This window comes from Apus apus, chromosome 12 (assembly GCF_020740795.1).
Source record: "Apus apus isolate bApuApu2 chromosome 12, bApuApu2.pri.cur, whole genome shotgun sequence".
Classification (NCBI taxonomy): Eukaryota; Metazoa; Chordata; class Aves; order Apodiformes; family Apodidae; genus Apus; species Apus apus.
The window spans coordinates 9,012,905-9,075,139 of NC_067293.1; the positions used below are offsets into that span (position 1 = coordinate 9,012,905).

At 46.0% G+C, this 62,235-nt stretch overlaps 3 protein-coding genes across 10 annotated transcripts; 1 reads left to right on the plus strand and 2 right to left on the minus strand.

Moving 5' to 3' along the window:
* Nucleotides 1-2,004: 2,004 nt before the first annotated feature.
* On the minus strand, nt 2,005-27,984 carry TMEM255A (transmembrane protein 255A). 2 transcript variants are annotated; one of them, XM_051630522.1, is made up of 9 exons: nt 27,846-27,984; nt 23,443-23,585; nt 18,842-18,904; nt 14,485-14,574; nt 12,612-12,674; nt 11,529-11,617; nt 8,777-8,936; nt 7,326-7,469; nt 2,005-4,688 (listed from the first exon to the last, which is right to left on the minus strand). In XM_051630522.1, the coding sequence occupies exons 1-9, from the start codon at nt 27,901-27,903 to the stop codon at nt 4,530-4,532; spliced, it is 969 nt and encodes a 322-aa protein (XP_051486482.1). In that variant the 5' UTR covers nt 27,904-27,984; the 3' UTR covers nt 2,005-4,529. The 2 variants fall into 2 exon arrangements, with proteins under 2 accessions (XP_051486482.1, XP_051486481.1); XM_051630521.1 differs by having other exon boundaries at nt 8,777-8,939; nt 27,846-27,983.
* A 2,418-nt stretch (nt 27,985-30,402) lies between these two features.
* Nucleotides 30,403-39,522, plus strand: ATP1B4 (ATPase Na+/K+ transporting family member beta 4). The gene is made up of 9 exons (XM_051630523.1): nt 30,403-30,446; nt 30,643-30,707; nt 33,340-33,502; nt 35,718-35,846; nt 36,365-36,469; nt 36,740-36,936; nt 37,560-37,616; nt 38,284-38,379; nt 39,311-39,522. The coding sequence occupies exons 2-9, from the start codon at nt 30,645-30,647 to the stop codon at nt 39,470-39,472; spliced, it is 972 nt and encodes a 323-aa protein (XP_051486483.1). The 5' UTR covers nt 30,403-30,446; nt 30,643-30,644; the 3' UTR covers nt 39,473-39,522.
* A 52-nt stretch (nt 39,523-39,574) lies between these two features.
* On the minus strand, nt 39,575-56,368 carry LAMP2 (lysosomal associated membrane protein 2). 7 transcript variants are annotated; one of them, XR_007890701.1, is made up of 10 exons: nt 56,274-56,368; nt 55,316-55,434; nt 54,594-54,807; nt 53,791-53,952; nt 52,804-53,021; nt 52,167-52,286; nt 51,817-51,895; nt 50,859-51,026; nt 41,345-42,473; nt 39,575-40,344 (listed from the first exon to the last, which is right to left on the minus strand). XR_007890701.1 is itself a non-coding variant. In XM_051630519.1 (9 exons), the coding sequence occupies exons 1-9, from the start codon at nt 56,344-56,346 to the stop codon at nt 42,463-42,465; spliced, it is 1,164 nt and encodes a 387-aa protein (XP_051486479.1). In that variant the 5' UTR covers nt 56,347-56,368; the 3' UTR covers nt 39,575-42,462. The 7 variants fall into 7 exon arrangements, 6 of the variants coding, with proteins under 6 accessions (XP_051486479.1, XP_051486477.1, XP_051486475.1 ...); XM_051630519.1 differs by having other exon boundaries at nt 39,575-42,473; XM_051630517.1 differs by lacking the exons at nt 39,575-40,344; nt 41,345-42,473 and adding an exon at nt 42,482-43,672.
* Nucleotides 56,369-62,235: the final 5,867 nt, after the last annotated feature.

Here is a 62,235-nt window from a genome sequence, read left to right on the forward strand (position 1 = left end):
AGGGAACTCTGGCCTGGCTGGCTGCCTGCTACATTGAGACTCTTTGACAAGACAAATACAATGATATTTTTGTTACTGATGTGACACGTCTAGGTTTAAGCACACATGTCAAAGTGTTCATTCAGTAATGATACAACATAATGGCTATCAATATTTGCTGCTGATATATTTAAAACCTTAAATTAAACTGTGCCTATTAAAGGTCTCTGTTTGGAGGAAAACTGGAAAATTATGGCTTTGTATGTATTTTTGCTAGAAGACTCGTGCTTGCATGTGTCTCAGGGTCTTCAGTTTTCCTTGGAAATGGTTTTTGATATCCAAAGTCCAGAGGTGATGTAAAGCATTTTTTTAATTTCACTTCCAGTATTTATTGGTTTGGAAACATGATAAATCCATTCTTTTAAAACTTCTTATGGGGCCATGACCATTTAGATTTAGATTTCTGGCTTTTGCACTTATGTTTCTTTTGTTTGTTTGTTTTTGTAAACACTTAGCTTCCAGCTTAACTTAATGACAAACCTTATGTAAATATTAAGAAATTGGCTTTGGGGTCATGGAAGAAAGATTGAATCTGAAAAAGCATTTATATAAAAATTTAAAATGTCAACAGAGTATGGTATTAACCTCAGTCACTTAGATGCATATAAAAACATTAATGGATCTGCTGCAAAATATGATAATGGTGGCTGCATCCTCACTGTTTGGTTTCTTTGGGGATTCCTACCATAGCATTCCACTGTGTGAATTAAATGAATGTTGAGATAACAATCGACTGCTTATTTATTTTGTATTGTTAAGGCATGCAGCTTATAAAAAGATGCAGAAGCTGATGACTATATATGTTGAACAATTAATTTTACAGCTATTGCTTAGGAACTGGTCCATGTGAAGCATAATTTTCGCAAAATCTGTGATGTATATAGTTGTACAGTCTTTCCTTAACATACTTTTTAAAATTGTGTTCTACTTTTCAGTAATCAAAACTTGATATTAGTTCCTAGAGCTTTCTATGGCAAAAATAAACAAGTTTAATTCTAAAGATGGGTGTAGCGTGTTTCTTTTTAACAGCTCCTCAGCTTCTACATTTTAACATGTTAAGATTACCAGCAGCTTGTAGCTTCCTTTTCCAGGTTTTTGGGAATAGCAGGGAACTCCCTACCAGGCGTGTGTTTTTATTTGGGGCTTATGTTATTTGGTGGCTCGGTTGGTTGGTTGTTGTTGTGGTTTTTTTGGTTTCCAAGACAGCAAATCAGCTGAAAGACTCCAACTGTGCATTGTGAGCTGGAGGTAGTGATACACACTTGCTCTCTGACTAGGTGGAGCTGCTGTGGAACAGCTGCCGTCACTGGAAAGGAGCTGGGAATCAAGGAAAACACACAGAATGACCAGTGCAGTGCATTAGGGCTCCTCTTTGTACCAGGTTGCTTACTAGTTATGGTTTGGAGAAGTTAGATTGTTGGTGAACTGTGGGTAACACAGAGAAAATTAGTTAATTTATGTAGACTTCTTATTACAGGTAAGGAATGTGATTTAATAAGCAACATACCCACCCAGTGCTGTGTTAGAAGCCTTTAATTCCTTGGCACAGGGCTCCCACCTACTGCTGACATCAAAGAGCAGCTGCCATCATGAAGGCAGAATTAGGCCCAAAATAATATAAAAGTAAGTAAAGGAGACACTGACACTGCACTGGCTGGGTAATTTGCCTCTGTTTTAAGCAAAAAAATCAGCAATAATGACTTTACAGTAATTGAAGTCAGGGCACCCTGTTATGTGGCTAGAAATGCATAATTATGAAGTGTGGGGGCAGCTGGGGCTTTTAAAAACAGAACTTCAAAAAAGATGTCTGGCTAATCTTAGTAGAAACCCCAGTTTCCAATATAGCAAATCCAATGGGTTTGTTTTTTAAATGCCTGATGCTGCCATGCTGGAATTCCTCAACTAACAATAAAGATGCTTCTGAAACAGGAAAGCTGCTAGAACATAAAACACAATTTATAAATGTTTACAAAAGTGACACGATTTTATTTAACTTTGGTAAAGTAATAAAAGGGTACATATGAGTCACAATCCTGACACTCTCATAAGAAATGATGAATACAGTGCAGATGCTGCATTTACATTAAACGTTTTGTTTTGCTCAAGCAGAAGGAAACAGGGAATTCACCAGAAAATTCCACCAGCATTTTTTTAAATGTGAAAATGGACTTGTCCTTTTATAGTGAATTTAAAGCAGCAATGTAATTTTTGCTTAAATATTCCTTAGAAAAAAAATGAGAATTTGGATAATTTCCTAAGTTTAGTAGTTGTCAACTCAAAACCAATTGCACAATCATTTCCTAATACCCTGCCACTTAAGTGATGTTCCCTCATGAATTTCTTAGTCCTGTCCTGTAGTGTCCCCAAGTCCCTCTAGCCCTATGTAGTTGACAGGCACAAATGGTAGAAAGTATTTGTCAGAAATGGGACAGGACTGTTTGCTTTTATTTCAAAGATGCAGCAAGAAAATGCTTTCAGGTATTAACGTGTCCTCCTGATTCTAGTTTTGTGGGGAGTTTTATCAGAAGTACTGTCTATTTTGAAATTGCCCATAATCTGCTTATCAAGATTTAATTCAGGAAAATGTAATATAAAATGGATGATGCCCTAGTATATAAGTTTATTTCCAGTATGCAAATTTATAGGAGCTGCACTTCAACCATCTAGTAAAACAAAATGTCACCAGGAAATGTTCTGCATACACTACTGCTTTAAATCCCATGAGTTGTATTCCTTTCTCCAGCCATTTATTTTTTTCTTCCTTACTGGAGAAAGTCATCCAGTAATCCTTACTGGATAAACAATGCCATCCTTTAGCTTTTTAATATATTGACTAATGTTTGACAGTGGAAATGAAAAGTTTAACACGTAGCCTAGCCTAAAGGCTTTGCAAATGCATAGGATTAAAGCCAGCATTATAAAGTGTGGGTGTACTTTGAAAAGTGAGATCAGAGACTCAAGTGTTTGTTTTCCATGTTGACAGTATTTTGGGTTTTTTTTAGATTAGAAGTAGGGAGGTGCCACTGTTTAAAATCCAGCTGGAGGTTGTTTTTTCCCCCCTCCCCTAGCATGTATTCCATTTTTTGATTCTGAAAGCCAGATTTAGCTTTAAGGTACCTTTTTGTCTACATCAGTTGCAAGAAAATATAGAGAATTAAGGGTTAGGGTCCTTGATGCCAAGGAAATGAAACCTTTACGAACTAAGGAGTAAAATGTCAATACCTTATTTTGATCCCTGAAGCAAGTAGATGAGAATGCTCAGGTTGAGCAGCTCAGATCTGAATGCTGTCATCTGAAGTCACTTCCTGGAGTAGAACCACACTTTACAGGCCAGTGTGTCACACAACAAAGCTGACCTTCTTTTGTTATGCAGGATGCATGCAAAATCTGTTGGAATTTAGATCAATCACCACAGTCATCAGCTGAAGATTAAATGAAAGTCACCACAATAATTGCAAATTCCTACCAGTTTCATCCTATATTACAGGATGTTGATTTTTATCCACGTGAGACTTACAGCTTGGATAAATAGTAGTGGGTATTCCTTGTGTGTAGCCCATAATGCAGCTACTAAAACAGTGCTTGTTCAGGGTGCTGATTTTGTCAAATAAAAAAGTTTAAAGTATAAGCTTAAAAAAAAATCCCCAACTGAAGGGAAAAAGATAACAAATGATGTTTTTTTGAGTGATTTGTGGACAGCTCCTGATGCTCGAGGAAGATTTAGGCAGTGCAACCCCCCAAACTGTTTTATTTCAGCATAACTTACACAGAATTCAGACAGAGACAACTACATTTCACCTCTATCTTAAGAGCATCCTGAAATAAAAACAGCTTGCCTATCAAAGCTTTTCCCCTCAAAAAAGCAATATTCCAATTGTTTTGCTAGACATAGATTAAAATATCCTCTGACACTATCTCTTTTCATTAGCATTAAGGTTTGAGACACTGTTGCAGTTTTCCCCAAGATTGTTCCAGTGCGTAGGGTGTAACCAACAAGTGATGTGAGCCAGGTGTGGGCCTCAAAAAATCTCTGCAGCTGGAGCCTCAAGACTAAACAAAACAAGCATCAAGTTGAGCTGTCTGCAAGCCCCCTCACCTTAAACATACTGATACTCTGGCAACTATCTGTCTTGGCTACCCTTCCTTCAGCTTGGCACAAGATGGAGTAAGGCAGACCAGAACTTATCTGTGCTGTATCGCTTTATTAAAATCCAAGGACTACATTAACCTTGTGGTAAAACAAGGAGGCTGGAATTTAGGTTGCCCGCTACTCACCGACACTGCAAAACATCAGCAGCGTGTTCCCTTCCTCATACCCTGCTGCTCAACCTCTGAAACAAGTCTCACAAGAAAGAACAGTCCAATCTAATATCTGTATTTGCAATTACTGTCTGTATCTATCCTCCTGCTCCTTCCCACAGTAAAATATAAATACAAAATGTTCATGATTGTTTCAATGGCAAATATATTTTTCTTCTTTCCCACATTCTTTATGGTGTATAAGGTGGTGGCTTCTCAAAAGGTGGAAAATACGGTGGCGAGTAACGTGGTGGTGCGTTAGAGGACCACATATAGCTGGGAGATGGTGACACTGACTGGGGGTCATCCGAGAGGCCAGAAGGAGTGGAGGCTGGAAACACACTGGAATGCTGCAGGGAGACAGCAAAAAGGCAGTAATGTAACCACTTCTTAGACTGGCAAAGTGAAACTTAATTACCAAGCAGTGCAAAATTAACATTTCAAGGCTGGCTGCTGCAAAACCTACGTACATGCAACTAAGTAGCTGAACTTGTTGCTTTCAAGGTAAGCATAGACTGTAAGTAATAGTTTTGCATAATGAGACTCCTTAGACCTAAAACTGAAGAAGGCATTTAAAGAAAAAAATAATTAAAAATTCTTTCTGCTGCACTTCACAGAGGCTGGACAACCGAAGCTTCTGAGTCTCTCTCACATCCTGGGTTTCACACATCAGCCAGCAGCAACAACAACAAGGCAACCTGTGATGGTTTATTAAGCAGATACATGGAACATGAAAGCCCAGCCAGCTCATGGAGGACCTGACAGAAAGTTGTGCCAACCGTTCCCGTTTCAAACACCACATCATGCCCAGGTCACCTCAAGCCCAAGGGGTGGGAGCCCCCAGACTGCAAAGAAGGGAAGGGCAGGACACGGCCCCGGGGCTCGTTAGCCAACGCAGCCCTGGGTTTTCAGCGCCGCGACGCGCCCGTGCCCGCTGCCTCAGCCAGGAGGCCTGGCAGAGCTGCCATGGCTTGCACCGAGTGCCGGCTGCCAACCTGGCTTTGTGAACGAAGCAGGTGGCTGGGAAGGTGGCACCAATGCCTCTTCTGGCAGGGGGTGAAAGGCAGAGAAGGCCACCGCTCACCTGCGTTCTCTCGACTTAGCCAAACGTGGCCCAGGGCCTGCAGAAGCCAAAACGCTGCAGGACGAAGCCTTCCTCTCCTGCCTGCCCCCAGCCAGGCCACAGACACCAGCACGGCTGGTGCAAGGCCCTCTCCTCCTGCCAGTCCCTGTCATGGCCCCCTGCAAAGCCCTGCTGCCTTCCTCACCACAACCAGCCAGGTGGCACGTCCTTAGCCATGGCACAAGCAGTGACCTCTGCAGCACATCAGCTTGCGCTCCTCCAAAACCCAGAGAGCTGGCTCTGCCATTTTACAGTTGTGTGTGAAAACCAGGCTCCTGCAGGGGCACAGGCTTCCTTAAAAAATTCTGGACTGTTGTGGTTTGTTGTTGTTTTTTTTGTTGTTTTGTTTTGTTTTCTTGTGAAAGATGCATGGGAAGCACTGGCATGGAAAATTCTTGTACCAAAAGGAGTGCAGCCATTGAAAGGGATTTGAGAGGCGAGGCTGGGGTTGCTCCGTGTGCTGCAGGATGGCAGGGGAGAGGTGCCAGGGTGGCACAGAAACTGCTGGGGTCAGGGTAGGGCTCCAGGCAAACGTCTCCAAGGCCAGAGGCCCCAGCTAATGCTTTCATACAGGCCCTCGAGGTCCCTGGAAGATAAGGAAGGCTCAAACTTGGAATTGCATTTGAAAGCGAGACTGGGCTATTTTAAGTTTAGATAACTTCAATTTATGTTTTATGAGATTACCTCAGCTTTTGTGCTGGCTCCTAAGCCAACCAACACCTGTGCTCACGGAAGTGAGGGACACACTTTGATCCATCAGCTGAGCCGTAAGCTTTAGCAGAGCCCCAGCAGGGCAAACCCCCCTGCTGAGCTCTCTGCTGGCACCGTGGCTGCTGCACAAACCCCCAGTTACACAGTACTCAGAACCAGCCAAACAGATGAGGACTCCAGAGCAGAGCAGGGTTTGGCATGTGCTGAGGTTGGCATTTTTGTAACTGTAAAACGCTACTCGACACTAGTGACTCTCCCAGGTTGCGTTAATACAACAAATGAGTCACAAATCTGCACAAATAAATCCTAGAAATTCTCATTTAAGTGTTCAAGTATTTTGAGGAAGCCCTGACAATACTGTTGACCAGTGGCACTAGCACTAAAACCAGAAAGGCTGAGATTCACATTACCTCTAATTCATGGCTCTGATGTGGTTGCTATCACAGAGCACATTGCTAAGCTGATGTCCAAGACCTTAAACTCTTTTTAATAAAAAAAAGTTTCCAGGCCTGAAAGTTGCAACAAAAATGTATTATGTGTTAAGTTGACATCCACCTGACAGAAAAGCTGAGGAGGAAATGTCCTCATTTGCTTCAACAAGTGAAAGCTGATGTTGACAGCAAGGTTCACATGAAATCACTGTTTCCAACAGCACAGCTTCGTAACTCAGAGGAGGAAGGGATGCATTACAGCAGAGGTGATGTTTGCAGGGAATGTAGACCAGCTGAAGTGTGTGATAAAAAAGCACAATGGAATAGCTTTTCAGTTAGTATGTGCCTTCAGGAGGTCAAATAACTTGTTTCCAAAAGCTCATCTGTTTTTCTCACACATAGCAGCTGGCCTAATAAAAACCAGCACCTCAACACCTCCTCACTTTGCCTCTATCAGAGCACTGCGGGTGCCAGAGGCAATGCCTATTTTTAACGTGGCCTCTACCTGTGAAGGACAAGGGAGACAGGCAGCAGATTCTGTTGCCTTGTCTTCAAGGACAGCTTTCAGGAAAACAATGCCTAGTAGGAAAGATTTGGTATTATCTGCAGGAACAGGAAAATTGAACTGTGTGAATGATGGAAGGACAGGCCTCCAGAGTCCTGCAGACCAGCTGGATTTAACCTTGCCGCTAAACAAGAAAATATCCTCTTCAGTTCCCTACCTGAAAATCGTAGGCGGAGTAGGGAGGCAGGTGAGGAGTGCTGTGGTAGTAGGTGTTGTAAGATGTCACTTGTGGCCTCGAGTAGTAGGACACAGAAGGATGTGCATTTTCAACCGTACAGTTCAGCGTCGGGAGGGAAGGAGTCTGTCAGAACAAAAAGAAGAGACTCTCAGGCTGCTAACCAGGTCACAGAAAGCTGACAGGTGAATGATTTAAAGGGGCACTGTGTATCTTTGGAGTTCAACTCAGCTGAATTAGCAATGGGCAATCCTTTTCTCTCTTAGGCAGCAGGTAAGTCCCAAGGTGATTTCATTCCTCAGCCACCTATTGTTTCCTCTCAGATCGCACGGAACAAGCTGGACATAGCTCAGCACGCACCACTGCTCAAACAACACAACTGTTTGGATTGCATCTTCACCAGGAGGAGAAAGAATCCATTAATTAATTGATTACTCTTACTCAGTGAATTTTGAGATCAGCATATTTCAACTCTTCCTGTACTACTATTCACAAACCCTTCTATACATCTTTTTTTGCAGGAGTTTACAGGCTGTCTGGTGTGGATCAAGTCTCAAAAGGCCACAAGACACAGCTAGGAACCTGTGTCCTGTATTGTTTGTGAAGACCTTGGTGAGTCTGAAAGGAGTGTAGAAAAGCTCAGAGTTCTGAAATAAGGCACTCTTAGCACAGAGCCCAAGACCTGTTTGTAAGACAAATGTATTGCCAGGACAAGAAATGCTCTTTTCTGGGTGGCTCAGTTTGCATTATTCCAAAAGACTGAAAACCCCCCTGAAATTTATCTGCGGAATGTTCAGTTCTTCCCATTGATTTGTTCTCTGCAGAACAAAACTCTGCAAAAGGTAACAGGCAGCCTGGTTAAGTGAGGGTATTTTAAAACTCATGTTACCAGAACAGCACTTTTTTTCCCTCTCTGAAGTTTGCAGTCTTTCATCTGATTTTGGTCCCTGGTTCACCCTCTCAGATTCTACACCATGAAGAAACTAAATTGAGAGCTTCAGACTAACATGGCTGCTTAAACAGTCTGTATAGCTCAGAACAGTATCAGGGCTATAAAATCAACAATTCACGAGAAACCACCACATATTTCCTCGTGGAAGGCCAAAGCTACTAAAAATATAGATTTTTAAGAAAGAGCTTGTTCTTCTTCATCCTAGTGTTGCCAACACCTTTGAGAAGGTTCCTTCTGAAAATACGATCTCCCAGTTCTGTTCACCTTTCTTAACTGTGGTCAGGGGGTGACATCTGATCAGAAAAGTCAATCTTTTCCACTTTCTCTTTACAGTTATTTCATGCCCTTCTTTCCAGCATGATTTCAATGCTGCATAGATAATTTGAATTGAAATGCCCATAGCTGTTTTTGTTATTATTTTTAAAAAGCACTTTGCCTGATTTGTTTCATTTAATGCACAGAGAAATTGGTGCCATCTTACCATGTCTTTGAAGCCTCCAAGTATTGCTGCTGTAATGATCCCAAGGAATAGCCCCACTATGTTCAGAATCGTTGCTGACCAAAGCAGGTGGTAAAGGTGGATGATGTCCTGGCAGCTGCTGACATCAATGTATTCATAGTAGCCTCCAGAAATCTCTACTCTGCTAGTTTAGGAAAAAGACCCATAATGATAAAAAAATGCACCAGACATCAGAAAACCTAAGCACTCTGCTGGATAGTAGAATGTATTCTGTGATTTAATGATAGTCTGGACCTAACTACCAAGGGAGTGGGGATAAGCCTGCTAGATTCCATGCTTGTGGCATCTGAGATCTTTCTGCATGACAACAGCAGAAGATGGCTTGATCTGTTGTGAAACAAACAAGTCCTGCAAGGCCTGCCAATAACCACTTGACCTTGAGTCTGAATCTGCCTCTTCTATAGTCTGAAATCTTCACAGAAATCCTGGAGGCTTCTGGAGGAAAAACCAGTCTTGGAATCACCCGTGGAAATCAGTCTGTGCCTGGAGGAGTGGCATTGCCCCTCAAGGCAGCCCTGGCTGCTCCTCAGCCACAGGAGCAGCTGGCTGGGACAGGCACAGGACAGCTCAGCTGGCCTGTGGGTACCTGGGGCTTGGCCACAACACACATCCAACTGCCTGCCCTCTGCAGCTTTACAATGGCATGGGCTGGCAGAACCCCTGGCAGAGAGAGTCCTTCTGCTCGTATTGTTAAGCTTTTCCACATGCAGAAGAAAAACATAAAACTGACAAATTCACTTAGGTCACTATTTTGGCAAGGGAAGAGTGGCTCCTGCAACATGCACTGGAGTCTGCAGGTGTGATTCTCCAGTAATGAATTCTCTCTGACTGCTGCCTGGGGGAACAGGCTGGCCTTTGGTGCAGCTGACCTGTAGTGGGCTACAGCAAATCCCTCTTAAGGTAACATATTTATTTGGGACAGACAATACTAAGGGCTTATGAATGACTTATCTCCTAGCTCACATATGGGGTTAGGCTCAAACTGGACAAAGGCTTTGAGGACATGAGAAAGAACAGGCTCATATTTAAGGCCAAAGGCCTGCAGGGACCTGCTCCCTTTCACAAGGGCCACCCTCCTTGCCTCATTACTCAATTCCAGTTTCTTCTTTCCCTTGCTGTAGCAGGCTGCTGCAGAAGACATTGCACCAAGGAGATGGGGGTTTCCAGAGCACAACCACAGGCTGTAAAAACCTGCACGACCTCTGCATAACCTGAGCACACACCATGACTGCTTTGCACAATACAACCTGTATGTGCTGTTTGCAAAGCTCGTTCCTATGGAGATGTAGGAGTGGGTAAAGCTCTGCAAGCCTGGGTGTAACACTGAGAACATTCAGCACTGCACAGATAAGTATAGCATGTACTTGCCAACAGAAAGGGGCTTGTCCAAGGCTGGGTTTTCCAGCATCAGGAGGGATGCAAGATGGCTGTCACTTTGTCTGTGATTTCTATCCTTCACATAACAGGTGAGCTAGCCAGTCTTGAGTACCCACATCTTTCTCACTGAGATCCAAAAATCCAGCACCTCTTCAGTGCTGAACACTTGTGTGGTGTGATGCAAGACTGAGATGGTAACAACTGGTATCTTTTATCAGAGAGGGGAAAAGGGTCAGAGGCAGGACCCTGAACCAACCTGACTGGGAGGTAAAAAAACCCACAACAACAACAAACCAAACAGAAAAGTGACAAGTTTTTCTGCTCCAATCACTTCTCTTATGTACTACTCTCTTCAACACGTAAAAAGAGATTGTGTTCTGTCAACTGTCAAAGGAAATTGTGAGTTTCACCCCTCTGCAGTGGCTTCCACAGAAACAAAGTCCTACAGAGACCAGGGATTAACCTTCCCAGCATGTGGAACCACCTTCTCCCAACAGCAGCTTTTGATGTTCTTCCACCATAGTCTATGATTAAAGTGGGAGCCAGCCCAACTAAGTACTGTGAGAAATGCTAAGCCTGGAACAGCCCTGGGCAAGAGCCAGCACTAAAAAAAATCAATTTATTAATTGGTTGCTGACACAAATAAGATACTCAAATGATATGAGCAATGCATGCTGTAAATTAAATTGGCTCAGGCACAGTAGCCAGATCTAATGGTGTGATGACTGTGCAGTGGGGCTTGATTGGTAACCACCCATCTGACTCATCTTTGCACGGTGCTGGTACCCCATCCAACCTCTTCTGACCATGAAAGATTCACTAGGCAGAGAGGACACTGATTTATGAACATGCAGGTGGCACCAGCCTGTGAACTCTCTTCCCTGGGAAATAAAACAGTGACAAGGTGGGGAAGAAAAGTGTCCCAGATTTTACATCTTCAATCTTCTAAAACAAAATAAAGCCCAGCAAACAAGCAATGCCAACAGAGAAGGAAGGTGTTAGGACAAGGGACACTCAATAGGGGAAAAACTAGGGAAGGCATCAAGCATAGAAGTAATGGAAATTCCCACCCTCCTCACTTTTCCAGTTGGGCTGGCCCAGAGCATGCTCACCCCCAGCTGAGATGGCTGTAGTGTATGTCATATACTTCTTTACTTAGTCATCTTTTGCCTGAGAGTCCTTGTGGCCAGCAACCACAGCTTAGGATCCCTTCCCACAAGCTCTTGTTAACCAATACTCTGCTCCTGCCCTATCCTGGCCCTTCAGGCACCTGCAAACCAGCATGTCCACTGCTTGCTCTTCCCACAGCCAGGAATGGTATTTTTAGCTTACTCACTTTCCACAGTTGTACAGGTCACAGCAGAAGCAGGTGTTGGTTTTTATTTTCGGCGTGCAGGGTGCACGGCGCTGGGGGTGACAGATTGCCTGTGGGAATATAGAAAAAATACATAAAACGTGTAAGGAAATAATCACAGTTTTTGCTGCTATTTGGCCTGCTCTACGTGTAGTTTGTGCACAGATCTCCAGATTAGCCCCAGGCAAATTTTCCTTATCTTGCAGCAAAGTTCAGTTATACCAGAACAAGTACAGAGGACTAGAACAGGCCAGCATTTCCTTTCACCATGGGGAAGTCAGAGATAAGCACATGCCTGCCTAGGAACAGGCTGTGCAGCTCTTACCCACAGCCAAGACCTTGCTGAACTAACACACTCCTCGCCTCAACTCAGAGCAAAGTGTCAACAGGATGATACAGACCAAGAGCAAGATTCCCATATTAGTGAATAACTGACTAGAGAGGTTAATTTTCTGTCTGTGGATAGGAACACACATGCTCACATGGATGGTCTTTGAGCTGAAAAGAGAATGGACCCCACTGATGCCGCTGGGCAGTACCGTGCACCTCAAGCAGGCATTTTAATTTGGAATACAGAGGTTATTCAAAACTCCCTGTGAACTTGTGAGGAAATCTCAGAGATTCTCAGTACATAGCAACAGCAAAAGATGTCCACACACTATCAGTACGTGGCAGGAACATCCCCAGTGGGCTTCTCTTTAGAGAAGACAATAGATGGCAGAGGTGCAGAGGCTGGTAGACGTTGCTCGTATCCACAGAAATTACTGCTGTCTGAACTCTTAACCCGCTCCTGTAATGAATGTGCAGCTGAAGATCTAGAGAAAATGGTGTATTTTCTTATCCCACATCCCCTCCTCTCCACCTGCTCCTTCACTAATGTGGCAGTATCAAGCCTGGAGGAATTCACTCCAAGTCCTCCTGGCACACTGCTCCCTCTCCAAGCCCAGCCTCCCAGCCCTCCTTGCTTCACAGACCTCCAGGTTGCTGGAGCAGCAGCAGGTTCCTCCGTCCTGCACCATGAAGCTGGCCCCTTCACCAAGACAGTACATCTGACCCTGAGCTCACCTCTGGTGGGGTTGCACTCTTGGAGTAGTACTGACATCGCCCCGCGTACAGTGGCCTCAGGTCCTGCCGGCAAAAAAACACCAGGCTTAGCACTGCAGCAAAATCAAAATCAGCCAACTGGCCTGAGGAAAGGGGCCAGGCTTCGGAGAGACCCTGCTCTTGCTGTTCTGCAAGATCGCCACCCGCCCCAGCCCCTGGTGACATTTAACCCTGGTCCTTGGAGGCAAGTACTTGTTGAAGCTAGCACGGGACAAGCAGGCCCTTCAGCTGGGCCCATTTGGGTGAAGGAGGTCACCCCAAACTGAATGAGTCATTCCCCATCTCCCCAGACATATCCCAGGGCTGCCCAACATGCTTCTGAGAGTCCTTCATGCTGAATCATAATGATTTCTCATTAAATTGTTGGCAAATTTAGTCTTTCTGGGCTCTTGAGTGACTTGTGGGAAAGCTCTGGAGGATTACCAATGGCTCAGCCTGTAAACATGCATTAATGTCTCACTTTGGGGCAGCCTGGTTCCCAGGGCCACACCTCAGGGAAAGCAAGCCTGGATGTGAACCCTCACCAGCAAGCCCTCCCCAGGAGCTGGCAGACTGGCTCTCAGGGTGTCTGATCCAAAGCTGGGGGTTGCAGGGCAGCAGCAGGCATCAGGGGAACACTATGTGCCAGCGTGGCAGGAGCACGGCTCCAGCAAGGCAGTGACATTTTTGGGCTGTTTGGGGGTGAAACGAGGCCAACAGCATGTCTGTTCGTTAAGAGGCAGAAACCAGAGCCCTCTGTCATCCCAACTGGCTGCCTCAGACACACAGACATCTCCAGGGCCAGCTGGGAGGAGGTGCCAGCTCAGGCCACCACCCGACCCATGAGATCAGCACCTAAAAATCCCTGAGCAGGGCTCAGACCCACGTGGCCAGGATCAGGAGTTGAAGGAGCTTCACCTTTTTACCAAAGCTAATGTTTCACATGCTCTCACAAGGTGGGCCAGAGGTGGCCAAGACTTGCTGGTTGCTTCCTGGCAAAGACCTGAGTGGAGCTGCCCTTTGCTCTGTCAGCAAATCCTGCCATCCATCCATCTTTCTATCACTGGGATGCTCAGGGGCAGGAAAGGGGAGCTGGCTTTACAAAGAGAGTAACAAGCCAGCTGACATGAGGAGTTTCCACCTCATGGGTCATTCTGACCATCCGAAATTTCTTTCCATTCTGATCACAAATAAACCTCAAATCTGTCTTTATAATCTCATTTTGCAAAAATTTCCAAAAAAAGCCATCAAACAAAAAATATAAATTTCGATTAAAAAGTTGAGATGGGATTGTGTTTTTTTTTCATTTCTGTACTAATGACCGAAGCTTTTGCACATCCCACTGTACTACTAATTAGTCATTGGAGCAGCTTGTAATTTTTCAGTCATTGAATGGAAACTGAGAACTTACTGCAAGAGCTTCCTGTTTATACTGTAACACTTTAATGAGCTTCCTATCAAATGGCTTCCTTCTACTACAACATCCAGCAATTCAATCAGCACTAAGAACTACCTCTGCTAATGTTTAAAATACAATAGTTACTGCTCATATATTGTCCCTTGACAACATCTGGGATTCACATTACATCGCATTCACATCTTAAAGTTTTGAGATTCACTAAACACATAAAGCTTACACAAAAAAACTAAAGCAAAGGTTTAAGACCTTAATGCTTGCTGCTAGTTTCAAGACATTTTTGAAAAACGGATACATTCTTCCAAAGTTTATGATTTAAACCAGCATTGACACATATTTACAGGGTTTTACTTGGCCTTGATTTGGATGATGGACACCATCACTTGTTTTCCTAAAGTAAAAGCAACGTGAGATCTGTGTTTTCTTGGAGGCACTTACTATGTGTCTGGCAGCAAAGACACCATCTACTATGGCACAGCAGAACGCAGCAATGACACCGAAGCTGATGAAGACGATCGATGCAACCAGCTGAGAAAGGAAAACAAAGCAAAGTATCATCTGCCTCTCCACCAACAACCACTTCGTGCCCTCTCCACAAGGATATAGAAACCACAGTCAATAAGCTCTCAAGCAATCAATGACCCAAATGCTTGCTCAGGCTGCACAGACTGGTCTCATTGAAGGCAATGGGACGTGTGTCTCAAAGGAGAGTGTCTGCTCCTGCGAGGTGGCATGAGTAGTAGTGTTGTGCCAGACTGGCTCTCTGGGAACCTGATATTGTAATACAAGTTCTCCCATGACTCCAAATCGCAAGGATATACGTCTGCTTTTGGTTGCTGCTGCCTGTAACTCTTCCCTGGAGAGAAAGGAAGAGATTTCTTCTCTCCCCATCCTGGAGAGCTGTGGGGAGCTGCTCCTGTGAACACTTCCTAGGCTGTAGCAGGAGATGGCTGTATGCCATCCTCTCTGGTGGGACTGCACCTTTAGGAAACATCACTTCATGTAGGCATAAGCACAAAGCCATGACAGCAGAAGACAGGTGACCACCCTACGCCATCAGTTATACACCCTCACAGCAGCCTGGCTGGGCTCCTCAGTGCCAGGCTGTGACCAGCACAGCCCATGGGGCCTTCCTTTGGCTTGGGGGAGCTGCAAGGACAGAGATCTCTGCCTTCAGCTCAAGGAGGTCAGTCAGACAGGTCTGATCCTCCTACTCTGGCCCCATCTTGCCCACTCTTAAAATTAGGGCAAAGCATTCAGGAATTAAACCAGAAATACTCAAACCCAAACCCAGGTATAAGAAACAAAGTCTCTGTTCCCCTACGCCACTTTAAACACCTCCTCTGCCAGTGCTCAGCTGGGGGAACCAGGCAAGAGTGCCCACACGACCCCTCCTTGCTTCCAGCAGCAGCTCAGCCACTGCCAGGGGGCTCCAGACCAGCTCATCACACACACAGCTCCCAGTGCTGATCTCAATGTCCCGTGCTCAGGCGCACTGGGGATATCGACAGGGCTGTGGAGAGAGGGCAGGCCCAGCACTCAGAGGTTCACAAAGAACAGTGGCATTTCTGTTTAAAGAACTGAAAGCTCGAGTGGGTTTTTCCCTGGTGGTGTTCCACTCCAGCAGTCACAGCCTTCAGGTGTCGGTCACTGGCAGCTGTTAAAAACTGCTTCTCCACAAGCACAAAGGTGACTCTGGTTATCATGAGCTTTGAGCACTAGAAAAAAAATCACTAATAACAAATACAAAAGTATCAGTTAGCTTGGCCAGCACTGGCAGGTATCTTGGGTCTCCTGACCTGGGGATGTTTATTTTAAACCTCCAAGTTCTAAGTTTGCTCTAAAACCTTGGTTCCTGCCACAGCATGAGGATCCAGTTCTCAGAACGACAAGCCAAACTGCTTGACAAACACGAGTCAGAAGGAACTTACATGTATTTTTAGGTTAATCACACTGTTTTTACCTATATTTCTCCCAGTGAAAACAGACCTTCCTCCAGCAATATCCACGTGCAGCACAGGTCAGCTTGAGCAATAAATGGAGGTGCAGGGAGGCTCACCTGGGACAGTGGTAATGGTCCCTATACAATTGCTTACTTCAGTTGGCTTCAAAATAAGAGAAAATAAAATTTTCTAGATGAGGCAAGTATTCAAGACATACAGTGTCCTACTGCAAATAAAAACTGCAGCAGCAGTCAGGGCAGACTTTGAAATTAACCCAATGACCATACAAACAAGTAATGGTCATTAACAACGAGCTGCTACTGGAATATTAGATGCTGTGCCACAAGTTGCTTGCAGATGGCAGCACGTGCCAAGTTTTCTAGGATCAGGTTCCATGCTGGGACCCTGCCAGCTGAAAACTCTAGCATTTCATCCCCACTCAGACCCACACCATCGCCACATCTGGATCACAACTCGCACTATCCATGACACCAGTAACACTGTTTTACTCCCACCATCAGTGAACCCAAACAAGGGGAGAAAGCACAGCTTCTTACAGTCTTGGGGGAAGAAATGGGTGTTAAGGCTTAGGTCATTTGGTAGCAAAATTAGTTTTTATTTGTAAATGCCCTTTCTTTCATACAAAAGAAAGAGGATATTCTTCATAAATAGCATAACCCTTGGGGATGGGAAGTGAGCCAAACACTACACATACAATTAGGGTATTTGTCACTCATTCCTGCTTGCAGATAGGAGCTGCTATTGTGGTTATTTAAAATAATACAAGATTAATGATGATACCATTGCAACAGCCCTCCTAGAATATAAGGACCTGGTGTTAGAAATGGTTTTGCTCACTTTATCTATACACAGTTTTCTCTCAGCTGGAAAAAGATAAGCCTGAAAACCAAACACAGAATTTGTGTTAAAGAAAATCAAACAGCAAATACAAACACACAAATTAATTTTAGAAAAATCTCACTGTTTTCAAATACCCTTATCATTTGTCAACAAGATTTTTGCTTTGGCATTGACAATACTGTTGCTGTAGCAAGCAGAAGTCCCTCTCAAGAGCTGTGTGATATGAGTGATTGCTCTTTGCTCATCTAACTCCTGCTCAGGTGGGAAAAACAAGAGAGGTCTATTCCTGTGGGCAGGCTGGAGAGAAGTGAGGAGTGCTGCTTCATGTTAGGCCTCCCCATCAGCCACAGGGGTTGCTCCACTCCCAGCCAGCCTATGGGCAGAAACACGCACAAAAACACAGCAGCAGAAGTTGTTTTTAGCTCTTCCTGCTATCACTGAGGAGCAACTGCATAACAAGCCACACCAAGACTGCCTTTTAGCAAACGAGGATACTGGGGAAGTTCACAGATTAAAAAAAAAGAATCCTGCACTGCCAGTGGTATGATGGAAACATGTAATGGACAAAGCTGCCACTGTGAAGTGCTCCTGGGCATGAAGCAGATGTGACTGAAGCACAGGGACCGTAAGTGACAGCTCCTGCACATCCTCTCTGCAGTCAGAGCAGACACACTAGCTGCCAACTGAGGCAGCAGTGATGCAATCCCTGCAAAGCTGGGTCACACATGTTTTTTAGGACACAAAATGAGAGAGAGAGATGAAAAGAATAAATAAGGGCTACCCAAGGCTCTTCAGAATAAACAAACAGGCCAAGTCAGAGCCACACTGTCACTCATGAGCATTCCCATGAACACAGGACTGGCATAACATGCTCATTGGTCAATCAGACCTTGACACGCTGCTAATACATGATGAGCGAGAGGCTAGGAAACCCTGCTAGGACAGAAAGAACAGGATGTGTTGCTCTTGCAGAGCCAGAGTGAAAACAACAAAAAATATCTCTCCTGCACCCTGACTGGGAAAGGCAGCTTTCCTCTCCAACAGGGTCTGCCCCAGCCTCTCCCTTCTGCTCTGTAGGGGGCATGCTTTGTGGAAAGCAAAGGGCAAGGCAGCCCAGACCCTGGATTAGGACAAGCAGGAATGTCTCCCAACTCCCTCTGCAGCTTGGACCACACATCTGGTCTAGCCAGTGTCTTCTGTACTTCTCAGGTCCCCAGCTGCTGGTTCACAGCATGCCAAGTTTCTTGGATTTTCTTACTACTTGAAGAGGTGTTTGGAAACAAGAACCAGCAACATGCATGTTAATCAGCAACACTGAAGAAGTTGTTTGCTCTTCAATTACACCAGTCTTCGTGCTTTTTGTCATGTTGATATCTCAAGTGAGTTACTCTCTAGACATATCTAGAGCAGATTGCTCTGAGCACTCCTGTCCTCAGGAAGGACTTTCTGCTGGGCTCAATAAGGCTTTTTACCTCCAGACTCTGGGCTGGCTCTTACACCACCTGCTTGATCATCTTCTCTACCCTTTGCTTAGAATAGGAAGTGGCCAAAAGCAATTTTTGCAACACTCCAAGACTCTAAGAATTTATTTTAAAATATTTAAAACAAATGTATTATGTTTATGTTATTTACCAGATTATGTGTCACATACTGTGACAGCTCAACAGAAAAAGCACTGGGCATGAGTCTGTGAAGCACTGAGTATCCCTACAACTCCAAACACTGAATTTCAAGCCCTTCAAAAAAATCCCACTGGGTTCAATGAGACTGTGTATAGTCACTTTGTGCTTACTTGAGGTTTTTGTTTTGTTTTAAATTTAAAAATACCAGGACTAACAGCCTTGTTCTCCTGGGCTGCCAGAAACCCTCTCTAGTTGTCAAGTGATATCCAACACTACCCTGAAAGAATTAGAAAAACCAGTAATAGGTTTTCCATGCCAAATGTGCATTACTGTCATTTTTTTAAAAAAAAGATGTTATAATGTACTTACCATTTGCCTTTTGTTTTCTATCAAGTTTGATCCAATTATTCCAAGAAATGACCCAAAACCAAGCTGAAAAACAACATATTGTTAGCATTTACATCAGGACAATATCCAACACCTTGTACAGACAGACAGAACACAATTAAACCCAGAAGCAGCAAAAGAACATACTGCAGATGTGTCAGCACTCTTCCTTCAGCAAGGAATCAGTGGAGTCTCCCACTAGCAGGAACTATCAAGTGCATCCCTTATATGACACTAAAAGCGTGTGCAGAAACCAAAAGGATGAGTTCTGAATTCCATCCCATCCCCAGAGATGCTGAGAAATGATGCTGGTGGATGAGGATATGTGTTGCTGTCTTGGAACAACACTGTGAACACTCAGGAGCCTCCAGATGCAAACCTAGCAGGACCACACCACTAGCATCTGCAGGACCAGGCTTTTGTAATCTCACCAGGGGTGTGAGCAATCACCTACATTTTCAACTCAGAGACTTTACTGATGTGAAGTATGAAATAAGGGAGAATTATACTCAGGAAGATTTAGCAGTTTTCTGCTGCCTTCTATTCCTCCCTTATTTCCAGGGGTGAGGATGCATCAAACAGGGTCTTCTACCAGAAGAGCTCATGCCAGCCCAGCCAGCAGAATGAGGTACTCCAGCAAAAGCATCTTTTCTTGCTGCCATAGCTGACAAATGCTCTTATTTCAGCTCAGTGGAGCCAGCCAGGAGTGCAATTTCCCACCTCCTTTCTCCATAGCCTTAAGCTATTTAGCTGCATGAAACACGTTTCTAGGACAGAGCACACGACAGCCAGGCCAGAAACAAGGACCTCAACCAGAAACCAAAGACTACAGAGGGAGATGCAGAAGTACTTCTGTATTACACCGAGAAAGGTCCTTGATTGGTGTAGAGCATATCCAACTCCACATCTATGGGTTGGCAAAATGAGAAATTACCTACAGTTGGACTGGTCATATTAAGCAGGTACAAATCCAGTCCATAGAAGAGCTGGATGAGAATGCCAAATCCCCGTCTAAGCCCTCAGGAAGCAGAAGAGAAGCATGAGAAGCTGCAGTGATTCAAGAATGAGTCAACGAACCTGGAATCGATACTTTAAGATCTAGGAATAGAAAGCAACGGTTTAATAAATCCAGTACTAACAAGCAGAGGTACATGCAGAGATTAGCAGACACAAGTGTAATGAGAAGTTGGTTTTAAGTCTTCCCTTGCTCTGCTTAAGCCCAGGAACACTTGGTGCAGTGCTGGGGGCAGCAAGGGCTGCTGGCTCAAACAGCAGAGATTAAAGCGGAGCAACCGATCCGGCTGCTGCTTCCCGCCTGCCTGCCTTGCACTCTGAGCCCTCGGAGACTGTTGTCCCCATATCAGGGACAAACCACCCTGGTGGGAAGCACAGGAACAAAACCAGGTGCTGCTTAACACTGGGACAGCAGGCAGGGCAGAGAGCCAGGGGCACTGCTGAACTGCTCCAAAGCTATCTGCCAGTGCCTCTGGGCTGATTTTTTTGCTCATCTCGGGCAAGCAAAAACCCCCCACCTTCCCCAGGTAACTGGAGTTTTACAGCTCAGTCCCAAGCCCAAAACCTGGGAAATCCAGGCATTTACAGCAACATGGATCCAGGCATTACTTTCATTCTTGTGATGTTTAGCAGCAAGGAAGTTGTGTGGCAACACACACCTAAGGTAAATGCTTAAGAAAAATGCTCTGTGTCCTTTGAGATTGATCCAACACATTTAAGAGAAATGTCCATGTGGTGTCACAGAGAAGCCCTAAACCAAAAGGTGAAATACTCAAGACAATTTAAGATAATTCAAAGAGAAGGAATTAGAGCAAGTCTGTACAGCCAACAGGTAAAGACAAAATAAATCAGTGGATTCTCACCAATGTAAATGCTCACTGCATTAATGGGAAAACCACTCATTCTTTTATGGATGAGACAAAGAGATCTGAGTAATCTGCATCAACTGCGTCACTTGCTGGTGGATATGATCCCCTGGGGTATCTGTCTGAAAGGAGGACAGGAGACAAAACAAACGTGCTTTTCCAGAGTAAATCTCCAGGCCAACAGGCCTGACAAGGAACCATTACAGAAGAGGTTTGCCAGTCAAGGCCCAAGAAAGGATGGTCATCTGCACAAATGCCAAAAGCAGGTATAACTTGGAGAAAACACTCCTATCTCACAGAGCTTCATGTCCATAAGGGTGTCTGCCCTCTGCACCCGGTCATTATTCTTGTCTGCTGAGCATCACTGTTACACTCTGGGCTTCCTGGGCCCAGGTCAGTCACCCTGCCACAGATGAGGATATTTCCCACAGTGGCACAGCCAGGGTGTTCACCTGTAGTTGTGAAGGTGTCTGTGGTCATCGAGGAGGGTTAAGGCAGCCTGGCTACAGGACATGCCGTTGCACCCTTTGCTGCAGCTCCTCCTGTTGGGTCAATGAAGAACTGAACTTTTTGGTAAGAAAACCAAAACAAAACCCCCCAAAAATCCAACCAAACACAATCCCACTGATGTGTAGAAGGTCTCCAGTGCCCTGTTCTGTTCATCCTCGGGAGTAGAGGCCTGGGAAGATAATCCCCTGCATCAGAAAACCACTTCTTTGCATGCTTTCTCCTTGCACAAAAGGTGTTTGCCCAGGACAAACAATTTAAAGGAGGAAAGAATGGTGCATTAGGCATACCAGTGATGAGACAACTGGTGTCCCATGAGACAATCCCATCCTTAGATCTGGTCCACACATGGAGAAGTCACCCAGCACATGAAGAGACTTCTGGCTCTCTCTTTTCCTTACCAATGCAGGGTACTCAGGGTATGACTAATGGTGATGCACCACTAACAGTGCACAGAAACCCCTGATGGAGATGTACACAGGCCTAACACCCATATGAAGTTCTGGTTGACAAGACCTGCAAGGAGCTTCTTCTTTGGGGCTGTGGAAGGCACCTGCTCCAGGACAACTCAACTGAGTTGCTCATGCACCACAGCAAGCCCTTATTCCACAGTAAAGGGAGAAATCCCAGCTTGTTACGAAACATCAGCTATTTTAAGCATCTGCTGAAGCACCCAGCAGCACACTGAAATGTTTTCTTGTGCAGGGAGACAGGTGAGGTCATCACCCATATTCATAAACTGAGAGGAGGAATTTGGTGATAACACAAGCTGTTGTCAAGGTGCCTCTGAATAAAGAAGCTCAACACCCTTCCCAAGCTCAGGAATTCATTAATTCCTTGAGTAGACGAAGTCTTAGAGAAGCGTCAGCGATGCTGATGTTCCTGGAGCACAAATAGTACAGGAGATGTCACAGGGACATGAACAACAGGCCTGCACTCTGCAGGACCTGCTCTGAAGCACGAGGTTGCACTCAGGCTGACAGCAAGTAGGCTAAGTGCTGAGAGTTGAAGCCAGCACATTGCCTTTCTCAACACTTTCCTTCCATACTTCTCCTTAAAAAAGATCAGGCCTAAATGCAGGAATTACTGGGTCAAGAAAGAAAACCTAAACTCTAAATGGGAGAGGCCCAACACAGTCTGAAACAATGTTCCACACCAATGGCTGTAAAGGGGCTCTCTTCAGTCATAGAAGAGCTTGTCCACAGAGAAGCATAAATCGCCCTGAGATCAGCAAAGTGTGGCAAACAAATCAAACCACAATAAGGCAAGAACAAGTCTCCACCTTGTTATCTGGACAGTTTTAAGCCTCAAGCTTTGAGGCTCCAAACCTAAATGCTCAGCACCCCACAGCTGTTAGAGAAGGAGACTCCAGCTGTGGGGCTGCAGTCACACTCAACATGCTCAACCTAATTTGGCTGCAGCTCAGACCTTTCTGTATTTCTTTTTGATGTTTCAGACACACAGAGGAACAAAACAGGACTTGCTTTCCAGCTCATGTTAAGACTTCTGCTCAAGCCAGGAGGGACATGATGTACCTGCCCCTTATGGTTCTGCTGGAGGTTATACATCTACTGGTAAGAAGGCTGGGCACCAGTGGTCTTCTTTAAATTAAGCCACTTGAAGCTACAAGATTGTGCTTTCCCATTTTCATCTCTTGATAGCAAAACAAGAGGAAATGGATGTGCTGGCCACTTTGACGTGCATGCTCCTCTGGCAAGCTGCCACAGGTACTGCTAATGTGCTTCTCCTCATTCAGTGACTCAGAATCGTTAAACACTTTATGAGCACCAGTTCATGTGAACAGTATTTCAAGACCTAGTCTCTCAACTGGTCTTGGCACCAATGGTCCTTCTTTGCCTTACACTTGTCCTGGGATTAATGTGATGTGTGCAAACAAAGAGGTTCTAAGGTTGCTGTGACTGACATCAGACCTATTTATCTGTCTCACAGTTAGCTCAAAAGCATGTTATTACCTAAGCTCAGAGGAAGCTGCTACTTGGATGGGATTTTTACATGGGAATCTTGCGTGTGAATGAGCAGCAAGTGCAAAATAATAATAAAACAAATAAATCAAATGGCAATGAAATAGCTGAGCATAATATTCAGGACAAGATCACCCTCTATAACATTTGCAGCATTACAAGGGACTTTGTAGGCAATAAGTTTTCTAGACATACCGAGGAGTTCTATACTTACAATAACCCCTGGGTAATAACCTCCAACAGTCACATTTTGGGTTCTTGTTGTAGCAGCTAGGCCCACCGTTAGAATTAATACTGACACAATGAGGAGAGTCACAGTTACGTAGAGGGAATTTCTTTTTCTTCTATTGAACGACCCTAAAAACACACATACACAACAGAATTTGCTGATTCCATCTGGGGACAGTCGTGGTACCGCAAATTTCTCCTCCCACCACCAACCACACTGGTTCCTAACTTGAGAATATTTTGGGGTTTGGCGGTCGCTTTTCACCTTCACTAACATGCTTTATCAAGCATTACAGGGCATCTGAATTCACATTTACTTATCATTGATTTGGAGTAGATGATAAGTCTTAAGAACTGTAACATTGCAAAGCTCATGTGGACACATCGGAGCCTCCCAGCTGTAGCAACTCAGCTATTGAGAAATATTACCACTAGGCAAGTACAAATTTTCTGATCTGTCTACTTACATCAAGCTAAATAACCACACTGTATTCTACTTGTTTTGAGGGGGGAAATCTTGGCTGTAATCATATCATAAGGCAGCCACTATTTTCCATGTAAATGAGACATCACCAGTAACAGCCACTTCTCCTCCTCCTGTAGTAATATCCTCTACTTTCAGCAAGGACCAGGTATTTTTAGATGCTTGAATAATGAATTTGTGGATTAGTAAAACTCATCTACAGCTGCCTGATTATGGTTTGTTTTTTTTTTTTTTCCTTTTATATATTTATAGATCTCCCAAATGAGCATAGATATAAAATAGTGATTCCATCAGCCAAGAGGAAAGCTGGGTGTGATGTTACACTCAGCAGTATATTCAGGCGTGTTTGTTCAGTCTGTGCTCTGCCATCTTCACATCACTTTGTGGAACAATCCTTTTGATTATATTTCATACATTATGTAGACATAGCCCAGGACCCAGACAGGAAACTGGCAGGATAACGGGCTGTACTGGTGCCCTGCCACGCTCCCTGTGGGCTTCTGAGGCAACTCTGCAGCCCATCATCACAGCCTCGGGCTCTCCAGTGCTCCCCAGGAGCAGGCAAAGGTATTTCCCACCCCAGAGGCTTCACAGTGATGTGCACACTACCAGCACTTCTCAGTGTTTCACAGAAGGGCAGGGATGTGTCCCAGGAGCTGCTTCCGCCATCACTGATAGCACTCCTGAAAGCAAACCCTGCTGGGATGCCCCACCCAAGGTGTTCAGGGGCTCACTGGCAACCTGTGTGTGGCGAGATAAAACACCGGCAGAAAGGCCAGGAGGAAAGACTCAGCCAAGCCAAGCATAATAACCTCCTTGTCCAACTTCTCCAGAGAGAGGAGTTCACCAGGCCTTGCTGGGCAGCTTTCTTTCTTGAAGATGTACACCCAGGTGCCCACAGGTCCTTCATTAGCGTCTGTGTGTATCTGCAGCACAGCTAGAGAGATCCTGCAACCCTAACAACTCTATCAATGCAGCCATAAGGGACACACACAAGTACCAATTATCTCCCTTCCACTGTAGGGACAGCTATCCCCAGGGAAAAATGCAGCAGCTCCCAGCTGCTCCTCCACACCCACTCCAACCCAACCTACCAGCCAAGAGCTCCCTCTCCATACCAGTCCATGCTCTGGGCTGGCACAGCTGCCACGGGCATGTGTCATTTCACCCACACCAACCTGATGAGCTTGAGATCACAGACAAGGTCTAAACTTGGGGCCTAAAAGCCCAACACAAGAAAATTAATAAAGGAAAACAAGATCCTTTTTGGCTGACCAGCATCTCTGGAAGAAAAACCTTTCACCCACAGACCTTCTGCTCATGTCCTGGAGCACAGCTGTGACTGCACCACTGGGACAGTACTGGGTCTAAGAGTAAGGAGCCTGACAACTAGTTAGACTTGAGTTGGAATTAACAGCTAGACAGTTACTAATTTCAAACAAAATAAAATTAAATAACTGCTAGAGAACCCTGTGATCCAGGCTGGATCTTTTATCAGTGATCCTTACTTTTTAATGCCATTTTTACAGGTTGGAGATAAAGGTACCCAAATGTTTTCTGCAGGTTGCATTTGGGGTTAATCTTTTTACTCTCCTAAATCTGCCAATAAGTTAATAATATAAATCTAAACTTCTAGAGCATTCAAAATCCATCAAGATATCAGGTCACTCTGCATATATTGCCTCCCAGATACTAATAGCTTGTTCCATGCTCAAGTTTGAATGTAATAATTTAAATGCAAGTGCCACATAAATGTCTTAGAATTCCAAACTACTGGGACCAAAGATTTAGCTGAACAAAACTTTAGAAACTGGAAAAAGAATTGCTACTTCTTACATAGACTAGTTATGAAAAGAAACAAAGAACAAACCTGTCTTTCTTATGTACACAGTACATTACCAAACTTCCAATTACTGCTATGGTCTGGCTGGCAAGTGAACAAAAGAGAAGTAAAACCAGCCATATGTTCCTTACACAGGTTAAACTCTTTACGGTTAGGATGTGTGGGTGTGCAGATGTTTGTGTGCCACACAAACCCACCCTGCAGAGCATGGCAGAGTGAGCATCGTGGGCACACAGGCACAGGGTGCACACACACCAACTGGTGTTCCTGAAACTCTATCATAGATGCTTCAAAAGGCTTCAATGAAAAAACCTGCAAAATGTTCTATTTTCCTCAAAAAACAAAGTATTTTGTAGTAACATTCTTGCAGGAAAACACTCTGCACTTTCAAACACTGTTTATGGATTCTGAACTTGTTTCAGAACCACCATGTTTCCCAGTGTTAGATTTCTACATCACTTCCCAGCTCTCCACCAGCCCACACCAACAGGCAAGACAGAAGCAGAACAAAAGGTTTCCAACTGGAACACTTTTGAAAGCTTTTCAATATTCCTAATAAGATTTTAAAAAAACACAACAACAACAACAAAAAAACCACAAAAAAAAAAAAAAAATCCCCAACCTGAAATCCACAAAATGCTTTTATTCCAAGTCCTGACAAAACCAACCATGATCTTTTAACTTGATATTGGAGATGGATGCAAAATTTAAGAGAAAATGTGATTACCTTCTCTTTAGCTCTGTACCAGGACACTAATTCAATTCTTTTCTTTCTCTGAAAACATGTTTTGTTATGTGTATACTGAGAAAGTGGTTTTGTACTACTGAAGGATGCCTGAGGCTGCTTCAGCACACATGAACTCATACTCAGTGTCTCCACTGCTGGCTGCTGAAGGGCTGCCCTAGCAAAATCCTCTCTCTCAACATTAGTTTTCTGGTGAAAGTATTTCCCATTAGATTGTTGTCCTCTTTGCTGCTGAGCTTGTTAGAGGCTTTACACACAGAACCACAGCTATGACAGCTCTGCTACCTCTGCTTTTAAGAGACAGCCAAAATTTTCTCTGTGATTTATCCAAATTAGGTACCTCAAAACCTGCAGTGCAGGAAGATGTAAAGAAATTAATGCTATCTATAGTCTGGCTATTTCTTTTTCTAAAATGGCACACAGAATGTGGACGGGCTTCAGAAATATTATTTTTAAGCCTCATATATATTATCTTATTATAGTTGCCATATACAAGCCCATGATTATAGAAGGTTTTTCCAAATTACTTTAAAAGTTTGCAATAATACATACTGTGTCGAGTTACTTAAGTTTTTTTTCCCGATTATCCAAAGAAAACAGACAAGATAGCACAGAAACAGCACTGACTTCTCCACTTTGTTCTTTGGGGGGCAAAGCCACAAGGGGAGAATAAACACAGAGTGGTCGAAGGAAGCCAGCTGTAACTTTTACCCTAGCAGAACAGGGGGGCAAACGGCTCCGAGCCGTCCTCCTTCCCAGCCCTTCTCCTTTTGCTCCACTTTGCTGAAAGTGCGTTAGTCTGCGAGCTATGACCCAAACCCCGCTCTACTTACGAGCCCGCCGGCATCCCCAGGGGAGGGGGCTGCGGGCGCCGGGTGGCTCATCTCCCGCTCGGAGGGGTGGGAGGCTGGGAAAACGGGAATTAGCAGCCAGTGCGGAGCGGGACGTGGAATTCTCTGACCTAATTAAGGAGATGCAGGAGCTCTAGGAGGGCAGCGGGAGCGACTCCCGCCTCGGCCCAGAGGATGCTGCAGGGCTGCCCACGCCCGGGCAGCGGGGACGGAAACCCCGGGGGTCTCTGCCGTGCCCCCGCTGCGGGGCGGCGGGAGGGGGGTCGGACCGTCCTCCCGCGGCTGAAACCACGGCTGGACGACGGCGGGGGGCGGTGGGCGCCTCAGCCGCTGCAGCCCCTGGCCGCAGGGCCCGATCCGGTCTGGCCGGCGCTCCCGGGGGGACCCACCGCCCAAAATGGCCGCGCGCCCCCGAACCCCGCGCCCTGCCCCGCATCCGCCCCGGCCTCCCCCCGCCGCAACTCACCCACGGAGTCGGGCAGGGCCACGGCGCCCGGGCGCTGCTGAGTCAGGGACTGCCGCATGCTGCCGGCCCCGCTCCCCGCCGCAGCCCGCCGGGCCCCGGCGGCGGACACAGCCCCGGCGGCGGCTCCGGCAGCGGCCCCGCCGCGCCTGCGCGCTGGGCCGGGAGCGGCGGGCTCGGCCCGCAGCGCCTCGGAGCGGGGCCGGGCCGGGGGCGGGGCCTGCGCGTCCCCGCGGGAGGGGCGGAGGGATGTGCCGTTCCCGCCAAAACGACGGGTCCCCCTCGCAGGCCTGTGAGGCCGGGGTCCGCGCGTGGCTGGCACCGTCCTGCTGGAACCCAGGCGAGTGGTTGTGCCCCAGAGGGGGCTTTTTTGGGAGGGGAGGGATAGAGGCCCTGCCCTGCCCTGCCCTGCCCCTAGGAGAGGTACCAGGGAGATGCCTGGCGAAGGACAGAACGGGTGGTGTGTCTCCCTTGCCCTCTTCCCATCGCCTTTGAGGCCCAGCAGCTCCCACCTCTGCTGCTCCAGGCCGCTCCATCCTTCCCCAAACACCTCCCTGGCACCTCTCTGTCTCACCATCCTCCCGCTCCCCCTCTTCCCTGCAGCGCGGAGCCGCAGGGCGGTGCTGGTGGCACCCCTGGGCAGCCACCCCACCAGGGCCCCAGCTCTGGTTTTTGACTTCTTGGTGCCCTGAGGTCTCTGCCTGTGGCTGCCGTGCCCTGTCTTGCTGAGGCAGGGTGCTCAGGAGACCCTACAAGCTCTTCATACCTTTGGCCAGGGAGCCAGGGCAAGCCCTCAACCTCTGTTTTCCATATTGTATCTGTAAAGTGGGGATAAAAGCATCTTCCCAGCAGGCTTTATAATTGCTTGTAAATCGCTTTCATGCCCTGGGTTAAGAGTTGCTAAGTGCAAATCGTGTAATTATTTCAAGCCAAAGTATATTTCATCAAGTTAGAAGAAACTAATCCTGTCTCTGCTTCAAAACCCCACATTTTTATTGGATAAGAACCTAATTACTAGCTTCTCCTGGGAGAAAAGAGAAAGCATACACTGACAGCGGTTCAAGAGGCAAGCTACAAATGCTCAGATCAGTTAATGGCAAAGAATGTGTCACCTCCAGAGAAAACAGTGGTTGTTTACCTCGGATGAACTAGAGGAGCCCTGTGCTTGCTGCCTGTGCCCACCAGGAAAGGGGCCAGCACTGGCCACTCCTGCTCCGTTGCCCTCAGTGATGGAGGGGATGGGTCTTGGCTTCCCCCTCCTCTCCGCGGGGCCCGGCTGTGGGGCCGCACGGCCGCTGCGACGGGGAGTGTGTTCCCTCAGGGGGCTGCTGCTGCCCCACGTTGCCCAGGCCCAGTTAAATCCATGCACCCCATCCCAGCTCTGGAGCTTAGGGCCGGGGACTCTGGGGCCAAATCCCAGCCAGGGAGATGCAGCAGTGAGCATGGCTGCCTGCGTGCCCCCCTGCCGGGCCTGGCCAGGGCCCGCGGCAGCCCGGCCAACTCTGCGCGGAGCGGGGCGGCTGCCAGGCCTCTTTGGTTCCCGCTGCGCTCGTTTATTAGCACAGCCGGAGGGCGGCTTTCAGCCATGCTCTGGAGAGGAAAGGGAGAAACGGTGCTTTGTCTGCTTGGATGGCACGATGCAGGCCAGGACAGACCTCCCTGCACCCCTGGGCAAAGCCCCAGCCTGGGGCAAGGCAGCCTCTCCACATTGCTGAGCAGGGCCTGGCTCTCCTGCAAAGGGAAGGGTCGCCAGCCCCATTGGAAATAGGCCGAGAGGATCAGCTGGTGGATGGTGCCGAGTTCCTCCTGGGACTGCCAGTGTAAAACAAGCTACACTGTTCCTCGAGAGCCAGCCAGGGATGGGCAGCCCTTGCTCTCTGCCATCACCTCGCTGAAGCTGTTCCAGGTGCTGCTGTCCGTGCAGCAGCAGGCAGGGTTTTGTGGAGGTTGGCCTGACACCCCATCCCACCCCGTCCCCCAGCACTCCCTCCACGCCAGCTCCTCACAGCAGTGCAAGCCTATCACACTCCCCCCCGTGCCCCTAATGCGTCATCACATGCCTGTAATTCACTGAGGGGGGGAAATCTGATCCTCCTAGCCCCAGTCCACAAGGCTGTCACAGCAGGGCGTCCCTCTGGATTTTGTCTCGGTGGCTGTGGCTGGCTCTTATAGCCAGGCTGGGGCAGCCGACACTGCAGAATCCTAGCTGCTGTCTCAGTTCTAAGGGATAAATATAGACCTGCCCCTTGCACTACCCCTTCACTGCAAAAGAGTTTTTGTAAGCATGAAGCAGGGCCCCACTGTGACTGACAAGCACATATTGACAGACATGCAACCGTTCAAACCGTTAGTGATTTGCTAATGTTTATTAACAGCTACATGGTCTCCCCGGAGCAGAGAGCACTTGGTGGGGACTCAGGCACTGGGCAGGATGCTGCGAGGGTGCTGCAAAGGGCACCAGATGCCACGGGGCTTGGGGTGGGATCCTGTTGCATTGAGCTCACTCCTCATAGGAAAGCAGGTTATTTTTTTATTTGCTCCCAAATGCTGAAGTCCTGCAGGGTAGGAAGGGAAAGGAGCTTGGTTCCCTGCAGACAGGCAAAGGTCGCAGCACAGACGCACTCACTCAGCCTTTTTGGGGGGTGTTGTGGGGCTGGGGAGCTGTGCTGGGGAAGGGGCAGTGCCTGCAGGTCCCCAAGGGTTGGGGCGACATGGCACCCACAGTGGGGCTGGTGCTGCTGGGCTCAACCATAGGCTCCTGCATAACCAAAGCTCATGCTTCTCTGCATTTCCCACCCAGGGATGGACGGGAACACCAGTGCCGGGGGCACAGAGGGCCAGCACAGGAATCCACACCCGAAGGCGGTGAGTCTTTTGGGGGCTGCTGGCCACCCTACGAGAGATGAGGTGGGGGCTGCTGCCAAGGACCAGCTTCATGGCTAATAAATATAACTACTTTGCTTTAGGAAATGCTGCTTCATCCCTTAGCGTCAGAACTTTGCACTGAGAGGGGAAGGGACAGCAGGGGGTCTGGCTGGTGGTCCTAGGCAATGAGGGGGGCTAGGAGGACCAGGGACACCTGTGCATGGGCCACCCTCTCTACACCTGGCTTTCAACAACCCACTGTTGAGAGCTGATCTGGTCCAGAGTGAGGATGGGGGAAAGACCCCAGCCTCCCTCAGGGCACCCACAACTATCAGCACAGGGTGATCCCACCAGGGATGAACCCCAGCTTTGCTTTGCTGCCTGGAGTCAACACAGCTGCCATGGCAGGCAGCAGCCTTGGGGCTGCCCAATGTCTCCACAGGTCCTTCTGTGGCTGTGCCCCCTCCCTGCCCCAGCACACTCCTACCCCAGCTCCTGCCACTCCTCCTGTCCCTTACCCAGGTGTGAGGGACTGCTCCAAGGTTATCTCTGGTCCTGGGCTGCAAAGATAAAACACCTGAAAGGTTTTGCAATCCAGACCTAATCTAGCTCCCTAGCGCAGGGAGCTCTACCAACAAGGTGATCCCATCCTGTCTGACTGCCCAGCACAGACCTCCTTCCTGCATTTCCTGGAGTCTCTGTGGCATCTCCCAGCCAGCAGGATGGGACCCTTCACCAAGTGCTGGATACACAGCAAGAATCCAGGAGAGCTGGAAAATTTTCCCTCTTTGCGAAGATCTTCTGCAGGGCAGAGCCATGGGGTTCCTATGTCCCTCCCACAGTCCTAAGCACTGGTAGCAGCTTCTAGGCAAGGACTCTGCATAGACCCCGTGTGCTGCCCTCACTGCTTCCGAGCTGCAGCTGGTGTGAAATCCAAAGGGCTTTTCCCAAAGCAGCACTAAGCATTGGTGCACAGTCCCTCCGAGCAGTTTCCACTACCCTGGCCATCTGAGAAAATGTTGCCAGAACAGCTGCTCATAGCTCTTTTATTTAATGGGGAGGAGAGCAGGAGGAAGAACTTCTCTTTATCTTCCATCAATAGCTCCTTCATGGCTGTCCTGGCACCGGCAGCCCCCACACCTCCTCTCACATGTCCCTGTCAGTGACTTGTTCTGGGGCTGCTGCTTCCCTGCTCCAAAATCTTCTGGTTTCATCAGCCCCATGTGGTACAAGGCTGTGGCCTTGCCGGAGTGGGCTGGGGAATTGCTCCAGCCTGGGGCCTGGGCCAAGCATTGCCTTCGCCCTATGGGCAGCTGTGGACACTTTGCTGGCAGCAGTGCTCTGATGCAGCCGTGCTCCCAGAATAGCCCCAGCAGGGCTTTTACTAGGTCAGGTTGGGAAAATCAGCGGACTGGGGACAGTTTACAGCCCCCCTGGGTCTGGCCCAGGCTCTGCAAGGCATGAGTTTGGGCTTGGCAGTCGGTACTCTCCCCTCATTCTCACTGTCTGCAGTATTTGTGTGTCTGAGCAGAGTTTAATCCCCCTTGGTCCAAAGACACTTCCAAGCCAGACTTTCTGACAAGCTGCTGGCTGCTTCCCGGCCTCCCAGGGGCCACCCACAGGGTGTAAATATCTCACTTATTGGTCCTGGCTCTAACAGGTGCCCATGGCCAGCGGGTTTCCACAACCCTCAGCATAGACACAAGGAGGTCACGCAGCTGCATCTGAGCCATGATTGCAGTGGGCATGGTGGCCTCAGGGAGATGTGGCCCAGGCAGGCGAGCGTGGCCCATGGCCCTGACCCAGCCAGGAGCAGCTGAGCCCAGTGACAGCATTTGCATTAAAGTGGGGGAGGCAATGAACCCACCCAGATCCTGGCATCACCCCTTCTGCCTGGTGGCACCCAGCCCTGCGCCAAGCTCGAAGCAAGGTCTGCACCCTCTCCTACCTCGCTGCATATGTTTGGAGATGTGGAGCCTGCTCAGGTTCAAGTGGGGCTAAGGACAGCTGCTGTGTCTCATCTCAAGAAACTCTTGGCCAGGTGCAGGTACAGAGAGATTTGTGTTTCCAGCCTCTGGAGAAACGAGTTTTCACCACTGGGGCAAAATGCACACTTGTTACGCCTGGGGAGATGCTTCTCCTTGGAACTTAGTGTAACTAAAAAATAACAAAACAGGGATTTCTCCAAAGACTAAGCACTTGGTCACACACCAAGAAAAACAAACTGGATGACCTCTTAAATAATGCTGCCTGCTGTCTTCTGTGATAGCACAGAAAACGTGCACTTGAGCTCAGAGATGTTGCAGAAGCGTGGGAACAACCCTGGACCTCCCAGATTACAGCTTTTCTTTGGTCACGTTCCTGCAGGTGGAAAAAGATGAGTTTCTGTAACTGCCAGTCAAGGAGACAGTACCCACTGTGACAGCAGTAATGTGCATGTCATGGAAAAATGAATGCTGGGATCTAAGCGATCTAAAGTCACAACAGCCAAAACTGCCTCTCTTTAACTCAAGAGTGATGATGGGAAAGTGGAAATTTGAAACATTTCCAGCTATTAAGTGCTTTTGCATTTATTTTTGGCCAATGAGATGTTCAGCTTGCATGTGGGGGTTGTGTTCTGTAACTCTTCCAGGAAAATAAGCATGAGGAGAAGGTCCAGGAGCCTGACAGAACAGAGGACGAGCGCAGGGCAGAGATGGGGAGCAAAACCTGGGCAGACCTGGCTGGGGAGATGAAGATCTTCCTCTGGAACCCGGAGGAGAGAACATGCCTGGGGAGAACGGCCAAGAGCTGGGGTAGGTCCTTGCTCAAGCCCCGCTTTGAGGGATTGTTGCCTTTTCTGCTTCACAGCAGATGCACTTGCCTGTGAATGTCCTTAATAGCTTGGACTGACCACTTCTGACCCACATTTTCAGGGTAGATGTTTCTAACCAGTGCAATAAAGAACTAGTGAGAAGGACAAGCAGAAAACGTTGGGGAAATTACCCTTGGTCTGCATGTTAATGCTTACTGAGAATGTGAAAGCAAAGATTTCAGGCTGCCCAAACTGTGTACTAGGAAGAAATTAAGAGCCTGAGCAAGTGCAGGGGCTGCAGGTCAGTCTGCCACAGCCACACACCCCTGCTGCCACCAGAGGTCCAGCTCCTGTCTTTAAAAGTCAGGAGCCCACAGGGAGGTGGCCTTGGGGTCATTGGTGTCAGTGGAGGAAGAGCACCCGAGTCACAGGGCAGGCATTTTGGGGAGGGTGCACACCCCAGGGCTGAGCAGCCCTCCTCGCCTTCGTGCGCCCCAGCTGTGGGGCAGGAGGGGCTGGTCATCCCCATCACCCCACAGCTTCCCGGGATGTGACATGGTGGCCACAGCAGAGCTTGCATCTGCTACTGGGGCTGTGATGTGCCAGTGAGGGTGTTGAGCACCCTGTCTATTTTATCCCTATCCATGTGGCCTTCAAAAATTATTGCTGAGCCTGGAGGTGCCTGGGGTGCACCATCCCAGCATCTTTGTGGCAGGGCTGGAAGGACTTGGGGATACTGGTAGAAGAAAACCTGGACATCAGCTGGCAATGTGTGCTTGCAGCCCAGAAAGCCAGACCTATCCTGGGCTGGGTCAAAAGAAGTGTGACTGGTAGGTCAAGGGAAGTGATTCTGCCTCTCTGCTCTGCTCTGGTGAGACCCCACTTGGAGTACTGTGTCCAGCTCCTGTTGGAGCAGATCGAGAGGAGGGCCACAAAAATGATCAGAAGGAAAGGACACCTCTCTTATGAGGACAGGCTGAGAGGGTTGGGGCTGTTCAGCCTGGAGAAGAGAGACCTTATAGTGGCCTTTCAGTACATAAAGAGGGCTTATAAGAAAGATGGAGACAAACTTTTTAGCAGGACCTGTAGTGGTAGGATCAGGAGTAATTGTTTTAGACTGAAAGAGAATAGGTTTAGGCTAGATCTAAGGAAGAGATTTTTTACGATAAGGGTGATGAAACACTGGCAGTGGTTGCCCAGAGGGGTTGTAGAAGCCCTATCCCTGGAAACATTCAAGGACAAGTTGGATAGGGCTCTGAGTAACCTGATCTAGTTGAAGATGTCCCTGCTCATGGCCAGGGGCTTGGGCTAGATGACCTTTAAAGGCCCCTTCCAACCCTAACCATTCTGTTATTCTATGATTCTTCCTCCTGTGCCACCAGCAGTGGGAATGGTCCCACCCGTCCCAGCAGCAGGACACGGCCCCACTCGGTTCCCAGCACGGTGGCCCCAGCAGAGGCGTGGCAGGAGCTCACATCTGCGTTCCCAGGGCTCCCTCTGAGCTGCCGGCACGTTTCTCCTGGGAAATGTTTGGGTTAGGGCTTCACTTTGCTTTGTGAGCTGCTGGGTTTTATTCATAGGCTGTGGCCTCTTGAGACATCCTCAGCTATCAGCCTGGTCCAGAGGAAAAACAAATCCATTCCCTGGATGTCAGGGCTATGAAACAGCCAGTGGTGCCACAGCCCCGAGCGATGCCACTCGCGCCACTCCCAGCGCTGGGGTCCCTGACATGCAGGTGACAGGAGTTGGGGCAGGAGCATCACCCCTCATCCCCCATTGGGAAATCTGGACATACTGAAGCCACTGGGCACCCCGATGTGTTACCATGCCAAGAGGGGGTGGGAAGGGCAAGAGCCAAAGTTTGGTCTGTCTGCTGGAGAGAGCTCAGGTAAGGGGACACGTGGACCTAGTCCTGACCCAACTCTGGGAAGGGCCATGCACCAAAAGGGTTATGGAGCCAAACAGCAGCTGCTACACCTCCAGGGCCGGGCATAGAGTGTGTCTGGCTGAGAGTCCTGCACATAAACATGCCAGAGAGCCCTGCATCCAGGAAAGCCAGGGTCTGTGTGCAGGGGGGGCTGTGGTCTCCAACCTCCATGGTGGACTTGGAGCTGGGGAAGACTAACCGTGCTGAGCATGGCTGTGCATCCCTGTGGGACACAGCTCCTGGGACATGCTCCAGTTGTGTTAACAGCAACATGTCCTCTCTTTTGCAGGTTTGATCTTTCTGTTTTATTTCATTTTCTACACATGCCTGGCGGGGATGTTTGCCTTTTGCCTGTATGTGATGCTGCTCACGCTGAGCCCCTACACACCCAGGTACCGGGACCGTGTGTCTCCACCAGGTATGTACCCCAGCCCAGCCTCCAGCACCTCTGCCAGCACCCACCCAGCAAAGTGCTACTGAAATGGGGTGTGGGGACCTGGGGCAAAGCCCTGCTGGGGCTGTACGCCCCCATGGCCAACCAGCCCTCCGTAACACCAGGTGTTGTCACTTACCTCAGGGCACTGTCTCTGCTGCAGGTTCTCAGCATAAGATCAGGCATCTTAAATAGCCCCATGTGAAGTATTCATTCAAATTATACTAATTTTTATTCTAATTATACTAATTATTAGGTTAATTAGTCTCCAGGAGACCCTCCAGGTCTCCCATGTTTCCCAGGATATTTTGATTTGCATGGTGTTCTCTGGGTGTGAAATGGAGGTGAGGGATCAGTGGGCTAAGGTCAGAGTTTATTTATGAGCTGGTGCTGCTGCTCTCATGCACGTGCCCAGCCCCAAGCCCAGTCACATGCAACACGTGCCCCACATCTGTGGCCAGTCCACCCATGTCTGCTTCAACCGGGTCCATTTCCTTCTCCAGGAGTAATGATCAGACCATACTTGAATGGGTTCACCATTGCCTTCAATGTCTCTCAGCCCAGTACGTGGCAGCCTTATGTGGACAGCATGCACCACTTCCTAGCAGGTGAGCTCTGAGGCACGTCAGGAGGCGTGTCGGTGAGTTGTCTGCATCCATGCACACAGTGCAGGGGTCTCCTCCTGCAGCACAGGTCAGCTCTCAGCATCTCAGGACCCCCAGGGAGAAAGGGAGTCTCTTAAGGTGGTCACAGGAGCTTCTGTGGGAGAGAGCCTTGCCTTCCTAGGTGGAACTTTCTCCTGACATGTGGATGTACTCTGAGAGTGTGGGGTTGTGCAGGTCTTGAGAAATGTTAACAAATGTCTTGGTCCCCACCAGCTTATGATGACAAAGTGCAAGAGGAGAAGAATATCGAGTGTGTCTCAGGACAGTACTTCATCCAAGGGGGCAATGAAAGTGAGGAGAAGAAGGCCTGCCAGTTCAAGCGCTCGCTGCTGCAGAACTGCTCTGGCATTGAGGACCCAACATTTGGCTTCTCTAAAGGCCAGCCCTGCATCCTGCTGAAGATGAACCGGGTACAGAGAAAGCCAATCATCTTAATTCCATCCTTCAGTGCATCCCAGTGTTATAGAGACCATGCAGGGACTGAAACTTCTCAGGCCCAGGGAAGAAGGGAACTAGAATCCCAAAACCTGCTGATTTATACCTACTAGAAAACATAGAAAATAAACACTACAAAACTTGGTGGATTTAATTTGCTGAGGTCTGAGTACTTGGAGGGTCTTGTGCTGGCCCCTCTATGGGAGGAACTGAGCTTTAGGGCCACACCTCAGACCTCAGGCTCTCTAATGGGAATTTTCATAGAATTGAGATTGTTTGAAATCTTCTAACATCATGGTTGTTCAGTGCAAGCTGCTGGGAAAAGAAATGGTGGGGAGAGTGGTGGTGTTTGAGTTGCGTGGAGAAGAAGCTGTATTTCTCCAGGGAGTCTGGGCTCTATGGATGTTCTGCTCTGCCTCTGCTCCTGGGTGCGGGCAACCTGCACTGCATGGGGTGGCAGACCCTGCTTCTAGGGGAACAGAACTCGTGTCCTGAGCTATGTGACTGGTACAGGGAAGAAATTAAGCCCTGGGTAAGGGAGGCAGCATGCCCTTGGCACCACATTCCATACAAGCATGGTTGTCTTTTGTTTTTGCAGATCATTGGCTACCGCCCTGGTGCTGGGGTCCCTGTGAGTGTGGACTGCAAAGTGCAGGTACTGCTTTCTTTGCTCAGCAGTGTGGTGTGTGAGGCCAGACATCTCTGATGGATCCCACCAGTATCTGTCCTTGTTTTAGCTCCAAACACTCACAGGACCCAGCACTGCAGATGCCTCTGGGTGCAAATAGGGTCTGGCCTGCTGAGAATGACAGAGGCCACCAGTCTCCTCCTTCCCACCTTAGGACTTGCCCTTGGAGTTCTGCCACTCCTGCCAGCCTCACCAGCAGAGCAGGGCTGGGTGTGCAGTGCCAGCTGGAGCCTGGAGCTGTGCTGAAGTGGCAGGAGCTGCTCATATCCATCCCCACCCACTCCACAGGACCCTCGGTGCTGAGGTGCTGCATGCCAACAGCAACAGGGTGAAAGGAGGGCTCCCAGTGCCTGGGCAGCAGCCGAATCAGACCCTTAGAGAGCCCTAACACAGCGGGCAAGCACAGGGGGATCAACAGGCAGTGAATCCTGTCACCCTCGGCTGTGCCTTCCCAGCACGGGGCTCCCTGCAGCGGCAACCGGCTCCCACAGCAAACACGCTGCGTGCAGGCAGGCACCGCTCAGCCCTGACCTGTCTGCGTTGCAGCTCCTCCACCTTCCTCTGAGGGCAGCTGTGCATTCTGTCCTCCGTGCTGTGTGTGTACCTTTGGTGTGTTTTTTTTTCACAATCACAGAAAGGCAATGAGAGCCATCTCAGATCGGTGGACTTCTACCCAGGAAATGGGACTTTTGATCTCATGTATTATCCTTACTATGGCAAGTTCACTCATGTAAGTAAGGGCTCAGGCATCTTTGGTATGTCTCCTTGGGAAGGAGAGGGCAGGAGCTGCTGCACAGGATGTGCTTTCTGGCTATTTTGGGCAGATGCAGGCAGGAGGGAGGCCACGGGCACTGGGATTACAGCACTCTATTTTTCTCTCTGACAAACTACAGGAAATCCTTGGGGACTCCAGTTCCCCCTTGCCAGCACTGGGAATGATTACATTTATCATCTGGAGACTAAGACTGGCTTTGCCAGCTTGCAGAGAATGTCTCAACACCAGCAGTTTCCCAGGGCATTAGGGAAGACAGAGGTTAGGTGACACAAGAGAAAAAGGATTGGGCTTCTGTCAAGGCTACGACAAAACCACCTCAAGCTGGGTGGCTCAGAGCAGAGAAGTCCAACACTGGTGGCTATTTCTGAACACGCTGGCCAGCCCTGCTTTGGTCTGTGCTGGGTTGTCCGCCCTTAGGAGGTAATGCACCTGAAATGGAAGCTGAAATGAAAGATGAGGCAGGCACTAGTCTCCTATTGTCATACTGCTGCTGGCTGCAGAGGAGGGAAGCCCCACGTGTCAGGTCTGTGTGTGCTTTGAGCACACCGATCTGAGGAACACCAGGGATTTCTTACTACAAGCCATAGGTCAGTATTTTAGAACAGCCAAAAGTATTTGGCAGTCTCATTATCCAGTGTTACTTGCCCTGGCTAATCAGCCCAAGAGGCACAGTGAAGTGCAAAACTCCAACATGATCCCAGCCCCCTAAGGTTCAGGTACAGGAAGGCTCAGCTTCGCATCCCATGGGACCATGATAGACATCAGGCACATGCACTTAGGTGGCTGGGAACCCTAAACCAATTACTAATTACTGTAATCAAACATGAAAGCACTACCTGCTTTTCTGCTCCCTCAAAAGTTACACTTAAATCTCCCTTCTTTTCAGGTCAACTACACATCCCCACTGGTAGCTATGCACTTCACAGATGTGAAGAGGAATTATTTGGTCCCTATTCAGTGCAGTCTGCATGGAAAAGGTATCATCAATGACCTCAACAGCGACCGCTTCCTGGGCCGAATCATCTTCACACTCAACATAGGGAAGTAGCCGAGGCCAACATTGGGCACTTAGCTTAGGTCAGTCAGAGGCTTTTTCCTTTTTAAAGCATAAAGCCAGCATTTTTTTCTGCTAGGAAAAACAGGCACATAGAGATTTTTGTTAATTTATTTTTGTTCATAGTTAGGAAACAAATTAGATTCAATGGAGCGTGGAACCACATTTTTCATAATCTGATGTAAATCATTATTAGAAAAAATTAAATGTTATCTCCTGGGCAGAGACCTTGCAAAAGCATTTCAGTTTTGATTAAAAACCCCTGGCATCTGAACACTATTTTCATAAGGTCCTTTATGAGTGACCCCTGTGGAAGGCATTTTTCCTAGCTTTAAATGTCAGTCTTTACCATAGTTTTGTGTGAATTTCTCAGGCAAAAGCTAACAAGAAGACAGTATATTAGCACTGTTCTTGATAAAATAATAAACAGCAAGAATTCTGGATTATGTCTGCGATGACACAGTCAAAAAATGAAAATGGCAGATCTCTAAATGCCTCCTAGGTTCTTCAGCACCTGGAGCACCTTGACTGCAGCATTTTACACAGCTTGCTAAGCACACCCAAGGTGTTGGAGCAAATGGAGCAAAGGCCATGTAGAAAATCACTTGTCCTCAAACATTTCCAACTGTTCCTTTCTGAAATGGGAAGATAAATGCATTTCTCCCTCCTCCTTATCACTCCAGTAGTTCTGTCCTCTCTGTTCATCAAGTCTATTAGGTGTGAAAGGAGCTCTTCTCCCCATCACGGTAGGCAGATTGAGAGCTCCGTCCCATCTTCAGGCAGAGAAGTGTCAGTGAAATGTGTGAGATGCCCCCAAACATTTCAGTCCTGCTCTTCCCAGTTCCAGAGAGGTCACAGCCATAACGCTGCACAAACCACAGGGAAATGCTCAGTGGTTTTATTGTTAAGGCATCAGTGCTGGTATCTGTGAAGTCACAGATCTCTCATCCCCAAAGACCTCTCAGGCACCCTTGCCCTTGTCAGAGCAATGCAGCCTAACCCCCCTGCCCAGGAGCACATGGGCTTTGTGTCTTGACAGAGAGGAACCAGGCTAGGCCTGGTGCCAGCGAGAACATGGCAGGACAGGACACCTCAGGATAATGTACTAGTTGGAAAGCACACTTACTAAAATTACTGCCTGAACAAGAGCATTATGGTAGGTTTGACCTACATCCTAATCCAGGTGCTTAATCTGCCATTGTTTCCTGATCTATGTAAGTCTCTAAGAAGTAATTTTTTGTATTATGGCAACCACAGTAAAATTAACTCTATGGTACCATTCTTAAAACAGTGTTGTAAGAGATGCAGTTTGTCACTTCAGCTCCCAGTGCTGGCCAGTTAGGGACAGAATTTAAAGCAGCATGTAAAGTGATCCTTGAAGTTTGAGCATTTGAATAACTTTCTAAGGCCAAAGAGTTCAGAAGTCCAGTACCATATGATTGACTATGTGTTAAGTAGCACAAACAACCATTGGGCAAAACCTATTTATAAAGAACTGTTAAAAAATTTGAACCAGAGGTAGTTTAGGAACTAATTTTGCTCAGATATGGTTCTTCCTATGACACTGAGAGAACTTGGGCACCAGAATCACTCTGCCTGCACAACTCAGCTGAAATGGCATGTTCTGATCAACAGAAACTGGCTTCTGCCAAGGAAGATTCTGCTGTGGTGGCAGCTCTTCCTTGGACATCAGAAATAAGTTAAACCCACAAACATTTCCCCACTTGCCAAATGCTTTGGCTCTTTAAAAATATTTATATTTATGTAGGATCCTGAAAGGAAACCAAACCTTTCACAGTTCAGGCCATGAAATTAACATCTCTCCAGCTAATACAGGACAAAGCTTTATTTATATCTATTCCCTACCTGCCTGTTGGAAGGATTCTTGAAGCAGCTGGTCCTTCAGCAGATGCTGGACCCATGCTTTGATCCAATCAACAGAGAAAGATCATTTAATTGGGCTGTACATGTATGAACAGCTTAGAAGCAGAAGTTTGTTTCCTCACCAACATCCAGGCATGTTGACAATCCTGTTGGAAAAGCTCTCAGAAATGGCATGTGTCTACTTACACTGAAGCAAGGATTTATAAGCACCGTAGGGAACTTTATTTTCAATACAGATATCCTCCTTGCAGCTTATTTGTACAGTCATTTCAAGATTTGGAGAACTGTATACACCACTCTTCATGCTACAACCACCTGCTGGCTCAATTTTTTACTTTTATTGAATAATACCTTATGTGTATATATAAAATATAAGCATATGTGCATCTAGGAAATTGCCAGTTTTACTAAAATAACCTAGAAAAAGTGATGCAAAATACTTTGATCTGCAATCTGAGCATGAAACCATGGTTGGAATCCATCTGCTGGCAGCAGAGGAACAACACACTCTGACAAGCAGGTGTTACTCAGAAATTGCCACTCTCAAAATCTCCTTTACCACTCTGGTGAGGAGCATTGTGAGAGCAAAGGTACAACACAAAAGACCCAAGAAAACCAAAACCAAAGCACACAGTCTAACTCAGCAGCACTCCGAAACAGAAGACAACTTGGTTCAAGAGCCCATTTGCAGTACAAATCTCAGTTTGGTCAGATTCAGGTAAAGCTTATCTTTGGCCACAGTGAGGACAAAAGTAATTGGATGTACAGGCATCAAAACTAATGCTTTAGAAATCTCTGTTCCCTGAAAATACAGCTATAGTGAGTCACTTAAGCATCAGTGCTGACTGCCTCCTTTGTGCATGTGAATGACTGAAGGTGCTCTCCCTACAAGCTCAACACACAAAGGGATTTAATATTTAAGTAGCTTGAGTGAACACTTGCTGCAGAGGACAGAAGCTGTGTGAGATGTCAGTAGGTCTCTGCAGACCTGGTAGCTCAAGAGCTGTCCCACAGTTGGAAACCAGGGTTTAGGAGCTGCAAAAGGCTTTTACCAAGATGGACCAAAGAGACTGAAAGAGCAAGAGGCTTTTTTCATCCTGTCAACATGAACCTGATGGGAATGAAGCAGAACACAACTACAAATTACTATCTTCTATTTTGGTACAGTTTAGAACTGGAACATAGAATTGCAAAAGCTATGGCATTAATATGAAAGAAAGCATTTTCAAACAAGTTAGATGCTCTTATTTCTTTGGAAGTCACTTTCACTCTTCATATATCAGTTTTTGCTTTATGATCAGCATTTCTCAGACTAGAAAGTTTGTGCTCTTTCTTTTTTGAGACAGCAACAAAGAGGAGGGTAAAAGCAGACAAATCCTGTCAAAACAGACAGTTTTTTTATCTTCACTTGCATTCCTAGATCACAGCTTTTCAGTGATCCCATTAACCCATGAAAGCTGTCCAAAAGGTCTGCAGGAATCTCTGAACAACCTGTGTCCTTAGGCATTGAGAGCTCTCAAAATACCCCTGAGCCTCACATGGACCAGTGCTGAAATGCTGTGGAGTTTCCTCCATGTGCAGAGAATCAAAGCTCAAACTGCAGCCAGTGACATTCCAGCCTCACACCCTCATTTTACAGTTGAGCTCAGAAGGGAAAACACAGTCCAACAAAACAGCACAGGACACTTCTCCTTTGGTGAACTGTTGGGTTTTCTGAGTAGAGGAAGTTCTCCAGGATTGAGTCTTATCTTAGTGAATAAAGACATTAAAGACATCATGCTAGTGCAAAGCTATTTAACATACATTAGCAGTCAACTTTGCCACACTGATGTTAAACAAATTAATTTACTAGAAGAATCAGATGTTCTTCTCATTCTGTGTTAGTTTATTAGTGACATCAGGTACTACTTTTACATTCAGAAGGCATGGGAATTTCAGACTGATTCACAAGAACAAGCTGCTAATGAAAAAAGACAACAGCCATATGCCAGGTTCCCAGCAAAATGTTAAGAGCTTGGTATGAATTTTCCCATAGCACACATGGTCCCTTCTGACACAGCATTCACACCTTTAATTATGGTTTTAGCTTTAGCATCATCTGAGATAAGCTGTATGCAACTAGAAATTTTCTTGTATAAAAAGATTAAATGACAGGAAGTTTTGTAGCTGTCTTCTTTACTCAAAATACTCACATTTCTCACACAGACACAATACTCAGTTCTGTGGTCCTCAGAACACTTATTTTCTCCAAAATCATACAGTAGCTTCAAGTAACTCTGCAACTCATCTTCAGACTCATGGCAGGTTGTTCTGTTGTGAAATGTTTTTTTAAATTCTTTTAAATAAACAAACTATGAATTAATTTGGTTTTCTTCCTTTTAAAGGGGCAGATCAGGGAGTCTAGGAAAAGGAGAAGAGCAGGGAAGGTGGCAACAGAGACGGGATTAGGAGATTATACAGACTGATAGCCAGTACGACTTTTTCTTCTTCCAATGATATAAGATATAAAGACAAGAATGATAAGGAAGCCAAGTGCCACGCCCACTGCGATGGGAATAAGAAAGTTCAGGTCAGAATCAGCAAGACATTCTTCAGCTGCAGAAAGAAGAAAAACAAAAAAAGCAAGGGAGAATACATTAGTAGAGGAAACCAAGCATTAGAAACCAAAGCAAGCAAGGAGCAAACAGACGTGTCTGAGAACTTACACTGCATAATGCATCTAAGGTAAAATCAGTACTGAGTAAAGAACTGATAGATTGATTTCTTTAAACATATATACTACACACACAATTTGTATTGGTAATTTAGTTCTTCTAATTTGTATATTTGATTTCATCCTCCCCTGGTGAGCAGTCCACTCAGATTAGAACTGTGAGGACAACCCAGCAGGCTGAGCATGCATGAGCTGATCACACGTGGTGTTAACAGCAATGCAGAGACAGACTGGTACATTATTGCCTTGTACAAGTGACTTCCCAAACCCTCAAGTCACCAGCACTTCTCTAGGTTCCAAACATGAAGAGAAATGACAGACAACAAACCCAGTAAAAAGGAAGAAACTTACTGAAAACTACAAGAGACAGCCAGGACACAAATGCTGAAAGCACTGAATGGAAAACATGGAAAGACTCTCTCTTTGGGTGGGTAACTATTTATTTTCAATCCAAATACAAGAAAAGGATTGTTAGTTTCAGCTGGGAACTATGCAGACCTTACCAAAATCAGCACAGGAGAAAAAAAAATAGTATTACAGAGTTTTTTTAAGATACAGGTTGTAAAATACTTGATGAACTCCTTGCTGACACAAACACAAATGCAAGGATTAGCAAAGAAGACTGGGAACTGATTTCAAACCCACTGATACACCCTAGAGATGGAGGCAGGGCTTGGCATTCTTCCCCTCTTTGCACAGACAGCAGAGCCCCACCTGTGTGGGGACAGATGAGGTGTTGTTAAGACAGGAGACAGTCCCCATGTGCTGCTTCAACACTGGAAGGGTGCTTGACTTAGATGCTTTTAATGAAGCAGAGCTCTTTATAAAACTTTATTGCTAGAGTTCATATTAGAGCAGAGTGTCACACTCACATTCAATGCTTTATCAAAAGTTAGTTGTTATTTTAAGTGAATATTTAAATCATTTGAGCCTCTAACTGAATCAGCCTTAGTTACGGGGAATTCACTATCTGGATTTAGCTCCCTACAGCCCAGCAGACAATTCCCCTCTCACAAAAGGCCATGCAGAGTCTTTGGCTGAGGAAAGAAAACACCACATGGAGGTTCAGCACCTGGAAACACTGAACTCAGACAATATGAGAGCACCTACAGACAAGTAGAGCAACACTTGGAAGGGAAAAAAGGAGGAAACAAGTACCTTACACAGCGAGCTATTTAAAAATATTCTGACTACTGAGAAAACATTTAACCATCTTAAAAAGAGAACTGCATTTGATAGTTAGTCATCTTTGTTCACTGGACATAAACGTACAGAGTAACTGCGATCTGCTGTGTAGTGGGTCATTAATATCAACAGTGCCCAGCAGGCGGCGACAGGAACCCTCTTTCTCCTTTAAAGGAAGGAGACGGCTGCAATACCATCAGAGTATGACACTGCCACATGGAATTCCCAGGACAAAAGGGGTTTAAGGTTTCATACCAGGAACATTCTATCCTTTACCTCTCTCCTGTTTGCCACTGTTGTTGGCACACAGCACTCCATGTATTGTTACTGTACAATGGTTAGAAGCTTCAGAGAAGTGTCTTCAAATGCAGAGCCTGGTAACTGCACATCATGACAAGCAGGCTCCATGTTCAGGCCAGCAGGAATAGCTTTTTCAACATATTTGGTCTCCATTCAGAATAATCAGGAATTTTGGTCCCCAAAATTTTTAGCCCCAGTATAAAGACTATCTTCCCTTTTAAGTCCAATCATGAGATGCAACTGATAGCAACAAATCTGGTAGTTTTATTGGTATATGCTATATAACAGAGAACACTGTGGTAAATTTAAAAAAGTGTTCATTGGCTGGAAAAGCTTATTTTAAGGAGTATTAGCATGCCATCTTCAAGCTAAAAGATGAGAAAACTTGGTATCTTCGAGCACAGTTTTGATATTTAGTAAACTGTATATAAGGCACAGTCATTAGCAATGACAACAAACCACACTCTATGATGGATCACACACATTAATATTCAATACCCACAAGCACATAAAAGTTAAATGCTGTTTTCATAGGCCAGAACAGAACTATTTTTATTCACATAACACCACTGCATGTCTTTAATATTCTGAAATTAAAAGTGCAGTGTTTTAGAAGCACTTAATTCATCAATTATGACTGAGAACATATTCTAAGTTGTTAGGTTCAAACATAAGCCATGACATTATGTAACCAAGGTTGTTTTTAACAAACCCTTTGTCTGACTGCACACAAGCCAGTTTTGAGTTCAGATTTAGTTGTGGCTTGTTGTTTTTTTTAAATAAACTCTCATTTTGAAACTACTTGTATCCAGCATTATAGCATTTCTTGTAACCAACAAAGTAAGCCAGTAAGTACAGCTAATCCAACTAGTTGTCCACCTCTGGGCTACAGTCCTCAGCTAACAAGAAAAAGGGCAAGTCTGAAAAATAAATGCATTTAAATAGAAGAATTTAACACTATAATCTCTCTCTAATTATCTAAAGCAGTTCTGCCTTTCCCCAACAGGACATCAGTCAGTCATCACCTCTCTCTGCCCAAAAGACAACAGCAGTAGTTCCTGTTCCAAAACACCAAAACTAACAGACTTGTAATTCCATGATACACTTTCTTAAAAAGCATGTATCTGCTTATTACTGGAGATCTATCATTATTATACACTAGAGTCCAGCCTTCCAGTATTGAGATACTTACTACAAGTCTCCAGGAGAGACAACAATGCTGGAAATAGAACTACAGTAAAACCAGTAATGCTTGGATGGAAAAAAAGTCTTCACACTTATTACAGGACAGCAGTAACTCGTGGTTGTTCTAAGTTTTGTCACAGACTCTTGACTTGTACTGATAACTTGATGGAAATTTGATGCCTGCAGTCCCACTGTAGTTTAAACTCACTATGTCTCATTTGCATCCTCAGGAATGCCACTGTTAAGCTCTTTAACATGAGCTTACTAGAATATTTTTGTGTTTCTTCACATTAAAAAAGCTTCAGCTTACACTTCAGAAAGGTTCTAACATTATTTGGACTTTGTGTAGCACATAAGAAGGCAGCTATAACGTAATGATTAGATGAGCAGTGCAGGCTAAAAAAGAAAAAAGGGTATAGCATTAGACTGCACTTTTTCCTAATAAAGCCATAAAAACTTCTTGTCTGGATGGAGCTACAATTGACAAAATTTACAAGCAAATTTCTAATGGTAAACTAGATGTCCAGTGTCTCAAACAGTTCCCAAGCAGTCTTCTGCTACAGGATCATACCCAAGCACACTTCAGAATGTCCTGCAAAACAAACCACTAAAGCACAGACTGCAGAGGGCTCTTCCAAGAGCACCTTCACCAGCTACGTAACAGAATCTCAAATATAGACTGATTGAAGTTGACCTTACTAATTTTATTTTCTTTAAAAAAAAACAACCAGTACAAGATGTCTCTTTTCAAATTAGTTAAAAAATGTGAACAAGTTTCCTTAAGAAATAGAACAATCTTTATTATTTAGAGCACATACTGAACAGGTTGACAGTTCCCTACAGAGCAATACATACAGGAAAACTAGTGGTTTTTTAAGAACAGGCAATCAGGTGAAAATTAGATGTTTTTTGAACCAGTTATCTGTACATCAGTCTAAGAGGACTTTAATTTCTGAGCCAATACATTTGCAAATAAAGATTAATTGGCAGGTTTTTGCAAAGATACTTCCACTATTGTTGAATTTTGGGAGCAGTTTGTGCTAATCTTCTATATTGTCACTTGGAAACAGTGCACAATTCAAAAACTTGCAAGATCAGATGAACACAAGTGTGGTAAGTACTCCTTAACAGAAATGCACATATAACTGGTGCCACTGAACATCAGTCACAAAAATGCTAAAAATCTTTATCAACTTCTGCATTTGAGAATATATTAATATGAAAGTCATTAGATTTTTTTAATTTTTTTTTTTAGTAATTAAAATGGAAAGTCTTGAAGCCTGTTTCAGGATTAAACTTTTAGTAGCTTCCCACTTTCATTAACATGAATTTCAGTAACTGATGCAAAATTCAAGCTGTAGAGTACAAGCTATAGTGAGCATTGTCCACCCATACTTGCTTCCTTGGCTAGTGTCAAGAGTAAATTGCTTTCACCCCCAAAAAAGATTACTGAAAGAAGGGTATTGTATGATTTGTATACAAACATGCCACAGACATCTATCTCTACAACCCTAGAAAACACTAATAAAAACACTAAACCAGCTTTGATGAAGGCTAAACTCATTCTAAAGGGGGAGACAACGTTATGTTCGTTAAATAACTAGTTTAGGCAGCTCATGGTGTGACGTATGTAAAAAAGCCACATTTATCCAAAAGACTTTTTTTTTTTTTTTCCCCATGCAGTAAAGACTATATATGTCAGCACAGAGAGGCCAGAGAGAAGTTGTGCAGCAAGGGTTAGTCTCTACAGAGCTGCAATTTAAGAACAGTCCAGTTGCAATTAATTTTTTAAGCTAGTTACCCTTTCCCTACAGCAAGGAAAAATAAGTTTTGTGGGTCTATCTCAGAGGTGGCTTTTGCATTCTTAACATTATTAAATGGTACACAGCAAACAATGAAACACAAAGTACATTAAACATTCAGAATGCCAATGGTGGGCAGGTATAATGTGAATTTTGACTGGCAGAGAACCATTCAAGATGAAGATTTAAAGACAGCTCAAGCTGCAACAGCAGATACTGGCTCATTAAATGAAAGCATCTTTAAACAACGGTCATTCAAAGCAACAAGACTGACCAGTTCTGTGCAGAGTATGATATAAAGTTAAGTGCACTTTAAAGTTCTGGAATATTTAGAAAGGTTATTCCCTTTAAACTGGTGCCAGCAAAAAAGCTTGCATTAATTTAGCAGAACTCGGCCTCAGTTGAGTACTTCAGATAATTGCCAAGGTATAATAAATGATGAAGAATTCAGTGCCTAACAGTAATTCATTATCATTATTTTAATGCATTTGGAAATAGCACTGAAGTCTCCCTGTGTATCCACCATTTGGCAAGTACAGGTTACCCATTTTGTTTGTACAGTCAGGGCAGAGGAATGATTCCTGAAACTACACTAGGGCAGGAGTAAACTACTCAAATTCCCAGTAACTACATTACGGCTGCCACTTCAAAAGATCACTTAAATCACCAGCCTAAAGTTCAATTCAGTGAAAAGCTGTTACTGGGCATTGTACAATCCTTGCTAAATGCTACATGAGTCACCACCTCACCACCGTTGTGACTAATGCTGCCAGCTTAACCCACAAGTGTGACAACTAAGGTATGGGAGGAGAGAAGCAAGTACAAATTCTATGCTATTCTGGGAGTTACCCAATGCACATGAGTTTAGAATGTGTTCTTGTTTCAGGCTACGATTTGTAAAGAGCAGAAATAAATCCTGAACACTTTAGGGTTTTTGCAAGATAAAATCCTGAGCCTAGCAATTAATCCAAAATTTCACATCTTCAAAACAGCTATGAAACCCGCGTTGTCTTCTTGTAGCAGGAAAACTAAACACGTAGTTCTGCTTCATCTGAGATAAACATTCTCTCTTTTTTTCTCAAGTCCAATTAGCTGTGGCTAGTAATTATTCTTAAGTTTTGGGTCTTTTTTGGACTTCAGAACTTGCACTTGCTTTGTTTAGAGTGAAATCAGAACAGGAACCACCTTTAGATTCACAAAGTTTGATATCCAGCATAGCTTTTTCTTCTGCCAATTATGTAAGCAACGATTATAATGGCAATCAAGCCAGCAAGTGCAGCACCAACTACAATTGGGATTAGAATGCCTTCATCATCCAGCGAACACTCCTGGGCTGTAGGTGAGAAAAAGGTTGCAATAAGGAATAAATAAAGACATAATACTTGCCAAGTGTGGTATAAAGATCTGTTTTCCTTAATATGAAACAGTTCAAAAATCTAGTATTACTATATCTTTAAGCTAAGAGAGAAAGAACTGCAGAGGTCTGATAGGTACATGAGACTTATCTGTTTCATGCTTAATGAAGTCTGGTGCTTTTACTCATTCAGAAAAAAGTAACCCAGATTTGCTGTCAAGAACCTATCCAGAATGGAGACATGCTAGAGAGATGGAACAGCTATAACTGGTAGAAGACAGAAGCTAGCTGCAACCTGAACTAGAGAGTGACACAGGACCCTAACTCTGCAGAATGTATCATGGTAAATGCTGTTAACCCTGTGTATGTTTGGGGAGTTCACTTAACTCTGCCTAGAAAAAATGAAGTTCAAAAATCTGCACTCAAATTAGTCTAGTCTAATAGGACTGTGCTGCAAGTGTTATCGCTTAGTACAAAGACCAGGTTACACTAAAGATTAATAATAAACATCTTGGAATCTTTCTTCAGTCAGGATTTTCAAGACTGCTTCTGAAAGTAGCTCTGTCAGTTTATTTTCCCCCCCAACACTCCTGTTCCTTAGAGCGACAGGTAAAGAGAAATGACACACCTCATGGTATTACCAAAGCCCATTTCTCCTACAGTTTTGTCCTATTTTCTTATATATTCAAGCTACAAAAATATGTCAGGATGATGCCAGATAAAACTTAACATAATCTACAAGGTAATGCTCAAGCCCCTCTTCAGTGATGAAGGAGAACCAACATACCCAGCAGACATTTTTTAAGTGAGAACAAAGCTTTCCTTGAACTTAAATGTCAGTCTCAGAACAAAAGAACAAGAGCTTCAAAAATCAAGTGCTTGTGCCCAATGCTGGTGCTTTTGAGCAAGTAAGAATTTTGCAGGCATTGCAAGAATTAACAAAAAAAGAACTCTTACCTGTAGAGAACTTATCTGCCTTCACAAGGAATGGCTGAATCCATAGATTAAAAGTATGTATTTGAAGATCTTCATTAATCTCAAGAGTTTGCTCTTTTCGGCACATGTAAGAGCTACCAAGGAAAGTATCCCACTGGCTGAAATTGTTGTTATCTGCACTTGAAATGACTAAACACAGGGGAAAAAGAGAAGAAAATGTGCACGCCCACTGTAAATACAAGACAGTTGCTAATACAATCCTAAGACCAAGCAGCTGAATCTACAGGGGCCAACTTTTCAACACTGACCACTCTGAAAAACAAGGTAGCCTGAAGTGGGATTGATCTGCTCAGACAAAAGAAGTCAGGCACCGAAGTCATTACAGTACTTAGCAGTAACCTGCCCTCCACATAGACAGGACATTAGGTTTTCCTTGTACTTCCATTCATCCCAACATTGCAGAGTTGTGAGGATTTTAGCTTTAGTGCCCTTTTAACTCAGCAGTGGTCACCAGCAACTTAAAAACAAACAAACAAACAAACTTTTGTTTTGGAAAAAAGTATGCATTAGTTTTTGAAGGACTGGTGTCTTTTCCCAGTGGGAGTTAAGTAGAAGTGGTTGGAAGATACAGCAGCATCTTCAAACAAAGAAGACAACAGCTGGTTTAGAAAAAGGCTTCAGATCATGTTACTGAAAACAGTTATAAGAAGCCCTCTTAACTTATATACGTTTATCCCAAAGTAAGAGACCCCATTAGCAGAAATTTCAGCAGAAGATAATGATCACACACTGATGTTTAAAGTAACTCTTACAGCCATTTCTCCATTTCTGCTTATTACTTTTGATCCTACCAACTTAAAAGACTTCAAGTAGGAAGCAATGGTAAGCATGAACAGCATTGAAAAGAACAGTCAGAAGTATTCTATAGAGACACTGGATAAAAACTTGTATTTGTTTTAAGGAACACACTATTTCTTACCAGAACCATTCAGGTGGTTGAGCAGTGTAACGTTCACCTCTTTCAGATAAAATTTTTGTATAGTTGCACTTTCATTTTTCTGTTCAGGAAGCAAGAACCAACTGTCAGTGTGCAATTCTGTATTTTTAACTTCAAGAACACACGCTTTACAAATAACACAATTATCAGTCCTACATTTTTACAACTTTAACCCAACTGTCCATTTGTCTTGAGGCAGTCAGCTAGCCAGTTCCCCTTCATCTATGGGAACAGCCTACCACCCCCAAGTGACAGAGGGGTTTTACTTTGAGTGACCACCATGCAATGCTGTTAAAATGGAAACTCGGGTTAAAACAAAAGTAGTTACTTACAACAACAAATGTGAAAGCAACCAGTGTGCTATTTCCATCATTTAACTTCAGAGTAGCTGTTGTGTTACCACAGGCACCATCTGCACTAGTTGTCTTTGGATCGATGTTGATCAGATGAGGCTGAAACAGACACACCACATCACACACATTCAGCTGCCACTAGGGACCGTTTCAGAGAGCAGCAGTCTCAGGCAAGAAGAGTTTGTCATGAAGAAGACAGCAGGAAGATTGAGCCTGGCTGCTACTGAACCAAGGCTACTTGAGTCAGCTGACATGCTGGCAACACTGAAGTGAACAAATGGCCCAGTGAAGTCTTGTTCTGTTGACCTAATACAACTGGTCAGATTTGGCTCCCTCTGTGGGGAAAGACAGTATTTACAGCCTTAAAAGCTAGGAAAGTTCCAGGTTTTTAATGTCAGAGATACTCCCAAGAACGAGTTATGTGGAATCCACACGATGTTTTGAAGCTAACTATATAAACCATACAACTATTCCGATGTTAGAGTGGTGCTGTGTAGAATACTCAGAAGCAGTTCTGGACAGACAACAGAGTACACAGCAAACACCCTGCACTCACATTCCATACCAAACAACTACAGCAACCTGTCTACTCTTCTAAAATAGAAGAGACACACACCTTGTCTTGGGAAACATTCAGCTGCAGCCCAAAAGTAGCCAGAAGACATGTTGTATTTCCTCTTTTAAGGGAGTAGTTTCCTGTGACTGGATTCTCCACAGGTTTGGGAGGAGTGGTTGGAGCAGGTGATGCAGTGGTGGTAGAGGCAGTAGTCATATTGGCAGTAGTGGGTGAAATGGTGGGTTCAGGAGTAGGTGTATCGGCTTGACATCTAGTTTCTGAAAATAAATTTTTACCCATTTCAGTGCTGAAATGTTATTAAAATCTTACGATTCAGAGGTCAGTTCAACAGAGACACCCATATACCCATTCCTCTGCTGAAACCATTGGGAGCTTGCTCAGCAGCAAGTCTCAAACTCAGCACGATGGCACAGTATTACAATTCACAGCTACCATTTATTCTCTGCAATTCTGTCATGTCCACAATTTTAATCAAAGCAGCACATGTAGTACTACTTACCTCTGACACATGGACAAACGTAGCTAAGTGGATAAAGTGCAATATGTATGTGCTGCAGCTGAAGCAATCAATCCTATTAAGCTGTGTGTAGCAGGATGATGTGCTCATTTCTAAAGCAGTGGAGCTGTGAGGTGAGACAAGCAGCTCTGGACTATTTAAATGAAAAAGTAGAAGCTACCACTGAAAATGGAAGGTGGTCAAGTCAGAACACTTGAAGTTCCAAAGATCCAGTCAGTGACAGCAGAACTGAAATGCTTATTTTTAATACCCCACATACTGAAATACACACGTTATTGAACCACCACCTTGGCATGGAAACAACCTACATTACTGGATACTACTAAATCTCTTGTACTCTACTTTTCCAGGATCAAGGGAAAATGTACTAAAGGATATTTACTCGAGTATTATTCAACACAGCATTTCTTAGAACTGGTGGATTTTTTTTTATTGTGGGACTTTGCTCTCGGCACTAAGACACAATAGTACAATACAAAAAAAGGCAATTCACACATTGAAATGCTCACCTTTTTTACCAATTGTGCCATTCTGAACAAAAGCCTGCACAGTAACATTCCAGAAAATCTGTGTTACGTTTTCTGCTTCAAGAGAGTCAGTGCTATGGCACACGAAGACATTATTCAGTTGAACTGGGATCATGGTATCCCTCACAACAACAGTAATTGGTCCTACAAAGAAGGATAAATATTTTAATGCCTGATCACCTACAAGAACATTTAGAAGTAGTGTTATATTTTATGTCATTCCATACAGCAAAGAGAGAAATAATTTAACAATTCTAATCTCTCTTGATGGCTTTACCTTTGTGTCCTGACCTGAAGTGCTAAGTAATGTAAAGAAGTAACCAAGCTTCTGGAACTAGACAAGCCATTAGAAACGTGAACCCATTTACTTTTTATTTAAGGAAAAAAAAAATCCTATTATTAGTAGGTACTAGTACACAGAAAGCCTAACACTGTGTTGCTTTGCTAGGTGGAAGGTCAAGCAGTACACACTAAAATTAATCTCCCATATGCCTGTCGTCTACTAGCAGCACCACTGACCTGTTCAAACAGTTCACCTTCCCCCTTGTGTTCCACTTAAAGGGATTATACCTTCAGAGAAGCTAACTAGTCTGTGTCCTTATCCAGCAGGCAGGTATGATGAGCAGCACTGAAGCACTATATGGCATAAAAGTCATTAGATATGTGAGTAGTCCTAACTCTGAAAAAGCCAACCAAGGTCAGGTACGGGAGATCCGACACTCCTGCAACCGTGTCAAGACTCAGCCAAGACTGACTTCTAAGTAGGATTCTGCACGGGATGTTACCTTTTCTCTTAGCATCAGGAAACACAGCAGTATCGTTGGTGTTGTAGGTAAACGTGACAAAGTCCCCCTGGTAAGTTTCATTGGTCTTTGTAAAGTTAACGCTCCAGGAGTGACCTTCTCCGAACTGCACGGCCAGAAGAGCAGCTTGTGTGTCATTGCCACAGACGCTTCCATTGTGTGTCACACCGGGTGACAAATCTAAGGTTGTGTTTTTCTAGAACAAAAAGGGTGATTTAAAATGTTTTGATAGGTAGCAGTTCTTCCCCGTGACCTGCTGGAGTCAGACGGAACCTTGCACAAGATTAGCGAGATTATTTTAGGTTATTCTACAAAACTCTGAAAAGGCTCTCCCTGACATCTAAGACAGGAGTCACATCAGATTCAAGTACGAAAACACACACCTAACTTGGCTGTAAATCCTGACTGTGCTGAGCTGCAACTTGCATTTACTAATTGGGCTAAGAACATTACTACATTGATACACAAAACCCACAAAGTTTGACCAGGTATGCCATTTAAATAAGAGCAACAGGGTGCTTTCAGTTGCCTGTATTATTAAGAACTTACACTTTAAAAATTAATATTTAGGAGTACTCTTAACAACTGTCTTAGTAAAAACAAGAACAAAAAGTGAAAAAACACAACCTAGGTAAAAAAGCATACTTAAACTTTTACCCAGGACAAAATACAGTTCTCAACAGAAGTTACAGCCAAATACTTACATAATCACTACTGTTTGTTTCATATTTTATCAGGAATTTCATCATCCATTTTGCATACAGGCATGTGGCATTAGAGGCATCCTTTACATCTACTTCCACTGCATAGGACTGGAAAAAACCTGCAAGATACAATTACTAGCTAATAAGACGCTGCTTTTACGTCATTTTCTAGAACTACTTCATTACAAAGTAGTAAATTATTTCCAGACTAGATTCGACTTGCCAGATACTGGAAGAATAGCAAGACTGCTACAAAGTATTCAAACTGGGAAGCATACCATGAAGTTACCAAACCTAGGTAAAAATTAAGGTAACGTTTTTTAGTTTGTTTACCTGACAAAGGCCTAATAATCTAGGTAAGCATTAGCGTTCTGGTGACAAAGTAAACTGAAGTACATGGAGACAGCAGATAAACAAGGTGCTACTCGTAGGCCAAGGTCTCCCTGTTGTTTCCTCAGCGCTCTGACTCCAGCTGACCTCCAAGAGATGAAACCTGGGCGCCTTCCCCGTGTTTCCACAATTTCTGGCTCAAAAGACAGGGATGCCAAATTCCCTTCTCACGCTGAGGCAGCTCCTCACCGCTGTTGGGTTTTGACCCCAGCGCGTCTCGGCGGGGCCGCTCCCCGCGGCCGGCGCCGACCAGCCCCGCTGCCGGGCCCCGCTGGGGCGACAGGGCAGCGCGGGCAGCGCGGGCAGCCGGGCCCGCCGCCCCAGGCCCGATGCCGGGGCCGCCCCGGGGCAGCCCCCGCCGCCCCGGCAGCACGCGCCACCCCCGCGTGCCCCACCGCCGCGTCACGTGCGCGGCGTGTGTGTGTGGGGGGGGGGCGGCCGGCACGCGCCCGAGGGCCCCCCCCTTCCGAACCCACTCGGCGCCCCCCCCCCCCCGCCCTTTCCTCCTTCCCGCTCCGCCGGCCCGGCGCCCACCCGCGGGGCTGGGCCCGGCGGCCGCCGCGCTCACCGGAGGCGCCGAGCAGCAGCAGCAGCGGCAGCGGCAGCAGGAGGGGCAGGCGGCGGCAGCGGCGCGACGCCATGATCGGGGCGCGGGGCGCGGGCGGCCTGGGCAGCGGTCACGTGAGGGGCGGGGCGGCGCCGCCAACCGCCGCGCCGGGCTCGATTCGATGGCTCGCGGACACGGCGCGCAGCGCGCGGCGCCTCGGGCGGGCGGGGCCGGGGCCGGTGTCAGTGTGAGTGTGAGTGTCGGTGTGAGTGTGAGTGTCAGTGTGAGTGTGAGTGTCAGGGCCGGTGTCAGTCTGAGTGTGAGTGTCAGTGTGAGTGTCGGTGTGAGTGTCAGTGTGAGTGTCGGTGTCAGTGTCAGTGTGAGTGTCGGTGTGAGTGTCAGGGCCGGTGTCGGTGTGAGTGTGAGTGTGAGTGTCGGTGTGAGTGTGAGTGTCTGTCAGTACCGGTGTCAGTGCCGGTGTCAGTGTGAGTGTCAGGGCCGGTGTCGGTGCCGGTGCCGGTGTCAGGGCCGGTGCCGGTGTCAGGGCCGGTGCCGGTGTCAGGGCCGGTCCGTCCCGTCCCTGCCCGGTGCGGCCCCGCAGTCTCGGCAGGAGCAGGTCACCGGCCTCGGCCCCCGCAGCCGCCGCTGGGCCTGCTGTCGGCTGGGAAGAGAAAGCTGAGCGGAGACGCGCTTTCAAGGAAGTTTAATGTAGAGGCGTTCGCCGCAAAAAGTAAAAATTTAAGATATTTTCCGTGGTTACAATAAATAACCGGAGGGGGAGGAGGGAACTGGGCGCCGCTGGCCCCGCTGTCCAGGGGAGCGGCGCGCAGGGCGCTGCGGCGGGCGGGCCTGCCCGGGAGCGGCCCCGCGCCGGGCCCGGGCACGCGGCTGGCACTGCCGCCTCCTCCCGGGGCTGACCGGCCTCAGGCTCCGCGTCCCCAGCGTGACGGGGCAGAAACCCGCACCACAGCGGGCTCTGTAGCTGTTGGAGGGAGTTGGCACCAGCACCCGCCGCTGGCGCTGGGCTGGGGCTGGAACGCGGGGCGGGAAGCAGCGGCCTGGTGCCGGTGTGAGGGAAAAGGGCCGGTGGGGTGCAGGGAGGAAGGCAGCGGCCGAGAAACCTGGTGGGTTTGTGACTGGAGGAGGTATAAAAAGAAAGGCTGGCTCGGCAAAGAAAGGGGAGATGGGGAAGAAGAGACTGAGGCGGGAGACAGCAAGGAAAATGGCGGGAGATGCTCCAGGGCTGGGGAGACGAGGGCAAGGCCTGAGGGCCATCAAGGAAGGGCCCTGCTGGAGTGACACGCTCCTGTTTCGGATGCTGTGGGAGAACTTCAAGTAGTATTTTGAGTAACCAGGGACTGAAAGACATGCCCAGTCATGGTGGAAGAAAATGAAAGCTCTTCAGGAAGACAATAAAGCACGTTGACCTGATGCAGGACAGGAAAGCGGGTATGAAGTTTTGATGAAATTGAAATAATGCAATTTGTGATTAAATGTCAGTTAAATACTCTTGGTTCTATACTTGCAATACCATATTTTTCCAAAGAGTATCACAGAACCAGCCACTGAAACCCCTGCATTGTACAAGTGGGAGTTCCACACACAAATACTTGCGTGGTCCGACACATCCAATACTTGTGTTTGTTTTTGTGCTTCATAACTGCACCTAGAACTGACTTACCGTGAGTAATACTTACCTGCACATCTATGTCTAAGCATCATTAAATGTGAACATAAAAATTCCTGCTCTTTCAAAATACTTAAAGTATTTTTTTATTTAGCCTGTAGGCTTTATTTACTGAAAATTTATCCGAGGAAATAAGCTTTAATAACTGAGCCAGTGCTTGCTGTAGGCTGTGGGGGAGAGTCCAGTAACAGCAGCACAGACGAAACCACAAATTCTGAAAGCAACAAGTCTTTTGTCTTTCTCAGCTCCACCTCAAAGTTTGGGGCATTTCAGAGCAAAGGAGAGTCCTGCTGCTGGGACTTTTACATTTCTTCAAGCCTCACAGTTCTGTTGCAAAGTCCTGTTTTTAAAAGGGATCTCTCAGGGTGTTAGGAGAAATTACGTTAAGAGGATTTGACTAGTAGGAGAGAGACTTTGAATTAGGCTTTAATTAATTGGAGGAGGAGAAAATGATTGTTATGTTCCAGGCAGTTTGTGTGGTGGAATGTCACCTTTTGTATCAGCTGGCACGTTTACTTCAGGGCATGTAGCTTTACTTATAAACATTGGTGTGTGCAAACACTTCCTTGTTTGGAGAGTCCTGAGTACCTCTTGTTTGCAGATAAGAAATAGACTAAAATTATTAGATGATCTGCAGACATAAAAAAATGACAATTTAGTTAAGCTTGAAATGGAATAAAATGGTAGTTGTCATAACAAGCAAATTGGTTTCTGTTTAATAACAAAGAATAAAAGTAGCAACTGGTGTGAGATTAAAAGAACAGCATAGTTTAGCACAATGAAAAAAAAAAATTTTTGCAGCAGAAATACCATAATTAACATCAGAACACAGATTTTTCTCTTTCTTTCTTTGCACCTAGTTGCTCTGCCCTCCCTGTATCTCCATCCCTGTTGTAAAACTGCCTTTCGTGGGCTCTGTGGTATTACACTATTTGACTGTGATCTTAGCAAGTGTACTTTTTATTCACTCTTCTTGCTTGCTCTGTCAGTGAAGATAAATGAGAGGACAGTTTCTCCCTTGGAGCTACAGAAAAATAATGTATGGGTGAATCCTGCTTTTTTGGTTAAGTTGATGCCCTACTGGCTGCAGGAGTAGCTTGGCAGAACAATGAAGTTGTATGGCTCCAGAGGCTGCGAACTGGTGGTTTATTTTCTTTGTCACAGAATATCACAGGAGGGACTGGTGTGCCTGAGGTGTGTGTACATCAGGGCTGATCCTAGTGACAATGTGGGAAGCGATGGAGCAGCCACCAAGGCTGTCCAAAGGAATTCTGTCCTTGTGTGGAGCCCTTGGGGAGACCAAAGGATCAAATTCCACCTGCAGGGTGCTGGTGAAGGCACCTCACATCAATGTACGGGATGAATTTTGCCCAGCAAAGCCCACATGCTCCAGCCATCTGAATGTGTTAGTTGATTTTTAAAAACCGTGTGCTGCGGAGGGAGCAAAATGAAACTCTGTTCCTCTTTTGTTTAACAGAAAGCTTCCAGGTTTCCTTAGGAAAGAAAACCAAAATCAAATTAGTTGTTGGAGTTAGATGTTGTCCAATTCCTCTTAAATTCCATTGAAAGGTATTATGTGGGATTGAACCTCTACAAACATCCACTGCATCTTATTTATGATGAGTAATTTCTTTGTTCATTGTGGCCATCTCAAAGAATGGTAGGATTTGTGTGAGAGACTTCAGTAACATAAGATCAAACTCATGATCTGCTGTTTTCCTTTCATGACAAGTGTGAATTGTCGTTCATGACAGAAAATGATTGTTGCCATGATGCAGAGCAAATGTCTTGCCCTTTTTCTTACTAGAGAGAAATTATTTTGCATTTGAGATGATTTTGGGCACCACTGATGGATGGCCAGCTGATCCTGCTTTTCTAGGACATTCCTTGTGTTTATTGCTGGATGTGAAAACAAGGACTGCAACGTTTCTGTACGGTGTTACATTTTTATTGTGTGTTACACTCGATCTGATCTCAGTAGTTTTAAGAATGTATTCACATGTACTGAGAACAAATATGCAAACCCTTCTGATTTATTTTTAAAGCTTTGGTTCATCAAAGAGTATAAATGAATGCCTAATTTCAAATGCATAGGCTGCTCGGTGGCTTTTATTCACATCGTATTCTTTATATCCGGAGCATGTTTAATCCTTTGTGAATCCTTCAACAGTTTCAGCTTGGTGAGATAGTGTATCTGTAATCAAACTTTGCTTAATCCTGGGACTTGCAAATTGATGGATGTGTGGTCAGAAGCACAGTGTCCAGTGTTTAATTTAGATGCAGTGAGTAACTGAATGTTTCTGATCTCTGGTGCAGCATGTGATAAAAAGAGATAATACCTAGGACATGTAGTAATCCCTACTTTATTCCAATGTATTTTTATCCATTCTTTTAGGTGTCTCTTTAAACAACAGGGCATTTTCTATATTTTTTTCCAGGGACAAGATTACAGCAGCAACAATTATTCTTTTTCAGGATGCAGGGGAAGGATTTGGCACCATTTTACAAGGGAGGGATGGGAAAAGGAAGAGATTAACGCTGGCTAGAGAGGTCACACATTCACTTGGCAGCAGGGGATGAACCACAGGGACCTTCTTTGGGCTGTGCCAAAAACTGCGAGAGTTACAGCCGCTCACCAAAGCTTTCCTTCTCACGCAGCCCCAGTTTGTAGCCTGGGGAATAGAGATTTGCTGTGATCTGACCCCATAATGAAAAGCGTACTTGGTCCATCACAGTGTGACATCTGCCGCGCCTGTGCTGCCTGCTCGGTGGTAGAACAGGGATGACTCCTGGCAGCTCTGCCCTGCTAGCTCTGGAAAGAATTTCTTGTTCTCTAAACCACACAAAAGCTGCAGCTGAGGCTTGCTCCGAGCAGATGGCAGCGTTCCTGAGCTGTGCCGCGGTTCTGCGGGAGGTGGTGGTAGGAAACCAAACCATTAAATGCTGCTGCTGCAGGAAAGTGCTGAGTCAAGCGTGGGGCAATCACGTGAAACACCAGAAAAAGAAACCTCGGTGCGGAGGTGGGAGAGTAGGTTGCAGCAGGGAGCTGCAGAAATTCCTGCAAAAGCACTCTGAAATCCCTTGGTGTGACACTGCTGAGCAGACCTGACTAGGGGAAAAAAAACCCATTAATTTATCAGTAATAAGATGTGAACAGGAGAAAGAGAAAACAAAGTCCAGAGCTTAAATACCTCATCCTGCCTCTCCCTTCTTCCTGGGCTGTCCTGGTCAAACGGTGACATGGGCCTAAATTACTTTGTTCCCCATTTGTCCCCATGGGAGAGAGTCCTTCACCAACCCTCCACCATGAGTCCCTCCCATCAGGTACAGTCCCTCAGGAGCTGCTCCAGCACAGGCTGCCCACACGGTCACAGGCTGCTTCAGGGAACAGCCACCTTCCCTGGCGCAGGTGACCCTGCTGCTCTCTGACCTTCTGCATCTCCCCGTGGGGGGTCACTGCCTGCTGCAAAGTGGGTATCTCCTGGGCACTGGAACCCTCCTCGCCTTCTCCCTGTTGAGGAGGCACGGGTCATCATTTCCACAAACTGGCTGTGGAGATCATTGCCCTACTATGAGGACCTGCTCTGTTCTCTCTGCCTTGGCAGGGTTTGCTCCCGAGCAGCCCTGGGTGCAGGAGCCAACTGGTAGCTGCCATTGGAGGGCCCTGGAGCTGCCTTATCCCTGAAAGTGTGGTCACGAAATGGAGGACCAGTTCTCCTCCGCCTTCCTTTTAAGTGGTCATAATCCCTGGCATCCATGGACCAGCTGTGGAGATCACTGCCCCACTGCAGGGATCTGCTCCAGGCCCTCTCCCTGACCCTGCTCCTCTGACAGCAGAGGACAACCTCCCCCTACTCAATTCACCAATGTGGAAAACACTTGTTTGACTGACAACATCTTCTTTGGGCTTGTGACAGCAAAGTACAAAAATGTCAGTACTCTTTGTGTTCTTATCAACCTACATTGCTTATTTGTTGGAGATACATCTCTCAGCTTCAGAGCAGAAATTATTTTGTGAAAATGACTGACTCTGCACAAGGCACCTCCCACTTCCAACTCTTATGAAATGTGTTAACTGTAACTTCTGAGATATTTCAGCAGGAAATTTCAAACTTCAGCAGAAAACTGTCTAAAAATACAGGGTTGGAAGGCAGATTATACAGTCATTTTCATATCTGGATATTTCAACTGCAGGAGTTCAGTGATACAGGATCCCTTGTGACCTAGAATAACATTAGATCCCTTTGACAGAGAGCACATCAGGGCAGATGATACATGGAATAATTATATATGTAA

Bases quoted from the DNA above. Each gene is read 5' to 3' on its own strand.
- TMEM255A (XM_051630521.1), bottom strand. From the start codon at position 27,903: ATGCGGCAGTCCCTGACTCAGCAGCGCCCGGGCGCCGTGGCCCTGCCC. The intron at 8,940-11,528 runs GTGAGTAAGCTA...TTCCTAAACTAG, and splicing joins GACCTGTACAACTGTGGAAA to CAGAGTAGAGATTTCTGGAG. The intron at 7,470-8,776 runs GTAAGATGGCAC...TTGTTCTGACAG, and splicing joins TTGGAGGCTTCAAAGACATG to ACTCCTTCCCTCCCGACGCT.
- ATP1B4 (XM_051630523.1), top strand. From the start codon at position 30,645: ATGGACGGGAACACCAGTGCCGGGGGCACAGAGGGCCAGCACAGGAAT. The intron at 33,503-35,717 runs GTAGGTCCTTGC...TCTCTTTTGCAG, and splicing joins GAGAACGGCCAAGAGCTGGG to GTTTGATCTTTCTGTTTTAT. The intron at 38,380-39,310 runs GTAAGTAAGGGC...CCTTCTTTTCAG, and splicing joins ACTATGGCAAGTTCACTCAT to GTCAACTACACATCCCCACT.
- LAMP2 (XM_051630514.1), bottom strand. From the start codon at position 56,346: ATGGCGTCGCGCCGCTGCCGCCGCCTGCCCCTCCTGCTGCCGCTGCCG. The intron at 53,953-54,593 runs GTAACATCCCGT...CCTTCTTTGTAG, and splicing joins TCCTGATGCTAAGAGAAAAG to GACCAATTACTGTTGTTGTG. The intron at 51,027-51,816 runs GTAAGAAATAGT...CCCTGTGTTTAG, and splicing joins CAACCACCTGAATGGTTCTG to TCATTTCAAGTGCAGATAAC.